Below are 69170 nucleotides of genomic sequence, written 5' to 3'. Positions count from 1 at the left end.
TGACAGTAGGTACGATTTCTCGAGTGCTTGTTTCTATATCAGACCCTACGCCCGCCTGCTCAGCCAGCCCCAGAGCTATCACTGACTTTCATCTATTTCTTACCCAGTCCTGTGAGGTTGCCATTATATCCCACTCTTCAGATGAGGAAATTGAGGCACCCTGGTTGAAAAACTGGCCAAAGTCACCCCGCTAATAAGCGATGGGGCCAGGATTCAAACCCCAAACCTGTATTCTTACTGATGTATCTGGAAGAGATTTGCCCGTGGTCATAAGGCCAAACAGTACCAGATTTTGAGGCAGAGAACCTGACTTTTCATTCTCATCCATTGATTCCTGCCTTCCTGGGAAATTTGCAGGGTAGTTTTAAGATTCCTCCAAAGCCTGAACTTCCCAAGAGAAGGAGGCTAAGCCAGTTCCCTTGGCCTTACCTCGTGGTTCCTGGAAGATGGTGGGAGCTTTAGAGGCCCCTTTTCCTGCTCTTACCTGCCACTGTCCCGTCCCGTTGGCAGACATCCCTGGACAAAGGTCCTGTCTGGTTTGGGGCCAGGGAGGCGTGTGTGACCCCCCACCCCTCCAGTGGGGAACAGTGTACTCTGGAGGGACCTCACGTTCCTGCCTTGCTCTGCCCCAGTGTTTGAGAACAGCAGCAAGATTGTGATCGTCATGGAGTATGCCAGCCGGGGCGACCTGTACGACTACATCAGTGAGCGGCAGCGGCTCAGCGAGCAGGACGCCCGCCATTTCTTCCGGCAGATCGTCTCGGCCGTGCACTATTGCCACCAGGTGAGCGACCTCCTGCCGGTTCTCCAGGGCTGGTTTGAGCCAGAGAGATTCCATGACCCCTCCAGGATCCCGCAGGGAGACAGAAACAGAGGCAAAATTCCATCTGGACTCTGGGCCTCGGGGATGTTGGCGTCTCTGGCTGACTCCCTCGGGAGTGGAGGGGCCTGTGTCTGTTGCGCTGTGTTCCAGTGAGATGGGTATCCCTCGCCTGCCTGTGCTCCCCCAACTTGGCCCCCTTTGTGTTTACCTCACTTTCCAGGCGAGGCCTTCGTGTCGTCCTGTCCCTCCGTGGCGACCTCTCCCTGACCATCCTCTCTGCCCTTTCTCTTTCAGAATGGGGTTGTCCACCGTGATCTCAAGCTGGAGAATATCCTCTTAGACGCCAATGGAAATATTAAGGTGAGCCCCGCTACTTGTTTCCAGCAGCTTCCCTGCCCCACCACAGCCTTTCTGCCGAGTGTTTATCTCCAAGTGCTTAGGGGACTCCAGAAGGAGTTGAGCAAAGCTGAGACTTAGATGTTGGTAGCAGTAGAGAACTCAGCCGTCATCCTTTCCAGTACCTCTTTTTGTGGATGAAAAACTGAGGCCTCAAGATAAGCGGTGACTTACTCAAGATCCCATGGCAAGGGAGTGGCTGAGCCTGGGCTAGAACCAAAGTCTTCTGACTCCTCAGCCAGTGCTCTTGACGTCCATAAGGCTAACTGGAGTCGAGATCCAGGATCAGCCTTTGCACATAACCTTGGGACTGGCAGGGAGAGAGGGTCACAGCCCGAGTTCTCCCCACCTGCCTGCACGCACACACATGTGCACATGCACACGCACATTAATCTGTCGCAGCTGGGTAGCCCTTTGGTACTTTTCTCCATAGACCACGCATCCCGGCACCAGCTTTCTGCCCCCTGCAGCTTCTGAATTCCCGTGCCTGAGTGGTTAAGCTTAGGTCTGAGAGGTTCACGCTGATGAGATAAGCTCAGCTCTCGGGGCTAGAAGGGAGAAATGGCAAGGGCTGACCCCTGCAGGTACCTGGGAGGGCTTTGATCCTGCACTCGGACACTCCTCAGAATCTTCCTGAACCCAGGACACAGTCCCTTCCCTTCCGTGACCCTTGAACTCATGCCCTGAAGCACCCTGGCACTGAGTTCATTCCCCTTACCCAGCCAATTCCTGGAGCCGGGTGGGGCTTTCTTTGATGCTAAGCAGGGGGAGGGGAGCCAGAGCCAGTAAACTCACGTAACCAGACAGGCACGAACCTTCCCATCTGTACCAATCATCTGCGTCTTTATGGGCTTCAAATGGTAACTGCTCGATAAGAGGCCAATAAAACTATAAATGAAGGAACCAGAGCTTCATAAACAGCCCCTCCCCACCCTGGGCACACATGACCCTCTGCTGGGGGTGAAGAGGCCAGGAGAAGCAGGGCATTGGCCTCTGCTTGTATCTGAGGACAGTTAGGGGAAAGGGTCTCCCAGGGAAGTGAGAAGACGGGCTTGGGGCCTCTCAAGCCCGCAGTATCAGATGGCTCAGGGAGTCCTGGGAGAAGATTCCTTTTCCTGAGCTCTGACCACAGCTCTGATCTTTGTTCTGACTTCGCTCTTGCTTCTTAGCTCTACTGGGCTGACCCCAGGCTCCTGCCACTATGTTCCCGCCCGGATCTGGGCAGAGATGAGCCCTCTGTTAGGAAGGGCAGGCCAGGCCTCACGTGGTAGTCACTGATGGGGCTGGCTTGCTTCCGAGGGCCATGGCGTTGGCATGAGAAGTTGATTCTCTCCGTACATCTGGTAGACCCTTCCTTCAGTTAGTAGTTGTCTGTTGAGTCCCATCCATGGGTCACACCTGTGCGAAGAGCTGCAGGAGGGGGAGGGGCAGAAGGAGGTGAGCACGGGGGACATACTGACAGGACAGTATGAGGAGGAAGACTGATGAGCAGGGACTACAGCCGGCCATTGGGCTTTGTGCGAAAAGGAAGTGTCAGGGGAGGTGGGCTTGCCGGGTCAGGAGGATGTCTATAGGCAGGAGAGTGCATCCCTGGAGTGGGGTACAGCATGAGCAAAGGGGGCCTGGGGAACACTGAGGACCCTGGAGACCCCACACACCTAGGCATTCCTCATGGACATGACCTCCACAAGGCTGTCTCGTGCAGGGCCTGAGCTGTGCTCAGGGGGCAGGGGGCAGGGGGCATGGGCACGCTTTCCTCCTGCGAGGGCCGGGGTTTCCCTGGGATCGGGAGAAGGGCAGGCTAAGAGCTGCAGAACAATCCAGGCCTTGGTATGACCCCCACCTGTGTTTGACCCAACCCTACAGATTGCAGACTTTGGGCTCTCCAACCTCTACCGCCAGGGCGAGTTCCTGCAGACGTTCTGTGGGAGCCCCCTGTACGCCTCACCTGAGATCGTCAACGGGAAACCCTACACGGGCCCAGAGGTGAGTCTCTACTCTCCACCCACGGCCTGCCTCGGCACCCCCTGTGGCTCTAGATCCCCTGAGAGGGGTGGGCTAGCTTTCCAGCTTCTTCCCTCCTTCCAGAGCCCAAAGCTCAGCCCCCTACCCTTCAGTGACTTGCCAGGTCCTCACAAGAGCAGTAAAGCTGGGACAAGAACTTATGTCTCCTGACCCCTGGTCTGGTTCTGTGCCCCCTCACCCTCCGGGTTCCCGTTCTCTTTCCTGGCACCCACCCAGACTCCCTGGAGAGGCGGGTGCTCTCACAACCACCCCATCCTAGCCCAGAAGGGTGACCTCACCACTGCTCTGGTCTGTGGCTGCCCCTCCCAAGGGCAGGCAGTTGACCACACCTTTCCTCACGAACCTCAGTCCCTTCTACAGTGTCACCAGCTTTGCTCCTGGGTACTACTAGGAGGTGGTCCTCAGGTGCCCCAGCCCCTGAGTTCTCCAACGTGTACCCCTTTCTTCTCTGGTGTCGCCACAAGCCCACCAGCCTGGGGCATGCGGGCATCCTTGCTGACACTCTCCCTGTCTCTCGCCCGCCCTCCCTCAGGTGGACAGCTGGTCCTTGGGTGTCCTTCTGTACATCCTGGTCCATGGCACCATGCCCTTTGATGGGCAGGACCATAAGACGCTGGTGAAACAGATCAGCAATGGGTCGTACAGGGAACCGCTTAAACCCTCTGGTGAGTGAGAGGCGTGGGTGTTCTCATCCAGGCCCCGTGTGTCCTTCCCTAGCTCCTGAGGCAGGAACCAAGTGGGGGCAGGGAAGTAAAGAAGATGACCCACTGTCGATGGGGGTAGCTCCTCACCACCCCCTCCTGCTGTCGTCTCTCTGCCTCCAGGGTCTGTGACCTCCGAGAAGGAAGGGGTATCTCTTCTCTCCTTTGTGAGATGCTATATCCTATTTGGGAAGGGCTTCTGGTGGTTGAACTTGGACCGTCTTTGCTGCAGTTTCCTCATTTCCACCTGCTTGAGTCCTCATCCTTGGAAGTCTCTTTGTCCTTTCACACCCAGTGGAGAAGGCAGGAAGCAGGGTGTGAGAACCTTGGTTTCCTCTTGAGCACAGTCTCTACCCTCAGGGTCGCATTCAGCCAAGAGAAGGAGAATACACTAACGTACAACAAGGCTAAAGAAGGGGCCAGGGGGCGCCTGGGTGGCTCAGTCAGTTAAGCTTCCGACTTCGGCTCAGGTCATGATCTCACGGTCTGTGAGTTCGAGCCCCGCGTCGGGCTCTGTGCTGACAGCTCAGAGCCTGGAGCCTGCTTTGGATTCTGAGTCTCCCTCTCTCTCTGTCCCTCCCCTGCTCACACACACACACACACACACACACACACACACTGTCTCTCTCAAAAATAAATAAACATTAAAAAAAATTTTTTTTAAGAAGGGGCCGGGGTCCTGGGGGGTCGAGGGATGGAAGAAGAAATGGGCAGAGTCAACCCCTGAGAGCTGGAGGCTGTGGGGAGCCACGTGGGCTGTGGCGTGTACGGAGCCCAGGTGGGAGTGCACATATCTGATACAGGACTGAGAAGCCTTAGCCCAAATGGGGGTAACCAGTGAGAGGGGCCGCGGGGTGCCCGTTCTCGTGGCTGCCAGCCTGAAGCCCCTGTCTCTTGCCTTCCAGATGCCTGTGGCCTGATCCGGTGGTTGTTGATGGTGAACCCCACCCGCCGAGCCACCCTGGAGGATGTGGCCAGTCACTGGTGGGTCAACTGGGGCTATGCCACCCGCGTGGGGGAGCAGGAGGCTCTGCACGAGGGCGGGCACCCTGGCAGCGACTCTGGCCGGGCCTCCATGGCTGACTGGCTGCGGCGGTCCTCTCGCCCGCTCCTGGAGAATGGGGCCAAGGTCTGCAGCTTCTTCAAGCAGCACGCGCCTGGAGGCGGGAGCATCGCCCCAGGCCTGGAGCGCCAGCATTCGCTCAAGAAGTCCCGCAAAGAGAACGACATGGCCCAGTCTCGCCAGGGGGACCTGGCTGATGATCCCTCTCTCCGCCCCGGCAGGGGCAACCTCAAGCTGCCGAAGGGCATTCTCAAGAAGAAGGCACCAACCTTGTCAGAAGGGGCAAGGGCAGACCCCGAGCCCAGCCTGGCCCCTGCGAGCCCAGGGCAGGCTGCCCCCCTGCTCCCCAAGAAGGGCATCCTCAAGAAGTCTCGGCAGCGGGAATCTGGCTACTACTCCTCTCCGGAACCCAGTGAATCTGGGGAGCTCCTGGACGCCGGCGATGTGTTTGTGAGTGGGGACTCTGAGGAGCAGAAGCCCCCCCAGGCCTCAGGGCTGCCCCTGCATCGCAAAGGCATCCTCAAACACAATGGCAAGTTCTCCCGCACAGCCCTGGAGCTCCCAACCCCCTCCACCTTCGGCTCCTTGGATGAACTGGCCTCCCCTCACCCTCTGGCCCGGGCCAGCCGCCCCTCCGGGGCTATGAGTGAGGACAGCATCCTGTCCTCTGAGTCATTTGACCAGCTGGACTTGCCTGAACGGCTCCCCGAGCCCCTGCTGCGGGGCTGTGTGTCTGTGGACAACCTCATGGGGCTTGAGGAGCCCCCCGCAGAGGGCCCTGGAAGCAGAGGCCTGAGGCGCTGGTGGCAGGACCCCCTGGGGGATAGCTGCTTTTCCCTGACCGACTGCCAGGAGGTGACAGAGGCCTACCGACAGGCACTGGGGGTCTGCTCAAAGCTCAGCTGAGGGGGGGGGGGGGGGCGCCGCCCCATCCTGGGTAGGCTCTAAAATGCAGCTGCACCCTGAGGGGAGACCACCACCGCCCCTGCCTCCTAAGACTAGTATCCCGGCCAGGAAGGCTGAGGTGGTTTGCACTTGAGCCCTAGAGAGGGCGGGACGGGAAGTGGGCAAGTCAAGTGCATTGAGGGTTCCAAGTCTTTGGCCCTGTGGAGCAGAGAAGAGAGTAGAGGGGAAGGCCTGTGGCCGAGAGTCCGGGTTGCCCGCTTCTGGTTCACACAGTAGGGCCACAGACACCAGGAAAGAACACTCTCTCAGTGCCAGTCTCCTTTCTTGCAGTAAGTTTTGTGCGTGGTGACTTCCTGCTAAGGTGGGGATGGAAACTCCTCAGATACAGGTCCCATCCCCATCAACCACTAAAACTGGAATGTGGCGCCCCCGCAATGTGCCTGGGGCGTCCTGGGAACGGTCTCCTGCCGTGTACCCTTCCTTATTTATCTCAACAGTAAGAGAACCCAACCTTTATCTCCTCGAAGGTTTTCTCCTCTTTCCCGTCCTCCAAACCCGGCCCAAGCCTCCTGGAGTCGCTGCTAGGGATCTAAAAGACTCAAAAAGGCTCAGGCTGCTGCTATCGGACTTCATCTCAAGGGGCCCAGATTCCTCTGGACCCCACCTTGGACCTCGAAGACTCTGAACCTCTCTGGCCTCCAAGCTGCTCCCGCTACTGAGAATGGAGTGTCTATTGCTCTGGGCTTTCCCGACCCTGGGATGCCCTTATTTATTTTTATGTGTTCAGCCCTGTGTTTTTAAAAAAGTGAATCTAGCTCTTTTCAATAATGTGAATACTATGTTCTGGGGAAGTCCACTGTGATGCCTAAGTTTTGTGAACAGGGAGATATTTTTGCAGTGATTCCCTACTGATCATGGGGGGAGGGGATCAATCACATGTCCCACTGCACTGTCCGGGAGGGGGTCTCTGGCTCCCTCCCACCATGCCCTGATTCTGTCTACCTGATGGTCCCTCTTCCCTTCCACTGTGGCTAGAAAGAACCCCTGCATTAAAACCAGAACCGTGGTTGGAAGATAGCCTCTGTTGTTCTGTGTGGGCAGGTGGGGTGCAGGCCTTCGAGCCTTCTCTTAACCCACATTTCTCCTGGGCTGTCATAGGCGGGAACTGGGGCACCTGCTTAAAAAAAAGCAAAACACAGGGGTGCCTGGGTGGCTCAGTCGGTTGAGCGTCCGACTTCTAACCGGCTTCGGCTCAGGTCATGATCTCACGGTTCGGTTCGTGGAATCGAACCCCGAGTCGGACTCTGTGCTGACAACCTGGAGCCTGGAGCCTGCTTCGTATTCTGCGTCTCCCTCTCTCTCTTTTCTTCCCCTGTTCTCACTGTCTCTCTCTCAAAAATAAATAATTTTTTTTTTTAATTAAAAAAAGAAAAAGGAAAGCAACACGCAACAACAAAGCCCAGCTCTTAGTTCCAAAAGGCTCCCGTGCCGCGGCCGTCCGGGGTTCTAGCCTGTGGAGCACACAGATGGGAGAGCCCTGGACGGAGGTTCCCACTTTGCCCTTCCTCTTCGACTTCAGCCCTAAGGGAAGGGCTGAGTCTGCTGCATCATACACCCTGCTCCCAGCCACCTCTGTCCCCCGCCCCAAGCTTAAAGACCACCCCTCTGCCTTTATTCTCTCCCTCCAGAGAAACCCCCTTCCCTCCAGTGCTGCGCGGCTGCTACCCCTCTGGCCCCCACCGCCAGACTCCGCCGGGACATAAAGAATGCTTGGAATGCCCCCCTCGTAGGCCAGCCCTCTCGGCCCCCTGCGGAGCATTCCCCAAACGCCAGCTCCATTGAGAAACTCCCGGGCTCAGCGGGCCGGGATGAAAGGGAGGATAAGGACAAAGTGCAGGCCGGCAGCCGGCTGGCTCCGGCTCAGGCGGGCTCCCTCCCCCCTGCCCAAGCTGCAGCTGGCATTCGCTGCTCCCGACACCCCCCTCCCCCGAACATCCCCAGTCCTGGCCAGCTGCATGGCACACCTGTCCTGTTGGGGTAGAGCATCTGGACCTTAGTGTCTCCTCTTTGCATCCGGTGGGGGGGCAGGCACAGTCACTGGGTCTGGGCCAGAAGCGGGAGGAGGCAAGGCAATGACCGGGTCAAGATGCGAGAGCAAACAAGAAGGTGCATAGGCTTACAACGGGGGTGTTTCGGTCTGGCACCCCGGAGGTCCTACCGAGTGCTGGGGCTCTGGGCGAGACCCTGGGTGACGCTGGCAAAATAGGGAGCGTCTTTCCCCCTCAAGAAGCATGGAGTTCAGGGGCGCCTGGGTGGCGCAGTCGGTTAAGCGTCCGACTTCAGCCAGGTCACGATCTCGCGGTCCGTGAGTTCGAGCCCCGCGTCAGGCTCTGGGCTGATGGCTCGGAGCCTGGAGCCTGTTTCCGATTCTGTCTCCCTCTCTCTCTGCCCCTCCCCCGTTCATGCTCTGTCTCTCTCTGTCCCAAAATAAATAAAAAACGTTGAAAAAAAAAAAAAGAAGCATGGAGTTCAGCTATGGAGTTGGCTGTGCTCACTTATTCATTCAATTCTGGAATCCAGCCCTATTGTGTGCTAAGCTCTGTGGAGGACAGAACTGCTGTGTCCCTGGTGCCACACTTAAGATCCCAGCCTCAAGGAGGTTGCCGACTGGCCAGCAAGCTGGCATGCATAAAAATACACAAAATTCAGCAGAAAAATTGTTGTCAGTGCAGCTAAGGTCGAAACGGAGTTTGGATGACGGAAGGGAATTGCAATTAAGAGATAATTGCGCTACTGTTTATTAAGGACATATATATCAAGCACTTTATGTCTGTTACTTGATGCTCGCGATGGCCTCGTTAACTCAGTGCAAGTTTTATCATTCTCATGTACAGAAGAAATTGAGACTTGAAAACACGAAGTGACTCGCCTAGCTAGCAAGTGGGAACACCAGAACCCAAATCCAGATCTGCGGGAAGCCAAATCTTAGCGGGGCTGGGGGGCTCATCGAACCTGGATCGGGCTGGGAGGGAGACAGGCGGTGAATGGAACTACAGATACCTATTGAGCGTCTGTTATATGCCAGGCTCTTTTCCAGGCACAAGGAATCTGGCCTTCCCCTCACCTCCACAAGCCCCAAAAGGGAACTGAGAAACAAGGGGGTGAGTGGGAGTGGGGAGAAGCTGAAGTTGGGGGACAGGATGGGAAGGGAGAGGGGAGGCCACAGAGGACGGAAGGCAGGAATGTGGGGGAGGGAGAGGCCACAGCGCCTGCAGCCATGTCCTATCAGCATATCTGGGAAGGGGGGTGGGGTGCCTAGAATTTCTGGGAAGGAGAGGGAACCCAGAGGTGGTTGGTCCTGAGGTCTTTGTCCTCCTTGGGGTCCGTTTGCTCAACCTCTTCTAAGTAGGCACGGTAGGCAGGAGAGAGAGTGGATACGGGGGAGGCCCGCTGGGGAAGAATCTAGGTGGGAGAGAAGGTCTGTTACCACAGCCCCAGAGAGATCAGACTCTGGGCTGCAGATTCCCATGCTGCAGGGCCCTTCTCCTCACCTACCAGGCAGCTTCGTATCAAAAACATTCCAGAAAGCAGGCTCGGAGAGATGACGCTGGGCCCCTGGGGCAGAAGGCTGGAGCCCTAGGAATATTTAGTGCCACATCAGCGCTTCCGGAATGTGAATAACTCAGACAACGGACTGGGGAAGGGGGGGGGGGGGCGCGGGCGTGACGGAGGGGGACGGGGGAGGGGGAGACTCGGAGAGACAGGAGGGGCCTTCTGAAACCGAGACAGAAAAGTCTCCGTCAGAATCCTGTCCCATTCTTAGCCCTTCCTTGAGGCAAGTCCATCCCGGCTGTCCCTGAGTGGAAATCCCCTTTGCTGGAGAGAACCGAGGCTCCTCTGTGTGGAGGGAGGGACACCCCCCTGGCCTGTTAGCCTGTCCCCACCATCAGGACGGCCCCTTCTTAGCTTCTCCTTCAGCTCGTGCAGTGGGGCTGCCTTGGGCCCTCCTGGTGGACTCACATGAAGGGGAAATGGCAACTCAGATGGGTGGGGGGCAGTGGTCCCGCTAGAGCCCTCCTTCGGCAATGCCTGTCAGAATCTGGAGACTGACAGCCAGAGCACGTCTTGAGGACCCAGGTGGACCCAGGACAAAGGATTAGCTGAAGAGTCTGGACATTTTTAGGCAAGAGAGGGCATTTGGGGGCATCGATTATGGGGAACCAAATAATAGAAGACAGGGGTGGTCTTCTGAAAATGTGGACACACTCACAGGCCCGTGGCCCAAAAAGCAGGACCAAGACCAGTGAGGAGGGGCTACCGAGGCACAAAATTCAGTTAGATAAGGCAGTCAGCTGCACAGTGTGTTCGCTCATTCCTTCCAGAAGTATTTACTTGCCCACAACATGCACTGCTTCAGGCTCTGGGGATATGTTCGTGAAGCACATTGACAAAAATCTCCGCTCTCGCGGGGTCTTCCATTCCCGTGGAAGAAGAGAGACAAAGCAATAGGTGTAATAAATAAGTTGGGGTGCCTGGGTGGCTCAGGTGATTGAGGGTCCAACTTCGGCTCAGGTCACGATCTCACGAACTCATGAGTTCGAGTCCCACGTCAGGCTCTGTGACGACAGCTCGGAGCCTGGAGCCTGCTTCGGATTCTGCTTCTCCCTCTCTCTCTGTTCCTCCCCAACTCACACTCTCTCTCTCTCTCTCTCAAGAATAAATAAAGATTTAAAAAAAATTTTTAATATGTAAATTATACAGTATGTTTACAAGTCATAAGTACTAGGAGAAGAAGGGCGGAGTACAGGTATGGAGGGAACAGGGAATCAAATTTTAAATGATGAGGGAAAGCCTCCCTGACAAGGTGGCATTTCAACAAATACCTGAGAGGTGGGGAGGGAGCTGACCATGTGAATATTTGGGGGAACAGTGTTTCAGGGGTAGGGAACAGCCAGCACAAAGACCTTCAGGTGGGAGCGGGTCAGGCAAATTCTAGAAGGGCCAGTGAAGCTGGAGCAGAATGAGTGAAGAAGGACAGAGTGGGAGAGATGGGGTCAAGAGAGGTGAGGGAGAGTGAGGGCTCAGATCACATAGGGCCCTGCGAGCCATCATACAAGCTATGGCTTTTTGTTTTTCAGTTTATGTATTTATTTTGAGAGAGAGGCGGGGGGCGGGGGGAGGGGAGGGGGGAAGGGTCAGAGAGAAAAGGAGAGAGAGAATCCCAAGCAGGCTCCACACCGCACAAGTTTGTTTGTTTGTTTAAAGAGTAAGTGGGGGAGGGGCAGAGAGGGAGAAAGAACCCGAAACAGAGAGCTGTTAGCAAGGAGCCCATCAAGGGGATGGATCCCTTGTGTTCAAGGATCATGACCGGAGCCTAAATCAAGAGTTAGACCACCGACTGAGCCACCCAGGTGCCCCCAAGCTATGATTTTTATTCTGAGTGAAATGGGGGGGCCTATGGGAGGTTCTGAGCAAGGGGAGGGAGTGGCATCATCTGACTTTTTTTTTTTTTTTTTTTTAAGATCTTCGAGCTGCTGGTTGAGAATAGCTTGGGGTGGGGGGGGGGGGGGCAGGTAGGAGTCAACACCATAATTTTTGGCCTGGAGGGATGAAGGGATGACGTATGCACTAGCTGAGCCGGTAAGAGCCTGCGAGTGGAGGGCTGTAGGGAAGCAAGGGAGCACGAGGACTTCAGCGGAGATAAGAGATAGAAGGAGTCTGAGATTTGGGAGCAAGTTGTGAGTTGGGCGAGAGATAGAGACTTAGGAGTTATTGCTACAAGAAATCTCTGCTTGGGGCACCTGGGTGGCTCAGTCGGTGAAGCATCCGACTTGGACTCTCAGGTCACGATCTCATGGCTTGTGAGTTCGAGCCCTGCATCAGACTCTCCGCTGTCAGCGTAGAGCCTGCTTTGGATCCTCCGTTTCCCTCTCTCTGCCCCTGCCCCGCTTGTTCACACACACACACACACACACACACTCCACTCTCTCTCTCTCTCTCAAAAATAAATAAACATTAAAAAAAAAAAAAAGAAGAGAAATCTCTGCTTTGAGTGTAGACTAGACAATCTGTGGAGTCCTGAGTTGTAAAGATTCTAGGATTGTATTGAATCGGAGGGCAGGTCTTTCCACAGCTGATGAGTTGCCCGTGAGCTTGAAAGCGGGTGGTGGGGTGGGGGGGGTGACATGTGTGGTGCTAAGCTGGGGAGGCAGTTTTGCTGGTTAGGGTCAGCTTTCTCCTCCTGAGGAGGACCAAGGGCTTTCTCTTTGGGCTGGGGGAGAAGGTTGGAGGGAAAATGTCCTTCACAGAGCTGAACCTTCCTGAGACTCAGTTTCCCCATCTGCACAACGAGAGGGCTGTACTCGGAACCGCACATCTTCAAAGGCTTTCACGGGTTTCAGAAGACCCTTGGAAATGTCGCCCTTGGGCCAGGGCCCTGCCTCTGACAATTGGCAAAGGGGGTGCAAGTCGCCCTGTACAACCAAGGCCGGAAGAAAGAGCCAGCTCCCTGACTGCCAGCCCCCTTCCTGTGTTTCAGAACTTCCTGCTTCAAATCACAGGGGAGTTCGAGCACAGCCCGCTGAGAGCCAGGGAATCTGTATTTTAACAAGACTGGCAAGTGGCCCGAATCCCACCGGAGTTTGAGAACGTACTCCAGGTGAAGGCCCTTAAACTACCTCGAGGGGGCTGCTGCCTTTAGAGGAATTTCACACCGCTGGGCAGGCAGCTTCTCCCTGGAATACAAACCTTTCTCCCTCACTCGGCCTCCTTCTGGCTCTAAAATTCTCCCCTCACTGGAAGTCCCCATCCTTTTCAATCATCTCTTCCCCTGTCTCTCCTGCCTCCAATCCTCTCCCAGGGCTAATGCCGCCCCCTCAATGTTACCCTTTCAGTCCCAGCCGAGGTGTTTGGGTCAAACTGGAGGAATGAGTCATCCTAGGGTGGGGGCAGGGGGCTTCAAGTCCATAAATGGGCAAAAGCTCTGATTTCAGCTTTCCGTCCCCAGGAAAGGGCTAGTCTCTCCCTTCTGTCGCCCTCCCCCAGAGGAATTCCCCAGAGAAAAGGAAGGCGTGGGAGTGGGAGGATGGCTTTGACCAATGGAATTCTAGAAATTGCAGAAGCTTTTTAGGAGATAGGTTCCTTTCTGACTCAGCTTCCCTGATAAACAGACACTGCCGGCCAGGATTTTCCCAGCCCGAGAGGCCAAAACCTCATTTCCGGATGGAAGTGTCCAGCTCTGCCTCAGCACCACCTCCTTCCTAACACATCACTGCTCTCTCCTCAGGACGAGAATGCCAGCTCCCGGCTGCACTGACCTGAGCTTTGCACTGCGGGGCCTCTGGATGCGGCTACCGCCACAGGACTGGCCACACGCCCCACCTGGAAGCTGGGGGAAAGGGTGCGATGACCTTTCACAGCTCCCTGGCTGGCTGGACTCTGAACCACCCTCCTGGCTTGGCCTGCAGTGTCTCTCAGCCTTCCTGATCCCCGGCTGTGATCACTGCTCTGTCCACCAAGCCGGCGGGTCCTCGATGGGTAGCAACTTCATACCCGAAACAGGCCAACCACTAGCATGGATCTTCCCTCTGTTAAGGGACACCACTGTCTCTGCCTGCCGGCCCAGTGCCCAGTCCTCTGGGAATGGAAAGGCCACTGGAGAGGCCAGGTGGGGCCTGAGGAGAGCTGGGTGGCCCGTCAACAGAGCCTCACGTGGCGGCCGAGTCTCTTTTGAGACCTTTTCACCATTCGGGGGCTGGCTTACGCTTTGCTGCAGAAACCTTGCTTCCAACAGGCGCTGGACAGTCTGGGGCAGACTCACAAGGCTCCGGGAGATGAACAGATACCATCCAAGTGCCAACCCGTTGATTTATAATGAAAAATAATGACTGCTGTCAAACCAACCAGACCCCTGGGTTTGCTGCTGGACACCTTTACTGTGGGCAGCTTCACACAAGGGAGGCCACAGTTCGGCGGGAACGTAACTCCGAGAGCGTGGAAGCTGGGCCAGGAATGCGGAATGGTTTTCACAGCATGCCAGGCTCTCCTCTGCCAGGATCCTCTGGCGAATCATGAGCAGGACACCCTTCCCCCCCGCACGGCTCTGGAGAGAACCCCACACACACACACACCTCTAGTGCCACGGAGACAACATCCCCAGCTTAGTGCATCCTTTCTGGAGGCACAGGAGAGCACACTGTCGTTATTTAGAGAGTCACTCATAGTTTACTCCCGCCTATCATGCCGCTGCAGGGATTAAATGAGACAATGCGTCAACACACTCTGTAAGGGATGCCTCATCAAAGAAAACCCAAGGAGTGAGAGTAGGTACTCAATAAATGTTTAATGAAGGGCCTCCGCCTGCTTTCCCAGCCCCAGCCCCTTATAAAGGGGAATCTGATCATTAAATCAGTGAAAACCCATCCCCTAATAAACCCATCAACATGTATTGAGACCTTACTGTTGTTCTAGGTGCCACGGAAAATACAGAAGCAATAAAGGGACGGTCCCCTCCCTCAAGGAATTTCTATATAATAAAGTTGAAGCTATAAACTAGCACCTACAGGATGATCGTGAACAGCACGAGATAAGTGTGCCAAGGGTGTGTGTCTGGCACAGAAAAATCTTAAGATACTCAAGTCCCACTGGGTTTGGTTGTAAGGGAACCACTAGTATGGACGAGGGATAGACCACCAGCTGTTTTGGGGTCCGCACTCTTTGGTCACTAGGTTCGTCAGTAAAGGGATAAGTCCTGCTGACTGGGGGCTCGAGGCGCCTCCGTCCTGGGGGCAGGCTCTCACTTGAGGTCACCCAGCTGAGAGGTGAGGGGTCAGATAGCTAGACTCACTCTCAGCTACCTCTCACGGGAAACAACAGGCAGGGTCCCAATGAGCAGATGTACACCCGGGAGGGACAGGGGATAGAGCTGGTCACCTCCCTCCCTTGCCAGCCCTGGTTGGGGGAGGGTGGGGCAGCAAGAGGAGCCTCATCAACCCTGTTCCCAAGGAGCCAGAGTCACCATCAGCCTCATTCATTCTTTTCTCCCTGCCTGGAGGGGTTTCCCTCCTTGGGATGCTTCTCAGAGCCCCAAGCCCTGGCAGAGTTACAGCTCTCTCCCAGCTGAATCGGCTTGCTCCGCTTGTGTCCCATGCCCGCGTGCCTGGAGTCAGCATCTCACTACGTCCAATTTTTCATCCCTAGTGAGGTGAGGGACCCAGCCTCAGCTTCCTCCCACCCCCACCGCTTAGCTCAGAAAGAACCAGCTTGGAATCCCATCAGATGATGGGTTCGATGTCACCCCCTCCCCACCCCAAATTAATTTAAGGGGCAAAAGAGTTGGTACTGATCATCACTAAGATCTCTGGTGTTGTCCTAGAGCCCCGGTTCTCACAGTGTGGTCCTGGGAGACCCCTGGGGGTGTTCCCCAAATCCCTTCCAGAGGATACATAAGGTTAAGCGGTTTTACTAATAATATGATAACGCCGTTTACCTTTTCATTCTCATTCTCTAGTAAGTATACAGTGGAATTTTCCGGGGGCTTCAGGGTATATGATATCACCACAGACAGAAAGCTGAAAGAGAAAAATCTGATTTTTTTAAATTTTTTTTTTTAACGTTTATTTATTTTTGAGACAGAGAGAGGCAGAGCATGAACGGGGGAGGGTCAGAGAGAGAGGGAGACACAGAATCGGAAGCAGACTCCAGGCTCTGGGCCATCATCAGCCCAGAGCCCGACGCGGGGCTCGAACTCACGGACCGTGAGATCGTGACCTGAGCTGAAGTCGGACGCTTAAACGACTGAGCCACCCAGGCGCCCCGAGAAAAATCTGATTTTATACAACAATGTGAATGTACTTAACACTGTGAACTGCACACTTAAAAATGGTTAAAATGGAAAAGTTTTGGTTATGTATTTTTTACCGCAACTTAATTTTTTTTTTAATTTTTTTTTTCAACGTTTTTATTTATTTTTGGGACAGAGAGAGACAGAGCATGAACGGGGGAGGGGCAGAGAGAGAGGGAGACACAGAATCGGAAGCAGGCTCCAGGCTCCGAGCCATCAGCCCAGAGCCCGACGCGGGGCTCGAACTCCCGGACCGCGAGATCATGACCTGGCTGAAGTCGGACGCTTAACCGACTGGGCCACCCAGGCGCTCCATTTTTAATTTTTAAGAAAAGAACCTAGCTCACTTTCATTAAGCCAAACATTAAAAAAACATTTGCAAAGAGGCACCTGGGTGGCTCAGTCAAGCATCCGACTCTTGATTGTGGCTCAGGTCATAATCTCCCGGTTTGTGGGTTCAAGCCCCGCATCAGAGGCTCTGCACTGACAGCTCAGAACCTGCTTGGGATTCTCTCTCTGCTTTTCTCTCTGCCCCTCCCTGGCTCACCTGTGGGCTCTTTGTCAAAATAAATAAACAAACATTTAATTTCAAAAACAAAAGACAAAAAAAAAAACACTTGTTGGGAGCCTGGTGGCTCAGTCAGTTGAGCATCTGAGTCCGGCTCAGGTCAAGATCTCTGGTTCGTGGGTTCGGGCCCGCGTTGGGGCTCTGTGCTGACAGCTTGGAGCCTGGAGCCTGATTCAGATTCTGTATCTCATTCTAGAACAATGCCTCTCTTCTCACTTTTTTCTGTTTGTTTTGAAAACTAGAGTTTATTTTTATAAACATGTTTCATTTATATAAACACGTAATGAGTTTTTACTGTTACTTTTTAACCGTTACCTGAAAAATAAATTAACAACTGTTTTTAGAATTTCTGTTTTAATTTCTAATCTGGTAAACATCAACTCACCCACGTAAAGGCTCTTCGAGTGTCCTCAATAATTTTTATAAATATAAAGTGATCCTGAGGCCAGAACACTTGAAAACTGCTGCTTTCAGAAGAAGGCAGACAGCAGTTAGGGCTGCCACAGAAACTACAGGACGCCCGGTTGCATTTGAATTTCAGATAAACAGCAAATAATTTCTTCGTGAGATACTGCCTGGAACATGCTGAACTAAAAAGTTATTTGTTTACCTGAAATTCAAGTTTAAATGAGCCCTCTGCATTTTTATCTGCTAGATCTAGCAACCCTGATGGTAGGGAAAATTTAGGTTAGGTTGAGAAGAATTTGGGCCAGATACTGGGATTCTGACCCAGGAAAGCGGGAAGAATTCCCTATTCTGGACAGCTTTACGAAAAGTGAATGTGTCCCTGGCTTGTGGATGCGCGGGGCCAAGGGTTACAGCCTGAGGGAACAAAGGATCTGCCTGAAGCGGGGCCCCAAGACTCACCCACCCTCCCGGATACCCACCCTCCCGGATACTGAAGCGCAACATCAGTAGAAAGTGAAACGTCTCTTAGGTTGTTGTTATTTGAAGAGGGAAGTGACTTGCGGGGGGAGTGGGGGGGGGGGAGGGTGACGGGTAGGTGGGGGCAGGAGAGGATGTCAAAAACAAGAGGCAGTGAGGTCATTCACCTCTCCTCTCCCCCGGAGCTCTGCTAAAAATAGTTGAGCATGAGGTAGAGTCAAGGGCGGTCAGGTGGCTGGGGGGAGGTGAACTGGGTGGGGCTGTGCCGAGGTGAGGCTGGAGAGGCTGGGGCTTCAGGCCAGGTGGCTGGAAGACCTAAGAAGCATATTTGGGGCTGGAAATAAACAGGGACAAAGAGCTGGCCTCAGGAGCAGCCCAGAGAAGGCCCCTTCCCTCGAACTCTAAGAGAATGGAGGGAGGATGGGCCAGTGACGAGTCCCTCCGCCCGTCAGCCTGGGGGAGTTCTAAGAAGCCCTTTCCCTTAAGGGAGGCAGGTGTGCCCCAGATAGAAGATTGGCGGGGAGGTTCCGGGTCTTTTAGGTTTTCTTTAACACGTAGTAGGCATCTACTGTGTGTCCTTGACATTCTGCCCAGCCCTGAGGATCCCGGATTGAAGAAGACGTGGTTCCTGCCCTCCAGAGCGAGCCTGGAAGTCCAGTGGAGGGCACAAAAGCAGAAAACCAATACAAATTCATGAATTCACTGTGATGAGCTCATAACTGAAGGCCCAAGCAAACCTGAGCCCCTCCCTCAGCAGCTCCCCAGCCCTGGCTCAGGCTGTAGACCTAGGGAGGACAGAGAACTACCCGGCTGCCTTCAGCACAATACTGCAGGCTCCAGACCCCTTCTCGGCCCCGGCAGCTTTGCCAATTGTTTGTTTGGAGCAAAGAGAAATAACTCGGTTTGGGAAAGAACATAAAAATGACATTCTCCCTGGAGCCTTCTCCCTCACCCATCACAGCCTAGGAAAAGCAGTTAGATGCTTTTTCAGAGGGTTTGAAAAGACTATCATTGGCTTCTCATTAAGAGGGAAGTGCGTGGGGGAGTGGGGCTGGCCTTCTTTGACCTTGGGGGTTTGGGACCCAGCTTGAAATCTCAGAATGGAGGCAGAAGATACTTTTCGTTTCTGGTATCTAGAGCGTATTGAACCAACATGGACTGAGCCCCTACTGCCTGGGGCCAAGGTGAAATACTGAGTCCAGTGCTCCCACCTGCTAGGGGCACGGTCCTTACGGGCATCAGATAGTGACCAGGCAGTGCCTGAGTGGTTCTAAACACAGGGCCGGGTGGAGGGAGCAAGGCCCTCTGCCAAGGGCCACTGGGGGAAGCTTCTTGAAGGGTGTGAGGTGGGCCTTGCGGGCTGAGGAGTTTTCTGGGTCATGTAAGGGGGTTTTAGGAGGCAAGAATTTCTTGGCAATTTAACACTGACGTCAAATAGTCAAGTCTGGTGTCTGTATGTAAACCTCATGCACTCAGATGCACTCTAGCTTGAGCCCCACTTACCCCCCCCCCCCACATTTTATGCTCTGGGGTGTGTGCTCCCTGCCAAGTGGGGTGTCTGCACTCACCTGGAGGGAGAGGAGGGGGCTAGGGCCTCCTTCTCTGCCCCTTGGGTTCCTAAGGTTTAGGTTCCAGGCCTGGTTTCTGCCCTTGTCCCTCCCCTCCTACAAGTCACAGCCTGGCGGCCTGACCCTTCTCTGCCTTTGCCAGGAGGGAGGCCTTCTAGAACCACAGCTCATCACAGAGGCTGGGACGAGGTGTGCCTCTGCAGAGCAGTAGCAGGAGCCCGTTGGCCACGTTCAGGACCCGTCTCCCCAGTAGCCAAGCGTGGCTGTTTCTCTGTTGTGTCTTCCCCACTGGTGGGCAGCCTGCGCTGGGTTTCTCTGAGACGCCACGTTGGTAGGAAAGTCCAGTACAGCTCTGCCCAGACTGGCTGTGTGACCTTGAGCAAGTCACTGGATCTCTGTGGGCCTCGACCTCCTATTTGTTCGGTCATAATCCTTACCCTGGGTTTGTCTCAGGCAAAGGATGGGAACCTGCTCTGTGAGCTGTCAGGCACAGCTCTTGGAATGTGCCCTAGGCCCCACAGTCTGTACAGGGAAACTCAGAGTTTGTTTTTCAGACATCAGCTTCCAGACAGAGATCCCTGACCTGGAGTCCGGCGATGGTCTGTAGAAAGACCTGGTGCCCATTTGCAGAAATTTAGGAGTAGGTACATTTTTCCGGGTAGAGAAAGCAGTTTTCCATCAGGCCCTCAAGGGGGTCCATGAGTAAAAACCTGTTAAGAGCCACTGCCTGAGGCTTGGGGGTTATCTGCCAGGGAACCCCCTCACAACCAGGCAGACAGAGAGGCTGTCACACCCTTGGAGGCAGCAGTCATGCAGGTCGGGGTGACCTATGCGTACTCATCCAACACGAACGTGGCTAAACAGCCGTATGTTTCCAAAAAGTGCCAACGAGGACTCCAAGTTCAATGCAGGCCAGCCAGACAACAGAGCTCCTGAGATTTCCATCGTGCCAGTCTGTGCGGTGACGTTTCAGTACCTCTCTAGGCCGACCTGGCCTTGGCCGGAGCCCCATGCCCCATTCTAGACACCGTGTTCCAAGAAGAACTCAAATAAATGGAAATGTTTCCAGAGGATACAGGCCAAACCGTCAAAAGGTTTTAAAACGAATCTTAGGAGGAATAACTGAAAACTGAGGGTATTTGGCTCCGAACAAAGAATTAGAGAATAGATGGGGATTGGAAGTGAACGTTAAATTCCTGAAGTGCTGCCTAGTGGATGCTACAGGGGGGCAGATTGCAATTCAGCAAAAGGAAATGCTTTCTAATAGTGAGCTGTCTTTCACGAAGCGGATGGACTGGGATTCCTCACCGCCCCACATATTTGGCCTGCTGGAAGGGAATAAATTGCAGGTAGAGTGTAAGCTCTACCCCAGAAGGAGATGGAAAAATAACAATGACCACTCAGACACTCAGGGACAGTGGGTGATGCCCTGGGGAGGCAGGGGGCGGGAGAGCAGAAGAGAGCAGGCCCTGTGGCCTCTGCTGGCTTTCACAAAGGACTCTGCTGTGGTCAAACCCTTCCATCCGAGGACCCTGACGTAGGGCGCTGCGCGGAGCAGGCTGGGTAAGGAGAGAGGAAGCTGGCAACTGAGGAAGGCTGGTCTCCAGCCCCCTTGGAGGACAACCTGGGCTGTCAAGGGCTGGGCCAAGGGGTGGGGCTGGGAAGATGGTTCATGGGTGAGTCACCCATGGCCATTGTCTGCTCCTGTTCCCTCTGGGGGAGGGTGGCTGGGGGAGACAAAGCCTCTGGCCAGCTAGGCCTGTGAGGACAGGCTCCCTACTCCTGTCTTCACAGCTCTGGGGGCAATCAGAGCTTGGCTCCCTGGCCCTCCTCCCCCAGGAAGGCAGGGCTGCTGAGCTGGCATCGGATGCATGTTGGGAGGAGGATGTCCAGCTCCTTGCTAAGGGCTCGGGGTGGTCACGCAGCGGAGCCAGAGGCACGGCCTGTGGAAGAGGCCGCCCTGCCCTGCCTGGCACAGCAGAGGAAGCTGGCAGGTTTGTCCCTGTCTGGTGATCGCACCTGAGCCGGAGAGGTGCTCCCTCCCTGCCGCACCCTTCCTAAACTCCTTCCAAACCTGCTCTCACCGAGCAGGCCTGTCGAGCACCCCACCCTACCTCAGGGCCCCAGGGGAGCCTGGGAGAGCGAGGCTAACTCGGGGTCGGTGTCCGCAGCGGCCACCCCTGCCCCTCTCCAGTGCCCGGTCTGGTCCGAGGAGCAGGGCTGGCCTCCCAGCCCAAGTCTGGGCCCCCTATGTCTCCTGGCTTTGGAGGTCACAGAAGCACAGATGACAGACAGGGTTGTTATACATATGGGGAAACTGAGGTCCACGGAGGCAGACACATGTGGCAGTGGGGAGGTGGCGTGCCTCCTGGCTTCCCCGTGGGCCCCGGACCCAAGACAAGGTGCTCTGGAGCGTAGAGGCAGGGCTAAGAAAGGAGTTCCCCGCGGGGACAGCAGCAAGGACTTTGGAGCGAGACAGACATGGGTCAGAACCCCGGTTCCTGCCCCCTCCCGCCAGCAGGACCCTGAGAGATGCCTGGATCTCACTGAGCCTCAGTTTTCTGGGCGGTGAGATGACAGGAAATATCTGTCTCGCGACGCAAAACGTTCCACATCTTTCGTCTCATTAACTCTCAGAGCAGCACTGTGAGGGAGACGCTGTTCTCTCCCGCAGATGAGCAACATGAGAACCAAGGGGGTGCCTCGCCACACCCGGCAGGGGCCCGGGGATCCTGGCAGGCGTAGACCCGCAACTGCTCCCAGGGCTTTTTCTTTTAGAGAGAAAAAGAGAGAGAATGAGACGGCGAGCAGGGGAGGGGCAGAGAGGGAGACACAGAATCCGAAGCAGGCTCCAGGCTCCGAGCTGGGGCTCGAACCCACAGACCGCGAGATCATGCCCTGAGCCGAAGTCGGACACTTAGCCGACTGAGCCACCCAGGCGCCTCTAAGAAAAAAAGTTTGACGTGAAATGACATCTGGAACATGTCTCAAGTCGCAAGTTGCACGGTCCAAACACAAACTCCTGCCACGATGGAAATGTTCTCTATCTGCGCCGTGCAACACGGCAGACACCGGCCACACGTGACCGCTCAGCGCTTGAAATGGGCCGCCGAGGAAATGAATTTCTGATTTTGTTGCATTTTGACGAATTTAAATTGAGTTCTAAGCAGCCCTGGCTTGTGAGGGTCCAATGAGACCGAATGGCGATGCTGAGTCTGAGGAGTAAGCTCTGTCATCACCCGAGCACGCCTGGGGCGGGCGGGGAGATTTCTCCCCAACCCTCTCTCTCCTGCCTGGCTTCAGAGTTTCCTCTACTCAGGCGGTAGTAGGGGCCCCCTCTGCGACTTTCCGTCTTTGACCGCGTACAGAGCGGTCGGATGTGTGTGTCATGGTGGGTGGGCACCTGCAGGTGAGAGCCTAGGCTCAGCACCGCCTCCCTGTGGCGACCTTGAGCCATCACCTGCTGTTTCTGGGCCTCAGTCCCCTTATCTGTATAATGGAAGTATTGGCCGGACATTCCACAAAGGCCCACGGCCCTTCACCTAGCTGCTGAGGTCACGGGCTAGGATCACGGGCAGGGCCGGGTGCCCTGGCAAGAGGGACTCAAGTAAGTCAGCCAGAAGGACTTGCTGGCCGGAAGGCTTATGAGGTTCTGGGTCGGGTGAAAAATATGTGACAAAGGATGTGTCATCGAGTGAAGAGAGCTCTGCCAATCCACCTCCTCTCCGGGTTACCTGCTCTTCCTTAGCCCCTAATGCCATTTCAGCAGTCACCAGGCTGTATTGTCACTTGTCCGTTCTTGTCATTCTTTTGGGATAGATTTCGAGATGCTCCAAGAGAAAAAGTCTGCGCGGCTCTCCCCGGCATTCTCCATCTGTCGCACGAAGCAGATATTCATACGGGTTTGATGAACAGGGGAATGAATGGTTCTTTTGGACCCCCCTAGCCTGTCCCCTCTGAGACTGAACATTCCATCACATTCTGGGGCTTAAATAACCCAGCTTTGGGAAAGCATAGAAAAACGTAGAAAGGCAATGAGATTTGTTTAAGTTTTGTCTTCCATTTCTAGCTCTTTGAAAGTGTTTTTTTCCCCCTCAACTCCCCCCACCCCGCCCCCACCCCTAAATTTATCTTTTTCTGGCAGCGTAAAGAAAGCGTCCAAGGGGATAACCTAATTCATACTAAGATGTGAATGGCTCAAGGCTTTGTTCTTCCTCAGGTTACCTGCCTACTTTTGCACACGAAGAAGCAATGCTTCACCCAACGGTGGGTGTCAGGCTTCGGCAAGCCCAGGTCTGTCCTGGGTCTGCCATTCACCAGCTGTGTCCATGAGTAAGTTCCCCTCATCCTGAGGCTCAGTGTGCTCATCTCTCGGGTTTGCCACACTCTAGGGTTGAGGTGAAGAGAAAATGAATCAGTGCACACAAAAAGCATTTGCTAGCTGTCAAGGTCCTAGACAGAAAAAGGCAATTTCAGTCAAATGGCCATGACTTTGGGCCAGGGTGGGGCTTTCTCCCACCCTCAAATCATACCCGAATAGACCATGGCTGTGCACGGAAGCCACGTCCTTTTTAATCGTACCGCTGCCAAGCAGAGAAGAAAACCCTGGTATCTCTTTCGTCTGTTGCCCCACCCCTGCAGGAGGAAGGATGCCCCATGGAGCCAGCTTGGCTCCTCTCACTGCCCTCCAGACACCTGGGATCCCCCCCCCCCGCACCCCTGGACCCCTGTGGTGGTTAGAGCATGGGCCTGGCCGGCTCGGTAGACACACGCCACTTTTGATCTCACGGTCATGAGTTCAAGACCCAGGTTGGGTGTGGAGCCTACTTAAAAAAAAAAAAAAAGAAAAAGAAAAAGAAAGAAAAGAACATGGGTCCCGGACCTCTCGTCGCTCCCTCCGACCCTTCTGTCAGCACATGTTCCCGCTCACAGACCTCACCCGAGCCAAGCAGGGAGCCTGCCCTTGAGTCAGGCTCACGCAGAGACACATTTCTGGATCTTCCCAGAAACTCAGGAGCCACACGGACCTCTCCATCCTCAGTTCTCCGTTCTTGTGGCTGCGGGGTCACTGAGGCCCCAGAGAGGTTACGTGACCTGCTTGGTGTCACAGAGCACAGCTGAGTGTTAGCCCCCACGCGTCGCGTCAGAAGTTCAGGGGTGAGGGGTCCCTTTCCTCTCTGAAAGATGCCCTCATCCCTGCTCCTTCCCAGTGAAGTGAGTGGACTCAGGAGCCCCTTCCCCAGTATCCCGCCCTCCGAGGTGTGGGCTGGGCAGGACTGATGCCTGAGCCACATATCCCTTTACACCATGGAACGATGTCTTCTGTCCCACCTGCAAGCCCAGGACCTGGCCCAAAGCACCGTGCTGGAGGAGACTCGCCCTTCTTGCCTCTGACCCACACCGCAGTGCTCTGAGAACCCTCCCGAAGCTCTCCATCAGACTGACGCTCTCCCTCCCTGGACCTCCCAACCCCGGCCCCCACTGCAGTGTTTATCTCTGCCTGCTGTGTTTCAGACGCGTGTGTGCGTGAGTGCGAATGCACACGTGTGTAAGGGTGTGCGCACGACGGTGTGTGAGAGTGTATCCACGTATGTGAGCGTGCGTGCGTGCACGTCCGTGCGTGTGTGCGCACGTGCGTCCCCAGTAGTCTGAGCTCCATCAGGGCATGGACCATGTCTTTCTTACTGCTCTAAACCGTGCTTCATGAATTTAGCAGAGCCAAAGTGGGGTTGGTTTGGAGGCCACACACCTGCGCCTCGGGCCGCTAAACTGTGACGAGAGCTCTGAGACCCAAAGAAGGAGAGGGATGCGACCTGTCCTCAGGCCCTTTCTCCTAAGCAGCCATGTTGCACCTGTCAGCTCTACCCATCCTCGGCCTGACCTGCGCCCCCCCCCCCCGAGCTGAGAAGATGAGGACGAAGGTCCAGTTGGAGACACATAACAGGTCTGTGTTGGTGACTTATCTCTTGCGTGAGTTCACGCGATGCCCAGTTTTGTGGGAAACCCTCTCCTCCTCACCTCCACCCCGACTCTGGGTGCTTGGGGCTGACCTCAGCCAGAAAATGGGCAAGAAGACCCAATTCCAGGTAAAGTGGGTGCTTTCTCACATGGAGCTAGGGACCCAAGAGGGTGGTACCGAGCAAACCCAGCCTTCCTGCGGGAGACCAAAGAACAGAGCCCCCAGACCAGCCAGAGAGACCCAGATCCGTCCAAAGCATTAACTTCGGGCTCGTCTCCACTGATCTGGAATTGCCGTAGGAACAACCAAACTAAGGCAACCGGAGCCTTTAGCTGGGAGGTGGATGAACAGCAAAGCCTAAGCACCAGTTTGTGGAATCACTTCCGGGGACCTTTGGAAACAGCTAACTTGGCAGATGGCTGCCCGGAGGCAGGGGCATGGTGGAGGTGGCCCCTCCATTACCCCCGGGCCCCAGGAGACCTCATCTGGACAGTTGGCCTGGGGAGGGGGGAGTCAAAGGCAGGGATGGGCTGCCAGGGGAGGGACAGCGTTCCCCGGAGGAGCCGTGTGTGGGAGGCCACGCTGCGTCACCTACCTGGGCTGCCCTTCTGGCTGACTCAGGTCCTGCCTGCAGGTCTGGATGTGCTGGGGCAAGTCCCAGCCTCCACTCCCTCCCCAAATGCCATCCCGGCACACTGGGTGGGGGCCGAGAGCTTTCTCCATTTTTATTTGGAGGTTGGCTACAGCCCTTCAGGCTGAGGGGTCACTGCCAGCCACCTTTACAAGCCCTGCCCAGCCCTGCCCAGCCCTGCCCACAAGGAGGTCAGAACCCTCCCTGCGGCCCCCAGATGGTCCAGCGGCAGCCTTGCAGGTTATCTCCCCTTGGGGAGACCTGGGGGTGGCCTGTGGCAGGCACCCACATCCAACATCTCCTCTGAGCCTCGTGAAAGTCCTGCCACTTGGGCAGCACGAACACCACCGCATTTCAGATAAGGAAACTGAGGCCCACGACCTCACAGGCCTCAAACCTGGGCCTCCTGATGCTGACCCCCGAGCCCAGACCTGGCCCACGGGCCGGAGGAGGGAGGGCCCCGCATGCTCATACACTTATAGGCCCGGGATGGTGGCAGCAGGCCTGGGCCGGGCAGGCAGGCCTCATCCTGTTCTCCCTCAAGCTGGGGCCTGACCCCTTGGGCCTGAGCCGGCTTTGTCTGTAAGACTTAGGTGAAAGGCCTCTGGAATGAAGAAGGTTCTGCGCTCCCGGGAAAGGGGAGCCGTGAGGGCCTCTCCTGGGCTGTCAGGGATCAGAGGCTGACTCCCCAAGTCACCCTCGGCCTGGAAAGTTTCCGCAGGCTCTGCCTTACACTTCCCGAGCGGCTTCTTCCCGAACATCCCCTGGGGTCCGGGATGAAGAGTAATCACAACTGCCCTGAGTTAGTCTCTGATCACCTTCCAGGTACTGTACCGAAGTCTTGGATGTGCAGAACGCCCTCTCTCTCACACCCCAGGCCCGTGAGCCAGAGGTCACTTGCATTCCTACTTGCACGAGGCGCTCCAAGGGCAGCTGGAGGCTTGTCTGAGGTGAGTGGCGGTGCTGGGATTGGAACCCAGGTTGTCAGGCTCTTAATATGGGGATCTGGACCGCACTTAATGGCCCGGCCACTGATGGGGAAATGAAGCCTGCCGCGAGGACCTTCCAGGTGCCCCAGCTACAGTTTCATATTCTCCCGCTCTGTGACCCCAGTTGCCTCCTTCTCCCCCCTCCCTTCCCACCTCAGAATCAGCCCAAGAAAACTGGAGCAGCGAGGGTTAAGTCACCTCCCTCTGCCGGTGGTGCTGTCTTGCTGTCGGAGGGCTCTGTGCTCGCCAGGCCTGCACCTGCTCCAGCGGCGCCCTTTCCACTGGCTGGCCCGGAAAGCCAGCTGCGCGCGGGCACTGCGAACACGCTAGCTCCGGGCCAGCCTGGCAGGCGCAGCTGGAGGGCGAAAGCACCGACTCCAGGCCGAGATGTGGGCCTGGGGCCTGCAGGCCAGATCCTCCAGGAAGGAGCCTGCTCCCCAGCACTGTCCCCCCCCCCCCCCCCCCCGCCCGACAGGCCCTGCTGTCTGAAGGAGGCCGGTCCCCTGCAGGGTGGGCAGCCCTGTGAACCCTGGTGGGAGAAGGAGGCAGGTCCGCGGTGGGAGCGATTCCCTCCCTTTTTACAGAGGGAACAGAGGCTAGACACAAACAAGGAAGTGTCGGTGACCATCAGAGGAACAAAACCCAACTCCCAGCCGGGACAAGGCAGGGCTTTCCTAGCCACCTCCTTGTCAATAGGAGGCCTGTATAGTTCCATCCTTTCTGCAGATGCCTCTGGCCGGGGCGATCTGCCCCCTCTTCTTGGACTTGCTGCTTCAGTTGTCAGCAGAGAATGATCCCCTGCCCTCCCTCCCTCTTCCCTCCTCCCTTTCAGTGGGGACTGGGGCTGGCAGCGACATTTGAGAGCCAATGCAGGGAAGGCACCTGACCTTGGGGAGGAATGTGGGAAATGTCTGCAGCCTGGAGCAGCCACCCCCCTCCCACACACCTGGGGCCCAGGAATGTGGCCCCCACGGGAGGCGTGTGTGTGTGCGGGTGGGGTGCAGGGCCCAGAGTGCTAAAGTGTTGGAGGGCCCCATAAGGTCACCTGCTGAAACTCCTACATGGTCACAGAGGGTGAAGATGAAACTAAAGGCTGCTCTCCTTGAGGCGCCACCATGGTGCTCTCTCTGATCCCCTTAGGGAGTGCTCCCTGACTCCTAGAGCCCCCTCGAGCCCAAGGCCACAGGCACGACTGCAACTTGTGACTTCTCAGACCCGCAGAACCACAGAATGTCAGAGCCCTTTGAAATCAGCAGCTACTGCGTCCATCCCCCATTACAGATGTGGAAACCGAGGCCAGAGAGGCTAAGGGAATTGGCCACAGGCGCTCTAACTACGGGCCAGGACCCTGGGGTGGGTGCCTTTCCCACACACCCCCTGCACCCAGCCTCCTCCTCTCACTAGGAAGATTCAGGTGGTACTCACCCCCCCGCCCACCCAAGGTCTTACAGGGTTTCTGCTGGGAATCCAGTGCCTTCTGTGAGTGCCCTTAACTGCCAAGGTTGGGAGCTGCAGCCACAGGGGCAGAGGCTGAGGGCCTGGCCTCCACGCTCAAGGCTTCTGGTGAGCAGGTGATCTGTGCTCTGGCTGCACAGCATGATCAGGCCCCGGTAAGTCCAGCAGATGCCTCTCTTTGGGACTGAACCCCGAGAAAAGGGTGAGTAAGGACTCTGCTGCCCTCTCGTGGCCACACCAGGTCTGGCTGCTGCTGTCTGGGTTTGGGGCTGTTTGTCTTCTTCAAGCCCTAGAAAGCAATCTCCCAATCCCCTCCCCCTAGAAAGTGCTCTGGGCAGCCAGAGGGGGTGGTGTCACCTCACTTCCCTATCACGGAGGCCAGAGCTTTGGCTGCGCAAAGCAGGACGGGAAGGGTGCACGATGGCTTGTTCAGGGATGGATCCTGAAGGAAGAAGGGCTCAGGCCAACAGGGGAGGCCCAGAGTGTTACCCAGAATGCCTGGGTGTGGGGAGAGACCCGGTGGTTTCCACGGGGATGGCCTCATCAACTAACACTAGACAGGATGCTTTGAAAATTTAGAGGATATTTATTTTTCAGGAAGGTCCACCACAGCTGACAGGCACTACCCTCCTCTGCTCGAAGGGATTTCTCTTTTGTTTTTCGAGAAATGCCCTCTCTTCTTGGAAGTGCCCGTGGGAAGGCTGGGATGTGAAGAGAAACCATACACAACACTCCAGAGCCTTAAAAAAATAAAGCAACAAACAACCTCCTCCACACAAATACACACATACAAAATAAACAGATGTATAAAAGAGAGGCTATGCTCCTCCCGTCCTGGCTGAGGGGTGCTTTGGGAGAGTGGGGCTGGGTGGCTTCGCCCCCCTTCCCCTAGCCAGGATTATCCAGAGGCGAAATGGTATGGAAGTGCCCAACAGCCAAGAAGAAGGCCCTGGCTTCCGAGAGAGGACAGGGGCAGGGCCTCTCCCTCTCCCTGGAGCTCAGGGGGGACAAGATACAAAGGAACAAATAAATAAATAAATAAATAGAACCCAACATGCTCCCAGAGGCCTAAGGGCTTAGGCTGAGGCTCGGGGGGCCCCTGGGGCCTGTTTCCCTGAAAAGAGCAGATCCAGTGACAGGCAGAAAGAACAACAGGGAAAACACAAGTCCAAAAGCTGTACTCCACCTGGCCTCCAGAGCCTGCGTCCTTCATATCCCGGGAAGGGCCCAGCCCAGAAGTGAGCCTCAAACCAGCTCTGGAGGAACCAGGGGTGGACCGAGCCTGCCCTCTGGCCCGGCAGGTGCCCAGAGGCTGGGGGGACCTGCCCTCTCTCCCTGGCATTCTCTGAGGCCAGCAGAGCCCCACCCCCAGCTTGCCGTCTGGCCTTCACCCCGACCATCTCCGCAGGAGGGAACTGTGGATGTCTCCAGGTTGGGCTCTTCCCTGGAAGGATGGGGCGTGGCCCTCTCCTGCTCCTCTTCTTGACCCTCCTGACTTGCTGCATCCTGAGTCCGCTGGGAGAAGTCCTTGTGTGACTGTAAATAATCAGAACGGTCCATCCCGGTGTCCTCCTCTGCTCCATTTGGCCACGGATGTCCTCACTGTGCCCGGCCAGGGCTGCGCTCGAGGCTCCCTTCAGGCCAACAGGGAGAAGGCGTCAGACAGAAGCAAGAACAGAGAAGGGGGCAGGAGCTGCTGGAATGGACAGTTTGGGCAAGAGGCCAAACCAGACACACGAACAAGTTCAAGGGACTCGGGAGTCCCCGGGTCCCTCCTGGAGAAGCGTGGCCATCTTGGGGCCGGGGGGAGCACGGGGCAGGGGTGGGCTGGCCGCTCAGCTGGGCAGCAGCACGTGCTCCAGGAGGTAGGTGAGGGAGTCCCAGTGCTTCCAGAGGAGGAAGAGGACGAGGACCAGGAGGGCGGTGCTGGTGATGCGCAGGCGTGTCTTCATGAGGGGCGTGATGAAGCTGGCGATGGTGGACACGAACACCAGCAGCACGGCCATGAGCGCCAGGATCACGTTGATGAACTTGCCCAGCAGAGCCCGCGCGTTGGCGTTCTCCACGCCCTCCAGCTGCACGACCTGCTGCTGCTGCTGCTGCAACTCCAGCTTGGTGACGCGGGTCAGGCAGGACTCCACGGCCTCCTGCGGGGAGGAGGGGGGCGTGGGAGCTCAGGGTGGGCTGAACCCTACCCGCCCCTCAGAGAAGGTGCCCGTGCACAGGGCGCCCCCTGCAAAGGCCAGGCGGGGGCGGGGGGGGGGTGGGTACAGGCTGATCGGCTGCAGCTGGGGGCGGTGCTTTACGACGTTTTAGGGAGGATGGTAGGAGACGGATGTGGTTGATTCGTGTGTGTGCGGGGAGTGGAGAGGGGACACACAGCTGGCCCAATCCCCTGGAGCTTCCTCTCCAGGCAGCCTGGAGCCCGCAGATCCCGATTATTCACTGGCAAGGCTGCCATCACAGAGCCGGGGGCATGGGCGGCCCTCGCCCGTCGGCTCGCACAAATCCAGCCTCGGGCCTGCCCGGCTCCTATCTCCGCCCCACACTGCCCCCTCCAGCCACGTGCCCATCTGCGCCGCCAGTGGACCCGCCTGTGCCCATCACCCCCCACTTGGTAAAGCCTTCACCCTCCGGCCGCCGACAGCTCTCTCGGCACGTCTGGAGCCTCCCCAGGGCCAGTCTCTGGTCGTACCTGGATGTCCCGAGCCCTTTCGTAGGACTGGTAGGCCACCTTCTCCTCCATGCTGGCCAGCTCCTGCTTCAGGTTGGTCATTTCATTCTGGTGAAGCTCGGTCAGGTCATTGAGCTGTTCTTCCAGCCGCTCGTACCTGGCAGAGGGAGAAGGGGTGACTTCAGTCCTGGCCCCCTGACCTCCCTTCTCTCCCCAGGATCAATTTTGTTCCTCAAAACACGCAACGCATTCAGTCCCCTTCCAATTATAACAGCAACGACAACGAAAGCTACTCTTTATACGGTGCTGCTTCCAAGTAGGCATTGTGCCCAGGCTTTACCCACGTTATCTCCCAGGATCCTCACCCCCCCTCAACCCCACGAGACAAGCACTAGCATCATCCTATTTCACAGATGAGAAGCCTGGGACAGAGAGAGGTTAAGGAACCTGCCTAAGGTCCCACAGCTCATGAACGGAGGACTCGGATTAAACGCCTTCGGCGCGAGCCTGTAAGCCCTGGACTGAGATGCTCTCCTGGTCACCAGGGACACAGCGACACGATCCCTGCTCTGCAGGCACAAAGTATCAAAAGGTGACTCTCATGTGGGGGTAGTTAGTTTTCAGGCAGGGACGCCCCTCCCCCCAATTTTCTAACCCTTCTTCATATATATGAAGAAAAAGGAAAAGAGCTAATTAAGGAAAAGCTCGCCGAGAATCCCAGGGAGCAAGGCAAGGGACAACCAAATGACACAGGAGGGGCACTGAGCAAGAGGGCACGGAGCAGGCGGGGCGGGGAGGGGCTGGAGACTCCAGCTTCTGCCAAATGTTTAACCTGCTGGTGCCAGAGGTTTACACAGTTTGACTTTAGAGGTTTGGACTCGTCGAACCTTCACGAACCCTAGGAGTAGGGATCTGTGTTATTGCCGCGGCACAGACCCGGAGAGCAGCTGTGGGGAGCACTAAGTGCTTTGTTCAAGGTAAACAGGAAAGAGCAGAGCTGGGCTTTGAACCCAGGGAACCTGGCTCGAGAGTCAGTGCCGTTAGTCCTTCCAGAGGAGAGGCCATGTAGCTGGCCGTGTCCCTGCCTCAGTTTCCCCCTTCTGTACACGGACCACATAACCATCAAGCAGGGATGTTCAGAGCTCCTGAGACAGGCAGAGCCTTCTCTCCATCGGCAGGTCAGGCCCCCTAACCCTATCTCCCAGCCGCTCTGACCAGTCTGGAGGAAGGCCTCCCGGGGCCTCTTCCTGGCTCCTTCCGGCAGCCTCGGACCCTTCTATGTGCACCTCCACCTGCCTCCGCGAGCCCGAGTCTGAAAGCCGGCGCCCCGCTGCTCCGGCCGAGGCCCGGCCCGGCGGTGGCGGTGCGGGAGGGGTGGCGCCTACCTGTAGCGCTCCTCCTGCAGACACTGGGTCATGTAGGTGTAGTCCCTCTGCAACTGAGCCTTCAGGTCCTCCATCGAGTCCTCCAGGTGGGACTGTCCCTCCTTAATCTCCCGCAGCTCCTCCAGCAGAGCGTCCAGGCTTCCGGGGGCCCCGTACAGCGTGTTCGACTTGGGGCTCCCTAGCGCCCCCGCCGGCCCAGCCCCGGAGTTGCTGCCCGCCCCGGCCGAGCTGGCGCTGGCACTGGAGCACTCGTCATCGCTGCCATACTTGGGGCTGGACACGAGGGTGGCGCTGCCGCTCAGCGCCCGGGCCGCCTCCTCGGGGGGCCCGTCCTCCAGAGGGTCCTTCAGGTGGGCGATGTTGTCGGCGCTGCCAAACTTGTTGCGGATGAGGCTGGCGAACTCCCGGGGCTTGGACACCACCGCGGTGTGGGTGGCCTGCGAGAGGCCCGAGAGGCTGCCCTTGACGCCCTCGACCACGCCGCCCCCGAAGCCACTGATGCCCGCGCGCACGTTGGCGCCCACGTCCTTCAGGCCCTGCTGCATGTCCCGCAGCACGTCCTTGGGCTGCCGCGAGGGCCCGTTCTGCTCTATCTCCTTCAGGCGCCGGCGGTAGTGCTCCAGCTTCTTGTGCAGCTGGGCGATGGTCTGGGCCGACTTCTGGTTCTTCTTCTCGAACACCTGCTTGATGCGCGACACCTGCTGCTTGTCCGCATTGTTGGCCAGCTTCAGGTACTCGGCCACGTTGTCGTCCCGCGCCTCCTGCTCGATCTTGATCTGCTCGGTGATCTTCAGGATCTTCTGGTGCAGGTGGTCGATGGCAGCCTTGGTCCGCTGGGGGTCGGGGGCCCCGTCCGGCACGTCCAGGCTGACGGGACCGTCGGCATCACCGTGGCCGGGGCCGCCGGGGAGGCTCAGGGCCACAAGGTCTCCCTTGTCAACCTGGGGAAGGAGGCAAGAAAAGCAAGCGTCGGTAAATCGTGACACTGTGGGAGGATACCCTCCTACGTCCGTGGACACCTCTGGCCTTGGTTTCTCTGCCTGGGAGATGGATGCAGGAGGAATAGGAAGCTTCAGGGCAAGAGCCCCCAATAACCACAACCGTAGCAGTATTCCTTTACGGTGGCCATTTTGTGTTAAAAGATTTTACTTCTGGGGCGCCTGGGTGGCTCAGTCTGTTAAGCGTCCGACTTCAGCTCGGGTCATGATCTCACAGTGAACGTGAGTTCGAGCCCCGCGTCGGGCTCTGTGCCGACAGCTCGGAGCCTGGAGCCTGCTTCGGGTTCTGTGTCTCCCTCTCTGTCTGCCCCTCCCCTGCTTGTGCTCTGTCTCTCAAAAATAAATAAACATTGAAAAAAAAATTTAAGAAAAAGGTTTTATTTCTAAGTAATGTCTATACCCAACGTGGGCCTCGAACTCACAGCTCCAAGATCAAGAGTTACACCCTCCACTGACCGAGCCAGCCAAGTGCCCCTACCCATGGCCAGTTTTGAAGGGCTGTCCCAGCTGCGATCCACTTAATCCTCATAACATCCCTAAAATGCAGTCTGGGCAGATCTGCCCCTCCTTTGGCCCAGAGAGTTCAAGCAAGTTGCTCAGGGACACACAGCCACGGAAACACAGAACTTCCAGCCCAGAGCTCTTCTTGCTCCATCACACGGAGTAAGCATGCCTGAGGAGAGTCACAAGACTGACTTCTCAGAGACAAGACAAGCTGTCCCTCTGGACTCCACCTCCCCCAAAGGCTCCTGCCTCAAACAGGCCTCTCTCCCAGAGCTGGCCAAAGCCTACACTTTGGCCCTACGCAGGCACAGGAAGCCTCCCCGCCCGTCCCACCCCGGCTTTCCTAATGCAGTTCAGCAGGTCCCCTGCCTCTGTGGATACCCCTTCCAGCCCCTCCATCACCTTCCAGCTCTCCTGCGTCGTCAGCAACCTCTTCCGCTTCATGACGGCGGGAGCACCCGGCCCTGCCCGCTCTCCCAGACGCTCTCCCAGACGCGGGAGAGGAGCACAGCCCCACCCACCGTGCTGGCCAGGTCCTGAGGACTCAAGTCCCAGGAGCAAACCCTGGGGGCCAAGGGCAGCAGAGACCAGTCTGGGGGCCTGAAGGTACCAGGGCCTAGCTCAGGAGGGGGCAAATGTGCAGGACGGAGCAGACGGTCCCTTTCCAAGCAGCAGGCAGGCTTCCCAAGCGCATGAGGGTGGCACAAAGGAGAAGAGAAGCCGAGAAAGGTTGGGGGGTCGGGGTGAAAGGAAGGAAAGGTCCCAGGAGATAGGAAAGATGAGAAACCGCGGGGTCAGAAGAAAGCAGGCGGGCCTGGAGTCCTGCTCTCCCAGGGTCGCCCCCCCCCCCAACCCCAGCTGCTGGAGGACCTCTCTGTCCACAGCAGAGTCCCCTGTGTCTTATCGCCATGCAAGAACGGAAGCAGCAGGAAATGGCTCAACCCCATGTATTTTTACACACAGCACACCCCAGGACGGCCGGGTCAGATCCTTCGCTCTTCATGTGTGTGGGGCAGGATGAGGTACAGGTGGGGGAAGGGGTTATAAGCGCAAAGCAAGTGGCCCGCTTACCCACACCAGAACTGGAAGCAGCCCGTGCCGATTACAGGCAGAAGTCACTGGACCCGGTTTCTGCCGAGGTGCAAAGTTATTGGAAAACACCAGTGAAAACAACAGTCCTGCCAAAATCAGGAGCCGGGGAGGGGACGGGGGCGGGTGGCTCCTCTGTGGGCTTCCTCTGGGGCCTTTCCAGGTCACAGTTCTGCTGGGCATGCTGGGGACAATGCCGATCCCTTCTCCAATCTCTCCTAAAGTCAGGACTTGCCCCTTACATTGGCTTTGGGTCTCCCTTTGTGTCCCCTGGCCCTCCCTCCAGGGGCACATGTCTTCAGAACCCTGCCTCTGAATTTCTGAACTTGCGTACCGGAAGAGCCAATTCCACAGCCTCCCTTAAATGATCTGTCCCAAGGTCTGTCACACCAGTGCGACTTAAAACCCCGTCCTGCAGTTAAACCCCTTCCTCCTGTGCTATGTCCTGCAGTGATGAAACCTGTCTCTCCCTGACCCTCAGTATCCCCACCTGAGAAGGGGGATAATGCTATTTACTCTCAGGTCTCTGTGAGGGTTGCACAAGATGATGCCGAGCAAGCATTTAGCCCAGTGTGGGGCATACAGAAGGCACTCATAAATGCTGCCTGGATCCAGGCAGCACAATTCAGGGGGGCAGGGGAATGCAGTTTCATTAAGAAATTACACCAACCAGGGGCACCTGGGTGGCGCAGACAGTTAAGCCTCCGACTCTGGCTCGGGTCATGATCTCACAGTTTGGGAGTTCGAGCCCCACGTCGGGTCTGTGCCGACAGCTCGGAGCCCGGAGTCTGCTTCGGATTTTGTGTCTCCCTCTTTCTCTGACCATCCCCAGCTCACGCTCTGTCTCTCGGTCTCTCTCTCTCTCAAAAGTAAATAAACATTAAAACAAAACAAAACAAACAGTGTAGACCTAGGGTCCAAGATTGAAAATTCATTCATTAAAAAAAAAAGAGATTATCCCTACCAGTGCACTCAATATTGATACTATAGCATAAATATTGAACTACAAAAAATTAAATTCTCTAGGAACACGATTTTTAAGATTAAGCAATCTGGTCCTCTTCTAAGGCTGCTGTGCTTCCAAAGAGGCTCAATTCTCTTTCTCCCTCTTTGGGGGAGAAAAAAACATCCGGAAGGTGAGTTTTGGGTCTGAAACATGGCTTGATGCTCGGCCCTCGGCGGTGCTCGGCTGTCTCTATGATGAGCAGAGAACTTGCCGCAAGGACTAGGAGGGCTATGCGAGCAGCTAATGAGACAGGGATGCCGTGAAAAGTAGAAGTGCTTTGGGACTCCGAGGGACTATAAAATAGCAACTCTCCCCCTACCTTGGCTTTACTCCGGCAGCTTAGTGTCTCTCCTCCCTTGATTTAGAGTCTGTCTAGCTTACAGATGGAAAAGTCGAGTGGAAGCTGGCTGCGAAATCCCCGGGAACGAGAGAACAGACATTCCTGGGAAAACAAGCTGGGGCCTAACGGTGGGCTGGAGTGGCCTGGGGCTGGGCTCCTGGCCCCCTCACCTGCCCCTCTTTCCTGCCCTGGGGCCCAGACTCAAGCCCGGGGGTCCCTCAGCAGGACACCAGCTCCTTGCTGCCCCTTCACTGGCATGTGCCACACCTGGACCCCGCTGGGCGCCTCCAGTCACAGAACACCCCCACCCTGTCCTCCTTCCCCACAGAGGAAGGCGGGGGGTTCTTCATGCCTCCCACCCCAGGACACCCCCCCCTCTCCCCATAGCACCAGTGGCCCTTAAGGACTGAACCACGACAGAGTGGCTAAAGGAAAGAAAGCCAAGGAGGTGGCAGGCAGCAGGCAGAGGCACCAAGAAGGAGATACTTTAACAAAGGAAGGAGAGTTCAAGCATACGATGACAAAACTATGAAGGATGGAAAAAGCAGAAGAGGGGAAAGAGATCTGGAAAAAAAAAAAAAAAGCACACACACACACAATAACAAACAAAAAAAACCACAAGGGAAAGCAATGAGCCTGTGGCATTATTTACGATAGCCAAGACATGGAAGCTGGCCCAATGTCCGTCCATAGACGAATGGACACAGAAGAGGCAGAGTACGTGCGTAGGGGAATAGTACTCGGCCATAAAAAAGAGTGAAATCTTGCCATTTGCAACTACGGGGATGGAACTAGAGAGTATAAAGCCAGGTGAAACAAGTCAGAGAAAGATAAACACCGCATGATTTCACTCATACGTGAAATTTAAGAAATAAAACAAACAAAGCAAAAAAGAGACAAAAAACACAGACTCCGAAATACAAAGAACAAGCTGGTGGTTGTCAGAGGGGAGGTGGGGGATGGGTGGGACAGGTGAAGGGGATTAAGGGGACACTTATCGTGGGGCGCCTGGGTGGCTCGGTCAGGTAAGAGCCCGACTCTGGATTTCGGCTCAGGTCATGATCTCGCAGTTCACGGGATCAAGCCCCATGTGCTGACAGCGCAGAGCCTGCTTGGGATTCTCTCTCTCCCTCTGCCCCTCCCCTCCTCGCATACATTTTCTCTCCCTCTCTAAAAATAAACAAATAAACTTTAAAAAAAGAGTACGCTTATGATGAGCACTGTATCATGCATAGAATTGTTGAATCATTACCCTGTACACCCTGAAACTAACATAACACTGTGTGCTAATTATACTTCTATTAAAAATAAAAAGAACAGCACGGAGACAGGACAGAGAGCCCATGCAAGGCAATGGAAAGAGCACCAAATTTGGAGTCAGACACCAATTTAGAACCCTAGTTCTGTCCCTCACTGGCCACGTGCCCTTGGGTATGTCATTAACTTTACTCTATTTTCTCACCCGGAAACGGGAGGGGATTCGACCTACCCCCAAAGGGTTGTCAGGAGAATGAAATGAAACACTAAGTGAAGGCAACAATCGGTACAATCTCAGGGCATACAGCAGGTGCTCAAAAACAAAATTAAGTGACACTTCATATTCACTAGTGTGGCTATAATTTTTTTTTTAATTTTTTTTCAACGTTTATTTATTTTTTTTGGGACAGAGAGAGACAGAGCATGAACGGGGGAGGGGCAGAGAGAGAGGGAGACACAGAATCGGAAACAGGCTCCAGGCTCTGAGCCATCAGCCCAGAGCCCGACGCGGGGCTCGAACTCACAGACCGCGAGATCGTGACCTGGCTGAAGTCGGACGCTTAACCGACTGCGCCACCCAGGCGCCCCTAGTGTGGCTATAATTTTTAAAAGGAAAGGGGCGCCTGGGTGGCGCAGTCGGTTGAGCGTCCGACTTCAGCCAGGTCACGATCTCGCGGTCCGTGAGTTCGAGCCCCGCGTCAGGATCTGGGCTGATGGCTCAGAGCCTGGAGCCTGTTTCCGATTCTGTGTCTCCCTCTCTCTCTGCCCCTCCCCCACTCACGCTCTGTCTCCCTCTCAAAAACAAACATTTAAAGAAAAAAAATTTTGAATGGGTGTTCAAACAAGTACGTGTACACATGTATTCATAACAGCACTTGTCACAATAGCCAAAGGGTGGACACAACTCATTTGTCCATCAACCAAAGAATGGGCAAACGAAGCTGGTACATCCATACAGTGGAACATCACTGGGCCATAAAAGGAATGAAGTCCCACCGATACACACGACAACGTGGATGAACTGTGAGAACATCACGCAAAGCAAAAGAAGCCAGATGCAAAAGGTCACGTGCTGAAGGATTCCTTTTATATGAAACGTCCAGAAAGGTTAAAGCCATAGAGACAGAAGGCAGATTAGTGGTGGCCAGGGGCTGGGGGGCAGGGGAGGAGTGGGGAGTGGGGAGTGGCTGCTTAATGGGTCTGGGTTTCTTTTGGGGGTGATGGCAATCTTCTGGAGCCAGACAGAGTGGTGATTACAAAAAGCTGGATGTAGAAGACCAGGGGTCCTCCCACCTGCTGGTTCCGGCCACCGCTCCAACCAATGTCCTATTACAGGGTTGGTCTGTGGGAGGGTCTCCTGGTCCTTCAAATCACGGTCTCATTTTCAACAGAGCCAGAGCTCTTTCTAACTCACTCCCAATCCCGTGTCCTGAGGCCGGGTACAGATCACTCAACCCCCGGTCAGTGGTGGGTGAAAACTCCCTGGGTCTCCCAGCTGGAGCACGGCAGCGAGTGGGCAACAGAGGCACCATTGCTCCTCTCTCCAAATTGTCACAGAGTTTCACTTGGCCCAGGCCACTCAGCCCTCTGTCCGTGCCCAGCAGCCAGCACCACACCTGGAGCTGCGGCCCCAGCATCATGGCCTTCCCACTCCACTCTCCTAGGTACCTGACCCCAAGACTGATCCCCGTGCGTGGGCCAGGCAAGTTCTTACAAGGAGAATGGTGGAGGGAGGGCCATGCTTCCTTCATGATGCCCTTCCATGCCGGGCAACCAGGGAGGCCATGTCATGCTCTCCGCTCATGGTACCTACCAGCCGGGGCTGAGGTCACAGACCTTGTTCTAAACAGTGACTGAGGTCCAAGAAGTCCTGGTGAATGTTCTGGAAGAGCCAGAGATGGGACGTTGTCTTAAGTGTCCAGGGTCCAACCTTCCCACTTCCCCTCCCTGCTTCCTGCACCCAGAAGCACCCCCTCCACGTGGGCTCGCAGAGCCGTGGACTCCCTTCCCTGTCCCCATCCGGCAATTCCGCACGAAGCCGGATTAGGCATGCTGCCAGATTACAGGAGCCCTGGCTCCTGGGGGCCTCCCAGGGCTCCCACCTCCTCCCAGGCCTGAGCTCATGTCCTCTGTTAACCCGGGGCCCTGCCATGGGGGCAATGGCTCCCCGTCTTGCACACCAGCCCAGCCGCCCAGATCCCTGAGGCCGGGAGCACACAGTATACTCTGTAGGGACAGAAAGCATCCAGGCTTTCGTGAAGCTCTGTGCAGGGAGGAGAAGGTACTAGCTGCTGTGAGATGTGGAGCGTGGTGCTATTTCTCGGCAATGGAATAAATTCCACCTGTGCTCCCAGGTTCCCACAAGACTGCAGAGGGCTCCCAGCCTGACGCCCCTCCCCAGGGGACAAGCAGCCCCTTCCTGAACTTACAAAGTACTCCTGTTAGGGTCCCCAGGGCAGGCTGACACAGAAGATGAGGACTTCCTGTCCTAGGTCTCTGCTCAGGAAAGCCAACACGAAGGTCACTCTTAGACAGACAGATACACACACACACACACACACACACACACACACACACCCACACACACACGGAGAGGGGAGGGGAGGAAACAAAGAGTTTTGGAGCTTCTTTGCTTCCCTTTGGGAGAGCAGGGCAGTCCCTGTCATCCTGGGACAGGTGGCCTTCAGGCTCCCTCCCAGGGCGGGCAACAAGAGGGTCTGGGGTCTGGCCAAGCAGGTTGAGATCCACATGGGATGTTGCCCTTGAGCAGGGCCTGGGCTTCCAGCGACTAAGAGCCCAGAAGGCCCAGTGTGATGGAGGCTGTTGGGCCCGCGTGACTCAGCAGAGGTGCTTCTATCTGCTGACTTCTGGCCCCGTGACTCTGATTTGAGCACCCCTCTTGGGATAGAGAACACTCAGATTCACTTTTTCTACTCATCCCCAGAGGGAAAGGCCAGGGCCAGGATGGAAAGGAACATTCATGGCCAGCTAAAATCCTTCTGCCTAAAGAGGCCGTTTGACCTTGTGGGGAAGCTGGGAGGAAGGGACCTGACGTCTCCCACACCAACTAGATATTCCAGCCAGAGCCGGAAAAATGACCCGAAGCCCCGGTCCTGGAGGCAGGCGCTGCCCCCATTCCTCCAGATCAGCAGGCACAGCCTGCCGGGCTGCTGGCTCTTTCTCTTCCTGGTGAGGAGGTGGGGGCAATTTGCGGTTTCTTGTTCGGTCCCAGCTCTGGACACCCCATCACAGCTGACCCATGCCCCCACCCCCACCCCCACGTGGGAAAGGTGCAAGGGAGGGGAGAAGGGGAAGGTACCAGCCCACCCAGCGGTTCCTCCGGTGCCAGGGAGCCTAAGCGGCTTTTCTCCAGAGGGCAGGGAGGCAAATGCTTAGGCACTTAATGGAGTACACGTGGGGCAGTATGTATACCCGGGTCTGTTCACGGGGGGTCCAGTGGGGTGAAAAACTCCTGCAGCAAGGCCCCAGCCCCTACAAGGGGGATTCGAGAGGTAGGAGCCCGAGGGCCCTGGCTCCTCCCTGCAGCACCCCATCCCTTGTGGCAAGGCATAGGCCCTCAGCGGCTTTACAGAGAGTCCCATGCTGCCACCTGGGATTTCAGAGTGCAGGGCACAGACACCTGAGGAATGCACTCGCTCGCCCTTTCAGGCAGCACCTGCGATCTCCAGGCAGCTGGGCACCGGGTGGAGGCTTCCATCAGCCTCTGCCTGCAGCCAGCAGGTACCCACCCCTTCCCAGACTCGGGCCTCAGGGCTACCCTCTCCTCTCTCTCCCCCAGCCCTCAGCTTCCCGTCCCTGCTGACAGGCCCACCCATAGGTTCTGGCCCAGTGTACACCTTCTGCTCAGCTACCACATTCCCTGCCCTGCTCAGAACGATGCCCTTTTCCACACGAATGTCCTGCACACTCTGCCTCCTCACCCCCACAGGCTCCTGCCTCGGGGCCTCCTCCGTTCTCCACCCTGCAAATTCTCCAAAAGCTCCAGGCGCCCAAGCACTTGGTTCCTTCTGGACTCCCCACCGTCCACCTGGGGTCAGTGCTCACGGGACCCTCACACCCCGCTCTCCCTGTCCAAGTCTTTCTGTAGACAGAAGCGACCACATCCAGGCACACCCCTTCCACTCAATTGCACACCAGCTCCTCTGGCCCCAAGAAGAGTGACGTACGGCCTACTGGTTTCTAGAGGCTTCTGAGCCAGGGTTCACCTGTGCTTCTGCATAAGACTCCTGCCCCCGCCCCCACCCCCACCCCAGGGGCCCTCCGGATACTCCTCAGCCTAGACCTGAAGGCCTGGTGTTCGCCCCCTCCACCCTCCCACAAAGAGTTCTCTGTAATGGAGAGGGGGCTACACCTTGAGAGACCAGACGGTGAGCACAGGCCACCTGGCAAGCAGCACAAATGGCTTTCTCCCATCCCCGCCCAGTAACCTTCTCCCCTTCCACCCACCAGGGGCCTCACCTGTGCGGGTCCCGTTTCCCGAAGCCGTGCCGGTGACGGGGCGCCAGAGGCTTTGAGGCTCCAGCTCTCCAGGGGCTGGGCCAGGCCCCCGGGGTCGCAGTCCCTGGGCAGCACGGGGCTTGCCAAGGGAAGCCGGGGTCTGCGAGCAGGTGTGCCCAAGCTCCCAGGCTCTGCAGCTGCCATCTCCAGCCTGAGGCCCAGCCTGGGGATTAGGGACGGATTGCTCTGGGAGATTTCCCCTGCCCTGGGGCTCACAGGCTGCTCCTTCCCGTCTGGGAGGAGACAGGCAGGATCACTGAGCGGGGAGACCCAGCCCTAAAGAGGTGCCCCCGCCACCACCACTCTGCCCATCCCCAAGCTCAGCTGTCGCCACCATGAGTTCAGTGTGCATGAGGACACCCAGGTGTGACAGGCAGCACCTCCAGCCCCCGTGGGGGGTGCAGCACATGGAGACATGTGTACCTGCATCACTCATCCACCTAGTGCAAGCCCAGAAATGCCTCCCACCATCAGAAGCCCCCCTGACAAACAGAGGCACAGTCCACTGGCTCCCTTCTTCACCTCCTAAAGGAAGTAGGGCTCCTGGCCAGGATGAAAAGGAAGTCTCTGGAGCCTGGAGGGGACTTCTTGTTGGATCCTAACACAGCCAGCTCAGCCTGGAGTACCCTACCTCTCTCCCTTCTGCCCCGCTAAAGCCTCCATCACTCCCAAGCCATGCTCCCTAGCCAAGAACTCCCTGGAGGAATCAGAATTCAGCCAGCATCACCTGGGGGACCCCCACAGCTCTGAGATATTCTTCCAGAAATCCACTCTCTGCTCAGACACCACTACAGCTCCTTCTCCGCCGGCTTCTGCTCCCTATTCCCCGCTCTCCTCCATGCCCCATCCCCCCCCCCCGCCCCACTGCCTCCCCCCAGCATGGCCCAGGCATAAACACCCGGGATCAAACACAGATGGCAAACTCACAGCAGTCCTTTCCTCCTTGGACTTCATCTGGACAGTTCCAGCAGGAAATCCTGCGAGTGGCCAGCAGAGGGGGCCAGAGGGCCACAATTGAGGCGAGCAAGCTCTGAGCAGGGGTACAGGAGGGCCAGCAGAGTTGAGGGCCCAGCTCAGTCTCTCAGGGAGGCTTCCGAGGCAGAATCACCAAAGACACGGCTCCTGCACCTACGTGAGCCAGGCGAAGGACCCGGGTTTTAAATACTCAGGGTCCACACGTGGTAGGGTGGTCCCAAGAAGGTGCGAAGAGATAAGAAGGTCCCAGCCGTATCTGTGGGGCCCAATGCCAGGGCGTGCAGCCAAAACCACCAAGAGCAGGAGTCCCCACACCCTGGGCTTGGGGAAACCTTACAAACATTAATGGTGGCCGATGACTTGGGGTTTGTGAGGACAGGAACCTAGCAAAAGCACACCCACAGGTCCCGATTTCTGGGGGCCACCTCAGCCATGTGCAGCCCGGGACATGAGGGTCAGAGACTACTTCTCGCACCTCCCAACATTTGTTCCTCTCGCACAGTGGTTATGTGCAAACAGGTCTTCGGTCTTACTTCCCCGAGGAAGGCAGGAATCACATCTTAAACACGTCCGAGCCCTTCGCTGGGCCTAGCGTTAGAATGACCCTCCCTGGGCTTTCAGAATGATTGAATGACCTATCTCACGGGGCTGTAACGGACAGTCTGTCTATTGCAGCTTTGTCCTAGGCATCCAAACCACAGCCTGGTCTTCTCATACTAAGACACCCCTCCTCTTCCAAGAACTAACGACAAGCCTGTAAAATAACATCTAAGACGAAGTATATTGGGACCAAAATTTTTAAAAGCATGTTTTTGCACTCATTCTTAACGCAGCCTAGATGATAACATTTTGGTTACTTTAAAATGATCATCCAGGGGCGCCCGGGTGGCGCAGTCGGTTGAGCGTCCGACTTCAGCCAGGTCGCGATCTCGCGGTCCGGGAGTTCGAGCCCCGCGTCAGGCTCTGGGCTGATGGCTCGGAGCCTGGAGCCTGTTTCCGATTCTGGGTCTCCCTCTCTCTCTGCCCCTCCCCCGTTCATGCTCTGTCTCTCTCTGTCCCAAAAATAAATAAAAAACGTTGAAAAAAAATTTTAAATGATCATCCAAAGACTTTTTTTTTCCTTTTTAATGTTTTTAAATGTTTATTTTTGAGAGAGGGAGAGAGAGAGAGACAGAGTGTGAGCTGGGGAGGGGCAGAGAGAGGGAGACACAGAATCCGAAGCAGGCTCTAGGGTCTGAGTTGTCAGCACAGAGCTTGACGTGGGGGCTCCAACCCACAAACCATGAGATCATGACCTGAGCCGAAGTCGGATGCTTAACTAACTGAGCCACCCAGGCGCCCCAGACTTTACCTTTTTCTAAATCCATGGCAGCTCTTACTGATTTTTTCCTCCTGTATTTCTCATTGTAAAAGTTTTTGGGTTTTTAGAAATATTTTTCTAATGTTGATTTATTTTTGAGAGAGAGCAAGAGTGGGGGAGGTGCAGAGAGAGAGAGCGAGAGTCCCAAGCAGGCTCTGGATTGTCAGCACGCAGCCTGTCGCAGGGCTCGAACTCATGAACTGTGAGATCATGGCTTGAGCCAAAAGCAAGAGTCAGATGCTTAACCGACTGAGCTATCCAGGCATCCCTAAAGATTTTATTTTTAAATAATCTCTACACCCAGCGTGAGACTTGAACTCACCACCCCAAGATCAAGAGCCATACGCTCTACTGACTGGGACAGCCAGGTGTCCCTGCAAGTGTTTTGAACTACTTAATTTTACTTGGAACACATCCACAACAAATCAAACAAGCCCTAAGTATATACACATATTCTTAATGTTTTCTTTTTCGAGAGAGAGTAAGCGGGGCAGGGGCAGAGAGTGAGGGGGACAGAGGATCCGAAGCGGACCCTGCGCTGACAGGCTGACAGTAGACAGCCCGCTGTGGGGCTTGAATTCACGAACCGTGAGATCATGACCCGAGCTGGAGTTAGAGCCTCAACCGACGGAGCCACGCAGGTGCCCCCCCCAAAAGGCGGTCATTTTTAAAGCCCTTATTTTTTAAAACGTGTCAAGTCAAATTCAGCATAATGTATAGAAGTACTTCAAGAAATGTTGGTGGAATAAATGAAACAAACAGACCTCTCTCCCCCGCCTCCCTCCTTTCTAGGCTCCACCAAGCTAAGATGTGTAACCTTTCCTTTCAAGCAGAACAGAAGGTGGCAGCGAGCAGGAGACCAGAGGTGGGGAGAGCCCTGGGGCTCTCTCCTGAGCTCTCTCCCTCCCTGGACTTCCTGATCATGAAGGCTCAGAAGCACCAGAAAGAGGTTCTTGCGAGAGCACACTACACCACCAAGATAACCTTGAGGAGAGCCCCCACGACACAGGCAGCCGGGGGTCTCCCCGATGGGAGGGTTCAGCTCCTCTCCTCCAGCGACAACCACCCATCAGCACAATAACTAAACAGCAGGAAAAAGAGGGGAGGAGCTAGGGGTGAACTGGTAGTCTGCTAAGAGAAAAGGAACAGACAGGAACCAGGGGGAGGTGTGCCAGGCAGGCCAGGGGGGGAGAGAGATCCCTTTCCCTCCAGAGTCTGCTCTTGGCTTTACGTGCATGAAATGTTCCCAGACCTGCCAAGGCCACGGAGCTTCCTGTCCTGCGGGTGGGAAGCAGGGAGCCCAAGGCGCCGTGACTTGGGGTGGGGAAAGGTTATGTGAGCCCTGGATTTGGGTCTCAGTTCCACAGTTGCTCTGGGACCTCAAGCTCCCACACGCCCTGAGGCTCAGTGTCCCCAAGTGCAATGGGAGTGGGGAGTGGAGGGCGGCGGGAGAGGGGGGTGGGGCTGAAAAGCCCTGGCTGAAGGGGGATGTATCACAGGAAGACTCACCTAGGCCAGGCTCTGTGGGGGAGGGCTACCCCTCTCAGTGGCACGGCAGAGGGCCTGCGGTCAGCGGCCTGCCACAGACCCGCACCCTGCCACTCGCTGGCCTCGGCAGGCCCTGCGTGTGCCTGGAGGCACCAGGGCCTACAAAGCAGCAGCCTGGAGGAAGAGGCCTTAAGGAATCAGACCCGCGGCATCAGGAGGTAGGAGGGGAAGGTGAGAGACTCTCCGTAGCCGAGCCTCAGTTTTCCTGGCTGCAAAATGGCACGCATGCTCATGAACTCCCAGGGCCGCGGTGAAGATAAACTGGGAACATGCCTGACACACTGTCGGTTTTACTGAACAAGACGACCAGCACCGAGGCCCCCTCGCCACACGTGTATGTGCACGTACAGGCACACACACACCACACGCTACTTGGGAGACTTTGCCTGGGACAGAGAAAGCCACAAAAGTGGCTGCTGAGAGAGTGGCAGGTGGATGCGGAAGGGCTACAGTGAGCAGTAAGGCTGGGGGCTCAGGCAGCACACGAGCCACAAGGCAACCTCCTTCTGCGAAGAAGTGGGTGCCCCTGAGAGGATGCCATCGCGTGTACCTGCTGTTAAGTCCTGGCCGTCCCGCTCCCCTGCCGTCACCCCCTCTGGCCTGGCGGAGACGCAGGCCCCATGTCAGCCAAGGTGGGGCGGCCCCCGTGGCTCAGGCCCATGAGCGCGGGCAGCTGGGCTGGGCCAGGGGTCTGTGGTCGCACTGCCCCCACCCCCCCGGTTAGCCTGAGCCCAGGGGTGACAGATGGAAGAGGACGCTGGAGGGAAGCCCGGATCAGTCGCTGGGCTCCGCTCAGTTCAGTCTCCTCTTCCTCTTCTTTGAAGTTTCAGGCCAGGCCCCTTCTTCCCCTAATACTGTCAGTTTCACATTTTCTCTTTTCTTCTTCTCCTCTGGTTATCGTTCTTCAGCTCCTCCCTTTTTTATCTTCCTACTTACTCTTCTTTCTCTTAGGGGGGGGAAAAAGGCACAAACCACATATTCTGAAGGAGGGGAAACCTGAGAAGCCATCGGCTTTAGAAGCTAAAGACAGCTAAATTTAGCAGCTCAGAATAGAAGGTGAGGCCTTCAAAATCTCACGCTCCAGGTGCGCTGTGAAAATCTCCCAGTTAGCATCCCTCCGTGGCAGGCTGCTGCCTCTCTAATGCTCACCTCTTGCAAATAGGGCTTTGGGAAGCGGTCGGCACTCAGAGTCCTTCCTCCAACACTCATTTGTTGACCCGACCAGAAGATGCATCTTCTTAGAAACTCACGTTTCTCAGCAGAGAGCTTCTTCGTCCTCCCTGCACCACCCCCGCCATGAAAGGCAGGAGGGGAGGAAGATTCATAGTCTGCGGGGTGAACTACAGCAACCAAGTGGGCATGTTTCGTAGGAGCAGGTAGAGAGGCTTGGCCCCACGAGCGGATAGAAAAGGCAGACAGAAAAGGCCAGAATGGAGAAAGCTGGGGGGTGACCAGCACGCACACACCAGGCCACCCTCCAGCTGCTTCCAGGGAGGGAGAAGGCCATGTCTCCCACCTGGTGCTTTTCCGCCCGGCTGATGCCGTGGACACTCCTACAGGAAGCCCCCTGCGGGCAAAGTCATGAGCCAGATGCTGGGCAGTGGAGAGAATCGCTCATCTTTGGTCTCTTTTAGGAAAATCAAAATGGGTGACAGGTGGATAGACAAAGATAATTTCAAGTCTTTCATAGCCACTCTGTTTCCTTGGTGGTGGGGGCCCTGGGGACAGGTGTAGGAGAAAGTGACCCAGAGAGGAAGCAGCTTCTTTTTGGGTGGTTTTTAGGAAGAGAGCACCCCCATTCCATACTCTTTGCCGAGAAGAATTTATTTTTTTAATTTTTTTACATTTATTTATTTATTTTTTTTTTAAATTTTTTTTTTCAACGTTTTTTTTTATTTATTTTTGGGACAGAGAGAGACAGAGCATGAATGGGGGAGGGGCAGAGAGAGAGGGAGACACAGAATCAGAAACAGGCTCCAGGCTGCGAGCCATCAGCCCAGAGCCTGACGCGGGGCTCGAACTCACGGACCGGGAGATCGTGACCTGGCTGAAGTCGGACGCTTAACCGACTGCGCCACCCAGGCGCTCCACATTTATTTATTTTTAAGAGAGAGGAACAGAGTGTGAGCAGGGGACGGGCAGAGAGAGAGGGAGGCGCAGTACCCGAAGATGGCTCCAGGCTCTGAGCTGTTAGCACAGAGCCCGATGTGGGGCTCGAACTCACGAATCGTGAGATCAGGACCCGAGCCGAAGTCGGACGCTTAACTGACTGAGCCATCCAGGCGCCCCTGCCAAGAAGAATTTAGAATGATTCCTTTCTAAAAGCAGAGGGTTGACATGCAGAACTCTTGGGGGTTCTTGCTGACTCCAGGGCTCCTCACTTACATGAGCTGCCCTGATTAAACAAGGAACACAAGCTGCAAAATGCTGTTCGACTGAGTGCCAAAGCCAGCAAGGCTCAAAGAGACACGACCCGCAAGTCCGAGGCACATGCCCGCCATGCCACCGGGCCCCTGAGAAGTCAGTAGACAGGCATGGGGCCCAGATCATAGTTGGCTCTGAAGCCACCTGCTCAGGCCGTGAAGAAACCTTATATAATGAAGTTAATATTACAGAGCTTTTCCAGGGCAGGCTTCACCTTTCCGGCCACCCGAAGGAGGTCACAGTATCACTTTGGATCTGTTGAGCGTCTGCTGGGCATGCTTAATTATTCACTAGCTACGGATACTGGCCCAGCTTTGGGGTCCCAGTAGCAGGGTTTCTGCAGAGGTGGAAAAGGATGCAGTGAGAACTCCCCCATCCAGACTTGGGTGAAGGTCAAAGAGGACAAAAGAAGTAGAGGCCTGAGAGTTGGCCTCTGCAGGATGAGGGAAACAGGGGCTGGCAGGGGCCAAGAACAGTCAGATGCCCCAGCGCCTGTCACTGGGGAGAGAAGGGAGGTCGGAGAGGGCTACGGTTTCCAGAAACATCACTCATTGCTTCCAGCCCCCACACTGCAGGGCAGGACAGCCCTTGGCTCCTGGAGCCCAGCAGGAATGCGGCCGGGTGTGTGTATTCATCACTGCTTCTGTGTCAGAGCCCTCTGCCCTGTGGCGTATAAACAGAGAAAGCTCAGACTGCCCATGAGAAGAAAGAGGCAGGAGCGGGGATCAGGTTAGCGATACTAGGTATCCATTGCCTCGTCTGGCACCAGAGGGAACCGAGATCATGTGTCGCAACTCAGGGATGTGGTGGATACAGGGAGGAATGTGCACGGTGGCTGGGGAGCCCTGTGCCAGCTCCCTTGACCCATGCCCACACCACCAGCACTGGCTCCTCGCCGTCTGGAACGGGATGACAGAGAGCTCCTCCTGCTGCTGACTCTTACCGGCTTACCAGCTCCGGCGCGGGGCTGATAACCAAACCTGGAGCACACCTTCCCCTGGGGTGCATCTTATGGGCTCAGGGTCCCAAGGGGAAAGGCTGGGGACTTAAAAGTCTCCCACCTGCATCTGGGCTGGAGTCCTCACGGACTCCAGGGGCTGCAGAGAGCCACAGGGTCTCCCATAAGGTTTTGGCCTGAGCTAGGCCACAAGGGGGGCTGAAAATGCAAGAAACTGGGTCTTGCTAGGTAACTTGGACATGATCTGACTTCACCACCCCGCCCCCCCCCCGCCCCCCCCCACTGGGGGAATTCTGTACTTCCAGAAGCCAGGGCTAATCTGGAGAACAGGGGGAATTTTCTATCTAGAAAGAAAGTCATGGATGTCAGTGGGGAAGATGAATAAAGGCTAATTCTAGGAAAGCCAGGTCCTTCCTGGGACAACTAACTGAGCCCAGGATCCTGCTCTAAAAGAGAAGGCTGTAGCTCATGATCTCTGGGGCCCAAGCTTTAGGTAAGGGGCGGTTTAGCCCCTCTCCTGATTGGACAGGACCCCTAAAAGGCAAGGTGCTTCTCCTGCATATGAGGACCGCAAATCAGACTAAAAGAAGAATTTGATTTGCCAGGTGCTACAAGATATACTGCTGTGGTGGGGCCCGAAGGACCCAGGAAAATAGTCTTTTTTTTTTTTTAACATTTATTCATTTTTGAGAGACAGAGAGAGACAGAGCCCGAGCAGGGGAGGAGCAGAGAGAGGGAGACCCAGAATCCAAAGCAGGCTCCAGGCTCCAAGCGGTCGAAGCTGCTTCAGAGCAGCGGTCAGAGCCCGCTGACACAGCACAGAGCCCGACATGGGGCTCGAACTCACGAACCTCGAGATCATGACCTGAGCCAAAGTTGGACGCTTAACCAACTGGGCCACCCAGGCGCCCCATGTCTTTAATCATTGAGACAGGAAACAACGGTTCACGACAAATCACAGAGCTGCCCCGTCTGGGCCTGGCGAGCGGCTAGCTGCCTCTGGTTCTCTGTCCACCTAAGGAGCCTTTGCATGCGGAGAGGAAGAGAAAAGACGAGGGGACGAGACGGAACAGAGAAGGCGGCTGTCCTCCCCAGCAATTGGGTAGGAGTTCTGGCTGGCACAGACCCGAGTGTATACATGAATGACTGAACGGGCAGAGTGTCATGTGACTCTGAAGGTAGATGTATTTGTGTGGACAGGCCAAGGAACGCAGCGGGACCCTAGAGCAGGGCCCCTTCGGCCTCTTGTGTCACCTGGCCTGCAAGCTCAGACACACGAGGAAGCCCCCCAGATGCATGGTCTGGCCTCCCCCAGCCGCTGAGGGGTCGGCAGGGCAGCCCCACCCACCTCTGACCCAGCAGGATCTCAGACGTAAATAAACCAGGCTCCTTTGGCACCTGCCAAGATCTGTCTTCTTGGCAAGAGCCTAGGGCTAAGGGTGGCCCCTCGCTTGCCATCCCTCGGAGTAAACAGGGGTGCTTATTTATGCCGGGGCAGAGAAGAAAAAATCTTGTTGTCGAGTAAGTCTGGTAGAGCAGCATACGGAAGAACAGGATGTCCAGAGTCTGCTCTGGTTTAGGTGATGAGCTGAACACCACTGGTTTCCCTGCCTGGAGCCTGGAGATAAGACCTCCTGAGGCCACAGGAAGCATCCAAGCGTGACACGATCTCTCCACTCTCTGCACCTCACCGTGTGCACCCGGCCCTCTCTCCCACCCTGCCTGCCCTGGTTCAGCAGGGGCAGCAGGCTGGCCTGTCAGTAAAAGTCCTGCCACTGAGCACCTCCGTGCTGGTCTCCGAAGGCTGTCTAGACACCTTCTGCGGGCTCTAGGCTCCCACCAGCACGCTGTTCCTTGTCCTCAGAGGCCACCAACCACACCACACAGAGGGGGAAGGGCAACCAGGGCAAGGTCAGGAGCCAGCCTGGCAGGGCTGGCCATAAACCCAGTGCTCCTGCATTATCCCCCTCCAGAGACCCTCCAGCTGGGTGCACCTTGCACAAGCCTGGAAGTGGGGAGAAGAACATGGCAGCAGCTTAGGGAAATTTTTGAATAAGACCAAGAGGGAAGCAATGAGCCAATCAGATGTGGAACAAATGAGAAAAAGGGAATATACGCCTCTGATCCCTGCAGGGGCTAATCTGGTCCCTGAAATGCTGGGAGCAGGACAAAGGCAGGATGGGAAGAGTTACTAGGTTTCTCTGAGAGTACACATTTTCTCAGAACTGCTGCTCAGGAGAGGGAGAGAGAGAGGGAGAGAGAGAGAGAGAGGGAGAGGGAGAGGGAGAGGGAGAGGGAGAGGGAGAGGGAGAGGGAGAGGGAGAGGGAGAGGGAGAGGGAGGGAGGGAGAGAGGGAGAGGGAGGGAGAGGGAAGGAGAGAGAGAGGGAGAGGGAGGGAGAGAGGGAGGGAGAGAGAAAGGGAGAGGGAGGGAGAGAGAGAGGGAGGGAGGGAGAGAGGGAGGGAGAGAGAGAGTGAGAGGGAGGGAGAGAGAGAGGGAGAGAGAGGGAGAGGGGGAGAGAGGGAGAGGGGGAGAGAGAGAATAAACACTCATCTGCTGGGGGACACTCAACTCCACTGTTGCTGCACATGTAACCAGTGGTTCCTGCTGCAGCCCCTGCAGCCCAAGTTTCCCAGAGGTTAAGGCTACGTTACATACAGATGGAGAACCCAGATGTCACCTGCATTCTCTGGGCACCTAGGGCCCCAGTGCCCCAACAAATGATGACAATTTTTTTCGCTTTATAGATGTCAGGCAGAGAGAGTAGCTAATTTGCTCAGTGCTATACAAATAGTAGAAAGCAGGATGGTGGGGCGGAGATGGGCATTTGTTTTTGCTTTTTTTTAAAAAAGGAAAAAAGTTCATTTATTTATTCTTGAGAGAGAGAGAGAGGACGCATGTGTGCATAAGCAGGGGAGGGGCAGAGCGAGGAGGAGAGAGAGAGTTCCAAGCAGGCTTCGTGCTTTCCGCACAGAGCCTGACGTGGGGCTTGATCTCACGAACCATGAGATCAGGACCTGAGCCAAAATCGAGAGCCCGACGCTTAACCAACTGAGCCACCCAGGTGCCCCCCGATTTTGCTTTTAGGGGAAATCATTTAAGGCACAATGTCGAAAACAGCTAACTGGAGGGAACAAATGATAGCCAACAACGTCACCAAGGCTGAGCTGCCTCCCAGGACCATGAGCCCCTATCTGTTCCCCTGCTGTCCTTGGGGCTCCAGGTCCCCTGCTCTCTTCGGGTGGGGGCTGGGCGAGCCTCTCCATGACAGCTGAGGAACTATAGCTGCCTCCAGGCTGTTCCAGTAACTCAACCCCCGCCGGGGCCGCTCTGGTCCGAAAGCCAGCTGGTGAGTTCCAAACAATGGCAAGGGGTGTGGGTAGTGGGGGAGGCTTATGAATTAAAAATAGATGCTAGTAATCACCAGGGAGCTTGCAGAGAGCATGCGGAGCATTGTTTACTAGAGAGAAGAATACCTTCTATTCATGCCCAGACCGGGGTGGAACCACCACAGCTTCTCACACCAACCAATGGCCTCTGGGTCTGGGGGAGTCAGCTGACAGAGCCGGGTTGGCTGGAAGACCCCCTTGCTCCTCAGGAGCTCCCCAGGCCTCGCCTATCTCTGGAGGAACAGCTACAGGGCTGGAAAGCTGTGTCACTGAAGGGGGAACGGCACCCCAGCAATAAAGTCACCCTCTTGGGCCGAGGCAGGTCTGCTCCCTATGGATACTGCATCACGTGACCCCTGGTGCTTTCAGCAACCTCGCATCTGTTTGGTCTCGCGAACACGCTCGAATGCGGGCTCTAGTCTCCTCTCTGCCATGAAAGTAGCTGGGTGTCCTCAGGCAAGCAGTCTCTTGATTCCTCTAGGACTCGGTCTATTCATCCGGAAAATGGGGATAAGAACACCTGCTCTGGCAACTTCACAGGGAGGTTGTTCAGATTCACTGGGCAATACATATGACAGAGTTGGGGAGAGCTGAAAGTTCTAAATAAGGATATAAGACAGTCATAGGAACAATCATGTCCCCCAGGGCACCGTCCTGCCTGGCAGCTCGCCCAAGAGTGTCCGGCCCTGGTCTTTCACCGGCAGCAAGAGAAGAACCCCGGCTGTCTTGGGGCCAGTGTCCGCACGAGCCACGTGCAAAAGCCTGGGGAGAAGCTTCCCGGCTGACACGCCCACCCCCGCGCCCCCCAGCCCCCTGCATTCGCGGTCAGCAAACATCAACAACCCTTCACCAGCTTCTCACGGGGCCAGCCACCCGCCCGCTCCGTCTGCTCAGGCAGCCAGAGAACACAAGGTTCACATGCTCCTCTTCATAAAGTAGCTGTGGTACTGGGGACCCTGGCCTGGCAGGATGGTTCTAATTTTATTTTTCAAGTGTCTTCACTGACTCAGCACTGAGAGGTGGGTCCGGCTGCAGCTGCACGCAGAGCACCTGTTCACTGTGGCCCGGTAAGCTGCTTCATTCTGCTGGCCCCTCTGGGGTCTCCATTCCACAAGCCCTTTCAGCCAACACATGCAGATCTCACTCTGGGAACACACTCTCCACAGTTGAAACTAGGCTTGCAAATGGTCCGGTGCCATCCTTCTAAATCCTATCTTCACGCCGACAACTCCCAACTGTATGCCTCCAGCCTGGATCTCTCCCCAGGACTCCAGACTCATACATCTGACTGCCTACTTGGCATTTCCATGTGCATGTTTAATAGCCATCTCAAACGTAACAGGTCCAAAACCCAGCTCCGCTTTCTGCCACCCCCCCCTCCCCCTCCGCCACGGCCCCTGCCAGATATCTGTTCCATTTGCCTTTTTTCCCAACTCCGTGAATGACGATTTCGTCTTTCCAGCTGCCAGGCCAAAAAGCCACGTGCCGTCTTTGCCTGCTTTCACGCTCCACGTCCGTCAGAGGTGGACGTGGCCCGATCTCCGAAGCAAACCCAGAATCCAGCCACTTCTCCCCACCCTTACCACTCCCACCCAGCTGCAAGCCACCACCGCCCCGTGCCTGGAGTATTTCGACAGCTTCCCGGTTGGACTCCGTGTTTACACCCCGGCTCGTAGCCTGTTCACACAGCAGCCAGCGTGCTCTTCTGAAAAGGTATCACTCATCTGCACAGAAACCTTCTAATGACCTCCCATCTCACTTGGGGAAAAAGTCAGAAGCCCCTTTCCTGGCCCATGAGGCCCTAGGTGACCCACAACTCTCCCCACCCATCTTTAAAACTTTAATAAAACCCAAAGTGCCTCAACCCAGTATCTGCTGTCCTGTCTCCCCGCACGGGCAACACACGCTGCGCCCACTTCCACCAGCTCCGCAATCCACTGAAACGGGTTTCTTGCTGGTTACCAATGACCCCCTCTGCGTGTGCTGCCTGCACACACTTCCATACCCAGATAGGACCTGTCACTCCTGCCCCGTTTCACTCTTTTGACTACTCCCTCCTCCTGCTTCCGGATTCTCTCTCTCCATGGTGACTCCTCTGTGTCTGGATATTCTGTCCTTTTATGTCACATCTGTCCTCGACTTCGCGCTCACTTGACATGTGCCCTTCAGGGGTCTCTTCTATACCCATGATTTCAAGCTCAGTGCTGACTTCCAGAGTGCCAGCCCGAGTCCAGACCTCTCGCCCATGAACCCGACTGCCCGCTGGAGCTCTTTAGTCGGACAGCTCCCAAAGGCACCTGCAACTCAATGCGTCCAAAAGTGAACGCATCAGTCTCCTTCCACAACCTGCTCCTACTTCCGTGTTTCCTCAACTAGAAGATGCCCCATCCATGAGGTTGGTAAGCCAGAAACCCTGGAATCATCCTCTCCTCTTTCCTTTTGTCTTCCTATCCACTTTCTCACCTGGCAGTGCTGATTCCAACTTCCAAAAGTCTTCCGGATTTGTCTCCTCCTTTCCATCCTCACTGCTGCGGCCCAGACTCCTGAAGCAGCTCCAAAACCAGTTTCCTTGACTCCACTCCTGACCCCCTTCCCAGTCTATTGTCTACACTGAGATCCAGAGGGACCACTTCCTTCCAGCTTCCTGCCGAACACCCACGGACACCTTCACACTACCTGTGTAGTCTGGCCTCTGCCTACCCGTCGGTCCCCAACACAGCTGGATGCTGTGACCACAGCGAAGGCCAGGAGGACCCCTGCGCCAGCTCGCGGACCTCTGTACATGCTACTCCCTCTCCCCCCCACCCTTCCCCCTAGTTCTTTCCTGGGCTAACCTGTACTCCTTTAAGGCTCAAGTCAATGGCTTCCTCCAGAAGGTCTTTACCAACTCCAATTCCCTCCCCCTGCTCCCAAAGGCCGTACAGCCTCTATCACAGCCTTACCACCTTATTCTGTCCGTTGCCCGTCTGCCCCCCACCTCTATTCAGTAAGCTCGTGAACACAGTACCTCAGCTTGTTCATTCTTATGGCATTAGCAAGTGTTCAGTGAGCACTTGTCATATGAACAAAGGAGTGAGGACAGAACTTCAGAAGTGCCAAACTAGCTTTTCTCCTTACCCTTACCCCTCATGGCTTCCTCTCCTATCTTCTTTGGTTGGCAATAATAATAAAAACGATACTGTGCCAGGCTCCATCCCAGACATTCATACATACATGAACCCATTCGAACGTACAGCAACTCTACTGTTATTATCCTCGCTTTCAGCTGGGGAAACTGAGGTACACAGACGTTAAGTGACTGACGCAGCTTACTAAGTGCAGAGCCAGGGCTGGCGCCGGCCTAGGCTCTGAACCAAATGCCGGTACTGCTCCTTGATGGCCTGTTTAAGGTAAACAAGCCGGAATTAACATCGGCCTGAGCAAAACCTCATTTTTGAAAACCCCTGAGACAAAGAGAAACGAACCCCTTGGGGATCATCTCTTGCCTTGGGTTCGGTCCAACCCCGCGGACAGTTCTGTGGGCAGCAGGGTGTGGGTACCCACCCTGCAGGACCCCAGCTCAGCCCCCCGCAGGTCCAGAGGCCCCTCCGCGGATGGCTCTCGCGCCCCAGTGCCTCCCCGCCACACCGAGGCCACGCTCCCTCGTGCCCCACCTCACCTTATCGCCGCCCTCGGCCTCCTCGGCCAGGAGGTACACGTTGCCGCCGTCAGCCAGCAGCAGGGCGGTGTCGGTGGTGGAGGAGGAGCGGGGGCGGCACTGGTGCTGGTGCAGGATGGCGGCCAGGCTGCTGTCCTGGGGGGCCTTGCGCAGCAGGTGGGGGCTGCCGCGCTGGGGCTCCAGGGAGCTGCTCTTGGTGCGCCGGCTGCCGCCCCCGCTGCCGCCCCCGCCGCTGCCGTGCAGGCTGGCGCCCCGCTTGATCGAGGGCCGGGAGCGGATCTGCTGCAGCACGCGGTTGAAGGCGGTGGGCCGCGCGGGCAGGTCGTGCAGGGACATGGCGTAGGAGACGCGGTGCATCTCCGGGGAGCGCTCCTTCTCGTCCGGGGAGTCATGGTCGGACATGCCCTGCTGCTGCTGCTGCTGCTGCTGGGAATCCTGAGACGTCTGATGCTCCCTCTCCCGAGACCGGCGCCGGCTGTGGAACAGGTGCTTCAGGCCGTGGCCAAACATGGAGCCCTCTGAGAGCTGCTGGATTTTCTTAACGGGGAGAGATGAAGAGCCCTCGTGAATGGAAAGCTCTGGAATGCCCAGTTGTTGGGGACAGAGGTGGGGGGGGGGTGTGCTCTTGGGAGATCACTAGAGCTACTACAGCTGTCCGAACCTGGAAGATCCCTGCGAATGGCCTGTCATGCCTAAGAGGGCACCTTGCAGGAAGGTAGCAAGCAACCGTGACCCAGTCTCTATTCCCCAAGAAATGTACCCCCACAGCCCTCCACAGGACATTCACGATCAACACACGGTTCAGGGTTACTGGTCATGCGATCTTGTGACTAGTCTGAGGCTCACGGGGTTGTATCCTTCTGGATCGATTCCCGCCACCCCTGCCCTCCGGTCTGTCCCTCCTTCTAAGTTCAGTCCTCTTTCGAGCTGCGCTGGCTCTTTTAGACCACCAGGCACCCATTTCCAAAGATGCCTCCTTGCGGTGCTCCCTGAGAAGATCAGGGTCAGACCATCAGGTTGTACTGTTGTAGATGACGTTGCTGAATGCTTACCCAACATGTGTTCCCCTTCCTTACCAACCAAACGGCCTGGCCTTCATGCCCCTTGCTAAAAATTCTTATACTTCATCAGACTCCCTTGCAGCTAGGAGTGGCACGTGACAGCTCTAGCCAATGAAAAGCAAGGTGAGAGTTTCTAGCAGCACTTTTTGCTTTCCTGATAAAGCTCCTGGCCCTTCCTACTTCCTCAGGTCTGGAATGTAGCGGTAATTCCTGGACACATAGCTGCCGTCTTGCAACCACAAGATGACTGGCATGATGGCGAAGGGCCACACACACACACACACACACACACACACACACACACACACACAGGAGAGCCGCGAGCGACAGGTTTGGGAACTTGATGCCAAAGCAGTTCTGAATGCCCATCTTGGGATTCTGGCCACATGAAATAAATAAACCTATCTTTGTCTACAACACCGTACCTATCTTAGCATGCTCTTCTGTTATTTGCAGCCAGTCTCATTCCTGATGTAGTTGGCAATAAAAGAAGTTTTACTGGAGTTTCCAGGTCGGTGGATACATCCATGCCAGGAGGATGGTGTACCCCAGTTCTACCGGGACAGAAGCTCCTGCACTCGGGACCCTTCTGGACCTCGTCCCATGTATATTTCTCCATCTGGCTATTCATCTGTATCCTTTGTAATACCCTTCGTAACGAACTGGTAAACAAAAAATAAATAATAAACATTACTTCTATGGGCATGCCTCACAGTGCAGTCAGTAACGTGACCACTTCTTCAGCATCCCTATTGGAATGAGGTATCTAAGTCAGTGTCTTTCCCCTCAGACTGGAACGGACCAAAGGGGCCCTGGAGCCCAGTGCTGCCCTGGCCCCAGCCTTCCCTCTCAGCTCTGCTGCTCCCCAGGCAGGACCGTTCAGGCCAGAGATGGAGAGCATGCCTGTCAGGGGGCTGGCTTCTTTGGCCAGGCCGAGCCCTAGGCAGAGAGCTTCAGAGCCAAAGGGAGGGCTGGGCCGTGCGGTGACCAGGTGAGAAGCCACACTCGGGAACTCCTAAGAAGAAAAATTCGGAACCTGGCCATTTGGGGCTCAGTGAGCCCCAGCAGGTCCTCACTTGGGAGGAACAACCCATAATCTCATGAGCCAGCCTCATTTTTGTCTATTTTTAAATATTTATTTTGGGAGAGTGTGACCATGAGCAGGGGAGGGGCAGAAAAAGAGGCAGAAAGAGAATCCCAAGCAGGCTCCTCGGCGTCAGCACAGAGCCCAAGGCGGGGCTCGAACCCACGATCCGTGAGATTGTGACGTGAGCCGAAGTCAGACGCTCAACCAACTGAGCCACCCAGGTGCCCCTGAGTTTTCTTTTCTTCTTGAAATAAACTCACAGACAGAAAACCTTAGACCATGCAGAAACCAAGAAAAAAAAAAACCAAACCCATGTTAGATGTGAATTAGCTGACCTGGCTCTTGTTTTTTTATACCTCAGGATTGTATGTGGAGACAGCTGCACTGACCTCTGGGTGTCAGTAACTAAGCTATCGTAAATTTGTGTAAAAGTTCAGGACTTTCAGTTGTGGCCTCATTTGAGTCTCCCCACCATCCTCAAAGTAGGCAGGGCCTTTCCATCACCCATTTTACAGGCCAGATATGTTACATCGGCACAAGTCACCACGGGCTCACGGTTTACAGTTTTCAAGGGTTTTTTTTTTTTTTTTCTTCTACATGATCTCACTTGATTTTCCCGGACACTAATAAAAGTAACAGCAGCAACATCTCCACTTGTAGAAGAGGAAATGAAGGCTACCACCATTGCTTCTCAAGAATTTAATTCTGGGGCAGCCCCGGAGACATTAGGTTACACAGTGTGAGGCTCTCCCACGGGAGTTACTGTCCCCGCAGGACCAGCCTGAGGCAGGGCCAGGAGGCCCCCCTGAATCTGCTCCGGGCAGAGCCAACATGTCCAGGGCAGACGGACAGGGGAGCGCACTCTGCCATCAACTCGGAAGTGGCCAGATCCTGTGGCCTCCAGACCAGGGGCGGCCAGGACGCTCCTTCCTCCTGAGGCCCAAGCTATACCAGACCTCCCTCCAGGCATCATGGATGGGGCCAGCTGGCTCTGGCATTTGCCGAGCTGCTCCTGTCAAACAGTCATTACAAACTGTCTTCCCAGCTTCCCATTCCAGGTCTCCCTGTCCTCTCCCTACCACTCCTGACCCAGCTTCTCCAACTCAGAGGCCCATCTTCTGTATCTGCTCAGGGAAAAAGAGTTCCCTTCAAAAGACTTCATCGGGTCCCAGAGCTCTGAGCCCTGGGAAACAGGCAGAGGTGCTGTGGACAGCGGCCACACTGTCTGCTAGATTGCCTTGAATCCTAAGATCCTTGGTCAATTTATTTGAAAATCATGCAGCATTTTTTAAAGCGCTCTCCAATCTATGCCGTCATCCTAACCTTAGGAGGGAGAACGGGACAGGTATAGATCAATTGTCTCCATTTTGCAGATTAAAAAAACTGAGGCACAGCACAGTTAAGTGGTTCATCCAAGTTACATGGGCAAGTCCCCCAACTTCTAGTCTAATTTACCCTCACTGGCTCACACGCTGATTCTAAGACTAAAGCAGATGTGGTATTTACATGCATCCCAGAACAGTATCAGAGGCAGGATTACAACAAACCTAAAAAGGCCTGGGCCAGGGGGAGTCGGGTCCCCTGAACCGTAATGGCCGATGTGCCCATGCCACATTGTAGGACTTGGGTAAGGGCTTTAACCACAGTGGGCATTCATTTCCCCTCTTCCCTGTCTGTTCTGAAGGTGAAGGAAAGCCCAGGATGGTGACTGGCTGACCACAGGACCTTTGCTTTAGTAGTACCGAGGAGTCTGCTAAAGTCTATGGTAGGCGTGAGGGGAAAGAACAAAAAAGCAGCCAAAGGACAATGAGATGGGGGTGTTGCTCACTAACAAAGTGCAAGACAAGAGAGCTGGGTGACCCGTGAGCTGGGGTGCTTCTGCATATAGGCGTCCAAGAGGAGATGGTTGAGAAGTTTTGACATAACGTGGTAAGTATTTAAAAAAAAAAAAAACAAAAAACAAAAAACACAGCTCAGCACATACACATAACCAGCCACAAGTTTTGGAAATGAGGAAAACCATGGTGACTAGCTTGAGGGAACTTGGCCACCAACGCAGCAGAAAGCGCCACCTGTTCTGACTAACAGGTTCCAGCTCCTAAATGTCACTTGCTTTTCCACATTGACTTTTGCTTTTCCCCAGCTGCCAGGAACCATTGTGGTGGCCAAACGAAGCCACGGATTAGGAGGAGAGAGCTGAGATGTTTCAGAGTCAGGGGTGAGGCATAAACAGAGCTCTCCGGACCTAGTAGAATGATCGAGAACTGTCCCAGAACAGCCCGGAGGCCAGCAGTTAGCCAGAAAGGAGAGCTTCCAGGCCGGGGGCTGGCACCTAGGGAGGGGGAGGAGAGGGCACTTGCTGTCTCCTCCCCCTGGAACTATTTTTAAGGGCAGAAAGGACCCTCTCTCCTTAGGGTGCTGTCATCCTCTCAGGAAGAAAGCATGAGCTGGATGATTTTTGTAAGATCCTTCCTGAGAAGTTTGTGGTGTCTCAACAGGCTTCATCCGTTTTCCTCCCTGGGTGTGGGTCCCCCAAAGGGGAAGTTTGCTCCAAAATCTGCAAACACAGCTGCATGAGATCAGAAGTAAAATGCTTTAGGGTACAGCGTCTTTGGCACCATCTGGTTAAAAACAGCCCAAAGTGGGGCGCCTGTGGGGCTCAGTCAGTTCAGCGCTGGACTCTTGATATTCGGCTCAGGTCACCATCTCACAGTTCATGGATTCGAGCCCCGAGTTGGGCTCGGCGTTGACAGTGCGGGGCCTGCTTGGGATTCTCTCTCCGCCCCCTCCCCCCCCCCCCCCCCCCGCCCTTCCCCTGCCCCACGTGCGCGCTCCCTCTCTCCCTCTCAAAATAAACAAATAAACATTTTTTAAAAATAGCCGAAAGCAGCCTCTGATTCCTACAGGTCCCTGTGTTCTTAACTCCCAGAAAAGCTGGATCTTAACAAGTCATGATAACCGATAGCAAATTATCCCAACCCGGCAGCTGAATGCACATCCCTTCCTCCCACCTGGGTTCAGAACTCCCTCCGCCCCACCACAGCCTCGGGTGCCGGGGGGTGACTGGGTCACCATGAGCCTTAGCAAGCCTAGGTCGCCAACGTTCCTCTATTTATAGGGTCTCTATGGAAACAGGGCCAGCATTAGAGAGCTAATCGCTGTGAAAACCCACAGAGTCCTACTCTCAGGATACAAAGGGGATTGAGGAAGTCTCCGATTGCCCTTAAGAAGCCTTGGGTGGGGGGCCTGGGGCTGGGACAGGGAGCCTCGCCCCAGGTCTGGCACCGACGAGGATAATGACGGAGAGAAGCGAGTAGTTGCCAGCGTTCAGGCCTGTCTGGGGTTTCTGTGAGAAACACAGTGATGAAAGGTTTTTGGAATCATTTTTTTCTCCCCCAGCATCACAGCTGACACTTCAAAAAAGGCAGATCTCAACACAGGGGCAAATGACTTCCCCATTCTCAATTTTATTTTAATTCCTCCTTCCTTTATTGCTTAGAGAATCCTGCCTGGTGCCAATGCAAGTCTGGGAAGGCGACCGCCTCCCCTGGGTCTTTAGGCAGAACTGACTCGACATACACCAGCCCGGAAGATTTAAAAGTTGCCCGTGTGGTGCGCCCTCTCTCCGCCTCCTCTCCTCCTACCCACCCTTCACTGGCTGCCCCCTCCATCAAGCCATCCCCCACCAGGTCTCACTGCCCTGCTCTGAAGTCCAGAGAGCTCATTATCTGCACCGCTCACCTTGCAATTAATCGTGTGCCTTGTGACACGGCTTCCAGTGCTTTCTCAAACTGTTATCCAACTTTTTACCTGCTTATGGACAGACTCCTCAACGGAGGCCAAGAGTTATATCATCTATATCTTTGCATCCCTAATTTTACCTGACAATTGCTGCGTAATTATTTATTTTCTGAGTGGAAACTATCCAAGCCTACAGAACCATCTTAAAAGAGGACTTAATCCTTAGACAATGACCTTTTCCAAAGACACAAAATGCTCAGCCAGGCAGCTTGTGTCCAACCCAGATCCCTCCTGCTATAGTTCAAAGTCTTATCTCAGTGTACCTCATCCCAGTAACGGCCAAGGCTGAACCGGCCTGGAAGGAGATGAACAGGGACCCGGGAGCCTGAACGTGTTTACCGTCTTCACACACAGTTGGGGTCAGGGCTCAGGTGCTCACAGCCAGTGTTGTTTTCCAGGATGCACATGACTCAGTTAACTTGGCTGGAATAAGGAAGCCTTCAGCCATTCAATTTGAAAAGTAACCTATTATTTTTCTCACACAATCACAAAACATACCTGCTATCCCTCAACAGCTTTGTTCTAACTTCGTAACATGGAGAGAGGCTTACGTGTCTGGCTGATAACGGTGGGCCTTGTCCAGTCCTGGCCGCGTTCTAAGAATGCGCCCTCCTGGTCTATGAGGATTTCTAAGGCAGGGGCCATCTCTTAGAAGAGGGACGAAAACAGGGAAGAATTTTGAGTTGGCCTCCAAAACTACCACTGAGAAGCCAGCTGAGCTTTCCCCCCAGCTCCCGACACTCACACTTTTTCTTAAAACTTCCACCTAAAATCCAGGTCTTAGGAGATGTTTCAATTCCTTGTTGAGGGAGACAGTCTTGTTAGCATGACTGGCAACGAAGGACAATTAGATCCACAAAAAAAAGAAGTACATTCGGCAAACACTGAGCCTGCGGGACGGTTCCCACTAGAGCCACGAGGGCAGCTGGGAATTTATCTAGAACCCGATATGTGGCAGGAGAACGGAGAGCTCCCTTTGCCACGTGCTTTCCCGTCGGTCACCAATTCCTCCGGAGCCCACATACAGGGCTGCTCTGAATATTTCTGGAGGCAAAGAGGGGTGGGGATGGGGCCATCCTGGGCCTCGGGACCCTCCACCCTCTGCACCTTAGGTGCAGGTGGGGTGAAAACCCGGGAACCTCAGCATTTTTAACACCCCTGCACTATCCCTGACTATTTACAGGGCTGGGAGAACAAGTGTATTCTAGTCAAAAAGGACACTGGCCCCACGAAGCCCTTGGCACTTGCCACTTCACTTCCCCCATTTAGAAAGCCCCTCTCCTTTTTTTTTTTTTTTTTAATGTTTTTATTTAGTTTTGAGACAGAGAGAGACAGAGCGTGAGCAGGGGAGGGGCAGAGAGAGAGGGAGACACAGAATCCGAAGCAGGCTCCAGGCTCCGAGCGGTCAGCACAGAGCCTGACGCGGGGCTCGAACTCACAGACTGTGAGATCATGACCTGAGCCAAAGTCGGACGCTTAACCGACTGAGCCACTCAGGTGCCCCAACCCCTTTCCTCTTCTTTGGTAATTAACATTCTACCCTCTCTTTATTATTTTTTTTATCTTTTATTTTAGAGAGAGAGAAAGCACACACAAGCGAGGGAGAGGGGCAGAGGGAGAGAAAGAATTGGAAGCGGGCTCCACGCTCAGTGTGGAGCTCGACACGTGGCTCAATCCCACGACCCTCGGATCACAACCTGAGCTGAAATCAAGAGTCGGATGCTTAACCCACTGAGCCTACCCAGGTGCCCCCTACCCTTTCTTTAATATCTTGCTCTAAGCCCACCTCTTCCGATCGACCCCATATGTTTCTGACTCCACTGCATGATGCTCAAAGCACTCTTACACTTATGTGTGCTTTGATGGGTGATTTTCCTGCAAGCATTTCATCCTGTTTGGCTGGGGGCTTACCTGTTGCCAAAGAACTAATTTCCCCTAATTTCCCCCTCCCTTGATCTTACATCTACTGCAATCCTACTTCCCTGATGAAATCTATCCCAGGGGTCCAGCCCCTGCGTGAGACTGAAGGAATCTTCATGCCTGAACATATCACTCCTAAAGCAGAAGTAGGAGAAGGCATGTAGAGCCATACTCTACCATCAGAACCCTCCACTAGAATCCCAGAGCACACACGCTCCTTCCTGTGAAGTAACTTGTCTTCTCCTCCACTGACGCAGTAGAGAAACTGAAACCCAGAAATCTGATCAAGAGCCATGGCCTTAAAAAAAAGGGGGGGTGGGGGAAACAAACAAGGGGTGCCTGCTGGCTGGCTTAGTCAGTAGAGTACACGACTCTTGATCTTGGGGTCGTGAGTTCAAGCCCCACGTTGGGTGTAATGCTTACTTAAAAAAGCCAAAAAAAAAAAAAAAAAAAAAAGTCAAACAAAAAAAAGAACAGAAAAACAAGCAGGGGCTTCTTGGGAATGTCAACGTTCTCTTTCTCGACTCAGATGGTAGGTAAAGGGGGTGTCTGTTTTGCTGTTGTAAACGATACGTATGCGTTTTCAGACACTTTTCCAGACACGTCTTATTCACACTTTAGAACAGCGCCTTTCCCACTGAAGGGGTTCGGTATCTGTTGACCCATGATCCCTTCCCCAGTGGACTCTCTATGGGAGGGTTGAAGGAACCCGGGCCATTTGGGAGAGGCTCAAGTACCTGTGAGCGCCAATAAAGGTGGGGAGGCCGCAAGGGGAACCACACAGGATTCGGCCGGGACTTTCGGCCAGCTATGTGGCTTCTAATCGCTTTTTCTCATCTTACTCTGAACAGGCAGGGAGGCTAGTGCATGGGGTGAATGCAAGACCATCAGCTGGAACCCAAATGAATCTAAAGTCAAAAGCACTTCGAGCCAGGACTGTAATAATGGGATTCCAGCGTACCCCCTTTTTTCTTCTGGGAAAAGTATTAACAGTGCCCAGAAATCCCTGGGGAAATTATCCACAGGGGCTTTTGTGAGGGGAAGAGAACGTCAAGGGAAGGCCTCTGGCCCCGCACTTTCAGAGTCTCCCTTTCAGGAAAGGCTCAATTGCTCTGGCTGCACAGGGGGAGGGAGAGGTGGCGAGGCTGGTGATTTCCTCCTTGCCTTGAGGCTTCTGGAACCCAGGACAGAACCAGCTGACTCTTGTGCTTCGCCACTCATCCCAGGCCTCAGCAACAGCTACCACCCACTGTAGTTTTAACAGGAACGTGTGCCCCGTGTCCCTTTCTGCAGTTTCCTCCGAGCTCCTCCCCACTCCCTTTTCTCACTGGAGCTGGGTTTCCTCCCCGGAGAATTCCAGTGTACTTTTTGGTCAGCTAACTCTCTCTGTTGCCGGCCATCCTGGCCTGTCCTCCCGACTGGCAGGGAATCTGGTAGTGGCAAAGGACTTGATGATGGTGACAAACGACTCGAGACATGAACTGAAGTGGTTAAATAGGAATCCAAGCCACGAGTGGAGGGAGGGGGCAACGGGACTCTGGATTGTTGGGCTCCTGTTGTAGGGAAGCCACGTCAAGTGTGCTGAGGAGCTAAGAAGGCCCCCAAAGTACCCCCATGAACCTCCTGGGGGGCAATGTCCATTTGCAGGTGATTTTTCAGTAACAATTACATAATCGCTCCTTTATGACTGCTGTTTAACTATTTTTCCTTCTTTTCATTGGCCCTCCAACCCCGTAATTACAGGTCCCAGGCCCCTGCAGCAGAAACTTACAGCACAGAGTCATATGCCGCACAACACTGAAGGGAGGCCAAAGGAGCCCCTGAAACCTGTAGGTGCCACTAGTTAGGGCACCATTCAGATCTATTTGGCAAAGACTAAAATCCACCCCCCCAACCTCCATGGAGGTGCTTCAGACAAAGAGCCTCCTGGTTTGTTTTTTTTTTTTTGCCCCTTTCTCAAGGTGATTTCTTCCGATGCATTTAATCTATCACAATGCCTGAAGCTGTCACAAGAAAACAGAAGTGGGACTAAGGGACCAAAAGTCTCCATCTCCAAAGTTTAAAATGAAAACAAAAGCAAGCCAGAACCGCTGGTCGCTCTAGGCCAGACACAGGTGTTACAAAAAAAGTTAAACTTGCCCCTGTCTGGTATCACCATCAAATCCAAACAAGTCTGCTTCTAGCCAGTGTTAGAGCCAGTCATGGAATTTTTCCATCATTGGGAAAACTGTGCCACCATTGGTAAACAACTTTTTCCAGCATTGGAGACCAAGTTTGGACACTTCAATCTTCCTATTCCCTTTTCCGAGAAAAAGGCTCAGAAAGGTTGAGTGATTTGCCTGAGAGCACACAGCAAATCAAATTTCGATGGCCCAGTCCTTATCTGGTTCTGAAGTCCCTACCTCGTAAACATGTTTTGATAAAGCAGACAGAGATAAACAGGAAAGGGCTCTGCTCATCTCCCCATCCTCCTACTGAGCAAGCAGCCGCTATGTTTTCTCCTTCTTGCTGCCAGCCTGGGTCCACATGGCTGCAATCTACCTCAGTGATATGTTTTGGGGAGGGGGCGGTGAGGCTCCTTTTCTCACATCTGATCTCAATTCTGCTTCAGGGAAGTTCAGGGGTTAATATCAGGTGTAGAGTTGTTGCTGCATCTGCCTGACCAGAACGAGGGCGTCACACACACACACACACACACACACACACACACACACACACACACACACTAATAAAAATAAAAAAGACAAAGAAGAGAGAGAGATGATAGAGGAGGGTGGAGATGAACGAGCTTTCTTAAGGCAGCGTTTTCGACAGAGACAAAGACACCGCAGCCCCCACACCACAACCAGCCCACCCACCTTCCCCCATGTAGGCAAGTGGGGGATATGAATGGGGCTGGCAGTTCCCACTGCTGGCCTGCGCTGGAGAGTGGGGGAGTTTCCAAGGCTGCTTCTCATAAACTCAGGGCAAGGGTCCCATCTGGTCAGAGAATCAGGTTTTGCTGGCCAGACTCCTCTGGATGGGCCCAGAATGAGGCTGAAGTGTGCAGCAGAAGGCTCACCTCCTTCCCACATCAACATTAAGGGCACCCATTTCTGTTCATTATCTCACTTAAAATAGGAACCACACCTCCTGACCACACAGGGTGGGCTCAGAGGTGACAGCTGGGACAGGCGCCAAGGATGCCTCGGGCCTGACGAGAGAACAAACCTCCTGTGCACAGCCTACCCAATGGAGCTCATCTTTAGACAGAAGGCTTGCCCCAAACCTCGGAACAGGGCACCTGCAGCACAAGAGGTCACATTCCCATAACTGCCACAATATTTTTTTTTAAGTACACACAAGGAGCTAGCTGTCTCCCTTTCTACCCCTCCCCGAGGCACACAGACAGGTAACACACCCAGGTAAGAGCACACTCACCTGCGCTCTGACTTCCTGACTCTGAGCTGCTCAGGCCAAACGAGGAATGTCATTGGCTTATTCTGGTAAGCTCCTTAGTGGCTGCTGCCATAGGATACGGGCTTTATTTAACATAATGGAGTCCTTTTGCTCCCCTAGCCCAGACCTTGCACCCCCTCTGGAGACTATCTCTCCGGAGGCATCAATCTCCAAGGCATCTAAGTTCCTTCCTTGGGCTGACATCTCGCTCAGCCCCGTGGTGAGCCGGCTTGCAAATCCTGAGCCTGCAGTCCCTGTGGCAGCTCCAGCAAAGGCGCATTATTTATCCCCGCTTCTGTTTTAATTAATATAGAGACATATTCAACATAGCTCGATAATTGTGTCGGCAACCGCAGGCCGGAAAATAAAGGGCTCCCAGCTGCATGTGATCGGCTGTTTCGGATTCTGGTTCTAACTGCCGGCTCAGCATGTGTGCCCCGAGCCAGCCCAAGCACCGCTTGGCCACCTGTCAGTTCTCCACCCTGGGGGTTGGTTCAGCAGGCAGGCAGGCAGGCAGGGATCTCCAAGCACTAGCTTAACCTCTGGCTCCACCTAACGGCAAGAAATCCACACTCCCCTTTCACAGATGGGCAAACTGAGCTTCATCCAGGAAGGTCCCAAAAGGAGGAAACTAATTCAGCAAAGGAAACGAATGGTCCTCTACTTGGCCTCCCACGCTGCAATTTTCTTCCCCTGCCATCTTACAGGAGGGAAAGTGATGTCAACTTTTTAGTTAGCATCTTGGAATTCTCCAGCCCTTTGTCTGCGAACAGCACTTCACACACATTATTCAAACAATCTCGGGTGGGTGAGTCACTAGAACGTCTGCTGAATAATGAGGAACAAACACAGAGGCCTGAAATGGGGCTGAAAGACGGAGGCACAAATGGTACCTGACGTCCAGCCGGGGGTTCTGGCTGAACATCCTCTCTGACCTTTGCCTGGCTTCCCCATCACTTTCCTCCTGTGAAAGCACTTCAGCGTGGGGCGGGGAGAGCTAAGTCGCCGGCTGGGCTTGCCAGGGGAAGGTCTGCGCTCACCTTTAAATCAGGAGGCTTGCTTCGGGGCCCCGGGTTCGGCGCCGCGGCAGCGCCCGCATCTGAAGTTGGCCCGCCTGCAGAGTTAGCACCCGTGGCCTCCCCAGGCCGGAGGTCCGCGCCCGGCAGGTGGCAAGCGGCATCTTCCAGCCCAGCTCCATCCTCCTCGCCCTGCTGTTGCTGCAGCTCGTCCGATTTGCACCTCTTCATGGTGTATGTGGGTCGGCAAGGGGAATCTGTCCTTCCAAGCGCGCCGTCTTGGGGGAGACCGCACCCCTTCTTGCACTCAGAAAACGAGGCCCGGGGGTCTGAATTAGTAACGAGGGAGGGGTCGGCGGGTCACAATTTCTTGAATTGAAAGCTAAATCAGGATGAGGGAGGGGCGAGGACAGGGAGCCTTGGTTACAGCCTGGAATAGTTCATTACGACCTGGGGAGCGGAGGCAGGTCACAGTCGAGGCTGGGCAGCAGGGGTCCTTGGGCAGTCATTGGAGCGGGAGGAGGAAGACGGCCCCCGGCCCCCCAAACTTTCTGCTCCCGGGCGCCGGCTGGGCGGAGGGGAGCCGGGCGGCACGGCGCATCCCTCCCGGCGGGCCGGGCTGCTGGGCGAGGCAGGGCACCGGGCAGCCGGCGGGGCAGGTCTTGGGCTGCCGCCCTCGGCTCGGGCTGCGGCCCCCGGCCCTGCCGCCGGCCCCCGGCCCGCACGGGCCCGCCGCGGAGCCCGCAGCGCGCCCGGCCCCCTCCCCGCCCGCGCGCCCCGCTCCCCGCCCGCCGCGCGGCTTGCTGCAAAGCCGCGGCCGCGGCCCGAGCCAGCGGCGAGCGCGCAACCTACCCCGCCCGCTGCCTCCGCCCGCGAGGGGGAAGGCGAGGCAAGGAGGGAGTGACAGCGGCAACGGGCCAATGGGAAGCCCGGAGGGCCGAGGGGGCGTCGCGCG

General features: G+C 55.4%; 2 protein-coding genes across 7 annotated transcripts in view; one reads left to right on the top strand and one right to left on the bottom strand.

Annotated features, from left to right (window-relative positions):
• The window catches only part of NUAK2 (NUAK family kinase 2), an 18414-nt gene extending 11427 nt beyond the window's left edge, over nt 1–6987 (top strand). For 2 of the 4 annotated variants that reach the window (XM_047841603.1, XM_047841607.1), the window contains exons 3-8: nt 633–784; nt 1118–1183; nt 3086–3205; nt 3777–3909; nt 4851–5863; nt 6442–6987. In XM_047841603.1, coding sequence (XP_047697559.1) covers nt 633–784; nt 1118–1183; nt 3086–3205; nt 3777–3909; nt 4851–5863; nt 6442–6507 — 1550 coding nt within the window. In that variant the 3' untranslated portion in view covers nt 6508–6987. Of the gene's footprint in view, nt 1–632; nt 785–1117; nt 1184–3085; nt 3206–3776; nt 3910–4850 lie in introns of all 4 variants that reach the window. The other 2 variants (XM_047841606.1, XM_047841604.1) reach the window with 2 other exon arrangements.
• Nucleotides 6988–28373: 21386 nt separating this feature from the next.
• On the bottom strand, nt 28374–68941 carry TMCC2 (transmembrane and coiled-coil domain family 2). Of its 3 annotated transcripts, none has more exons than XM_047840967.1 (5): nt 68240–68941; nt 55893–56429; nt 31870–32810; nt 30506–30641; nt 28374–29957 (listed from the first exon to the last, which is right to left on the bottom strand). In XM_047840967.1, the coding sequence occupies exons 1-5, from the start codon at nt 68444–68446 to the stop codon at nt 29646–29648; spliced, it is 2133 nt and encodes a 710-aa protein (XP_047696923.1). In that variant the 5' UTR covers nt 68447–68941; the 3' UTR covers nt 28374–29645. The 3 variants fall into 3 exon arrangements, with proteins under 3 accessions (XP_047696923.1, XP_047696924.1, XP_047696925.1); XM_047840968.1 differs by lacking the exons at nt 55893–56429; nt 68240–68941 and adding exons at nt 41543–41744; nt 42509–42703; XM_047840969.1 differs by lacking the exons at nt 55893–56429; nt 68240–68941 and adding an exon at nt 42509–42703.
• Nucleotides 68942–69170: the final 229 nt, after the last annotated feature.

The sequence above is a fragment of the Prionailurus viverrinus genome, chromosome F1 (assembly GCF_022837055.1).
Source record: "Prionailurus viverrinus isolate Anna chromosome F1, UM_Priviv_1.0, whole genome shotgun sequence".
NCBI lineage: Eukaryota > Metazoa > Chordata > Mammalia > Carnivora > Felidae > Prionailurus > Prionailurus viverrinus.
The sequence above is the reverse complement of the archived record's forward strand: the minus strand, read 5'-3'. Positions and strand labels throughout refer to the sequence as shown.

Bases quoted from the DNA above. Each gene is read 5' to 3' on its own strand.
- TMCC2 (XM_047840967.1), bottom strand. From the start codon at position 68,446: ATGAAGAGGTGCAAATCGGACGAGCTGCAGCAACAGCAGGGCGAGGAG. The intron at 32,811-55,892 runs GTGAGGTGGGGC...CTCCTTCCCCAG, and splicing joins AGGCCGAGGGCGGCGATAAG to GTTGACAAGGGAGACCTTGT. The intron at 30,642-31,869 runs GTAGGCGCCACC...TCCCTCTGCCAG, and splicing joins CTGCAGGAGGAGCGCTACAG to GTACGAGCGGCTGGAAGAAC.